We start from the raw sequence: 72089 nt of genomic DNA on the forward strand, positions 1-72089 counted from the left end.
ATTTCTTACCCATTTATATTAATTTCTTCATTTCTTTGCTTTATATTGTATATCTAAGTGTGTAGTATTTTTTCCAACACTTGAATCATGTTTATCGGAATATTCATATTTAAAGTGTGGATTAAATATCTTGTTGTGCTTATGTATTGAACGATTTTTATTTATTATGAAGTGAGTTATTGTTTCTTTAATTATTCTTGTTCTTTAATCTTTCCAAAGGGATTAGCTAACCCTAGGATGCGCCAATTTACTTTGAATTAATTTTGGAAAAGATAATTGGGGATTGAGAAAGATTAATTAATAAGAACTTGAGGCGTTAACCCTTATTTTATAGATTCTACCTAGGGATAGGATTGAACTACTTGTAGTCGCATTGGGTGTGCTTAATCTCTTAATTGTTTTAGGGATAATTCAATTAGGAAGTCTTATTAGTCTTCGGAAGAAGCTAATATAGAATTATTACTCGAGGCTAATTAACGTAAACTCGCTTATATTTGTAAAATCATGAAATACATTGGATCGTTACTTGAGTGTAATTCCCAATGCATCCATGCTTGTAGCCATTGATCAATTTGCTTGCTTTCTAGATTAGTTTATATTTTTTGCATTTAGACATAAATATTTTCTCAAAACCCTTTTTAGTGTTTGGCTTAGCATAATAAGTGATAATTCTCTTACACGCCTAATCGCCTACATATTGTTCTCTGTGGGATTCGACCTCGACTCATAGTTGGATAAATTATATTGCATGCGACCGTGTCCATTTACTTTTTAGTAGCGGATTTGGACGTCATCAACATGGCAGACATGGCCAGAGAGGAAAAGCTGGCCCACGAAGTCGTGGTGGTCAGCAAGGACGGGGTCCCCAGCAAGGGAGAGTTGAGGCACCTGTGGAGGATATTAGAGATGATCAGCCAGGTGAACACCTTAAGCCACACGATTCTCCTCATGATATGCCGTCATTCAGCCTTCATCTATCGACAGGGACTTCGCAGGTGACCCCGTCTTCTCCATTGTTGATTGCGGGCACAACCATTATGCGGCAGGAATGGGATCAGTATTTTCCTGATCCCCTAGAGCCATCGATGGTTGCTGCTGATCGGCCATTACGAGAGGTGCATAGTGGGCGACGACTGAGTTATGTCTCATCATCGAGAGATGTTGAGGATCTTTCACATACTTTATCTACTCCAGTACACCTCAATGTTCCAACAGAGCATTGTGGCGCTACTCAGGCGCAGGTTTGTTTGTATTACTATTATTTTAATTTGTTTTTATGCCATTGATTAGTCAGTAATATCTAAAGTATTTTTATTTTTTTAAAGATTTTGTCATCGCCCGTCACGGTCTCCGCTCAGTGCGATACTGACTTGCCAGAGACTAATGAGACCATGGTATGACCATTAAAAACCTTTTGCTAACACGTAAGTTAGTATTTTCTATTTCATATACTAAAATATCTTATTATTATGTAGATTACTGCTGGACCAACAACCGCTTCTACTGAGTCTTCCAGCCTTACTGACGATCATGTTGCAGCGCATCCTCCGATAAAGAGGCAACGTGATGAGGATGATCCTGATAGCATAGCCGGGCGGGATGGGATGCGCCTCAGGCCAGTCAATGCTTTAAAGCATACATGATGTGGGACTCATTGGTATGTATTATTAGTTGTATCATTGACATTAAATATATAATAGCAACATTATTTATGTTTTACATAATTTGCACATGTGTTTTTATTTCTCGGTTTTTTGTTTTGGCAAATTATACTACTAGGCATGCCTAGTAGCTATTTTATTAATAATAATAAAACAAAAGAAAGAAAGAAACCACATAGGAAGAGTACAAAATAAGGGGGACAATAGCACCAGTAGTGTTGCCTATATGCCTTGGCTACATAGTCACTCCTCTGCGCCTCTCATTGCCTTATGATGGCAGCCTCATGTAGAGGATCGTGGTGTAGCTGCCGACAAAGTCTCATAAGGGCATATAATCTCATAGCCGTTTGGATATCTTTCCAAAGGCATAGGACTAAAGCAACACAAACTGGGCTAAACCTTACCTTACGAATCCTATCGAGGCATAAAATAGCCTCACCTACTAGCATGCATGTAAAAAATTAGAACTAGAAAGCACCAAATATTCTATGATCATCACATAGTTTATAACATACTCTGTGATGATATTACAAATGACTATACTAATAAAGTGATAGAATAAAATGTAGTATGAATTAAAGTCTTGTCCCTTCTTGCCCAAACTTGTAACTTCTTCAAGTTGTAATTCCTTTTCATCTTCTCCACACTTATTCAAAATGTCTTCAAAATTCATGACTTCTTTTTTGAATGATTGGATCTCGTAGATGTAGTTGGGGCAGCTTGTTTTTGTTTTGCAACTCTCATTGGAAGTCGCCTAACGTTTACTTCCTCATTCAACTTGCCGTCCCAACTCTTCTTCCTTGTATGGGTCTTCTTACTTTGTCCACTGTGCATAGGTGATAAATCACCTTTTTTGGATGCCTCTGCCCGGCGTTGTTGCAATATTGCATCTTCCTCTCCATCCTCATAGACATCCCTTCCCACGTTCACTGGAATTGGCAAGCTTTGATCAAGACCATGTTTCATCAAGACATTCCCATCGTGCGTATTTGCCAAAGTTGACTTATTTTGTTGTAGTTCTATGACTTGTATCTTGTTCCTGTTCTTACCCACACGACCAGTGCTAAAAGCAGAAAGGTTTAGCGAGTTTACAGGTTTGGAACTTACCATCGCATCTAGTAATTTTTTGTCCTCCAAAGTGATCAGTGGTGCATTTAACTCCTGATGCTGTTTTCCAGACTTTGAAGGCAATATTAAAGCAGCTGACATGGTTGCATTTTGTTGCTGCTGTCCAGCACTAGACAGTGCTACTGCTAATTCCTGTTGCTGTTGTTCAGCATTTGAAGTTGATATTACAGCATCTGACAAGTTTGCAATTTGCTGCTGTTGTTCAATAACTGATGGTATTGCTGCATATTGATCCTCCACAAAGGTAGCAGTTGGTGTGATTGTAATACTCTGCTGCTGTCCAGGCCTAATTAGTGCTGCATTTTTCAACAGAGAAGCACCTGTGTTTATTACTTTAACACTAGAACACAAAAAAAAAACGACATCTTAACATAAATTTAAATTCGTTACCAATTAAAGATAATACATGACACGTACAACATAAAAATAAAATACTACACTAAATGCATCCATGTGTTTGTTTAGTCACTATCACCCATTATTCTATGCTTCAACCACTTAATGCTCGAAAATGAAAAATTAATGGACAATTTTTCTATTCATTTCGTTACAACGCAACTAATAACTAAAATGCGCGAGGTTTTTATAGGTAGCTAAGAGTGATTTTAGGTTACATAACGCATACTGGTGAGGCGCTATGTTTCACGTGATAATGATTCTTTAGGGTACACGTGGGTCCAGTTTTTTCGGGTCGATAGCCTTCTTAGGTCGATAGCTTTTTCAGATCGACATGACAATACATATAGCGCATATTGGTGAGGCACTATGTTGCATGTGATTATGACTCATTAGGGTACAAGTGGGTCCAGTTTTTTCAAGCCGACAACTTTTTCAGGTCGACATGACAATACACATAGCACATATTGGTGAAGCACTATGTTTCACATGATAATGATTCTTTATGGCACAAGTGGGTATAGCTTTTTCAAGCCAACGACTTTTTTAAGTCGACAGGTTTTTCAGATCGACATGACAATACATATAGCGCATATTGGTGAGGCGCTATATTTAATATACAAGTTCGTGTAGTTTAGTTCTTCTTAAGTTGAACAAAGAGATCAGTATTCAAAGACCATTTGAAGAACTATTACAGCATCCATTTCAGAGATGCCACTAACATTTAATAAGTGGTTTAAGAAGAGGCAAAAAGGTTAAGGTAGTTCAAAACATCCACATGGAACACGTCATAACACAATCGATTCCTACCTTGAAAATAATATGCTAGGTTGCTATACAGATTTGGTTGATGACAAGTGGTAAGTGTTCTCCGTCCCTTGGAAACTAAGCCTATAAATATACACATTGATCTCAAAGTTACAGGGCACATTATTGAGGGCAAAGCGCATTCTACAAAGCCTGAAGGTATGCGAATTTGGGGCAAAAAACTACAATGGGTTCCCATTTACTCAAAACGATGTGATTATGAAGTACAATGTCACTGGCATGGGCTTGTTGTACCACAAGCACTGTCTGCAACCTTCCAAACAAACACACACAAAGATAAACCAGAAGTGATTCAACATTTGATGAAGGAGATTGTAGAGATGGAAAAGTCACTAGCGGTTCATCATGCAATGGATGAACTTAACTACCTGGAAGGAACGGTGGATCAATATTGGAATTTATTAGAAAAAAAAATATTGCATAGAGACAATGATTATCCTGTTTTCACAATAGTTGTCGAGTGGGAGGGACTGCCTAAGTTTCTACCACAGACGTTGGACGTAGGAGTCCCATATTATTGTAGAAATAAAGCAAGTGGTATTATTGATGATAGTGATGAAATACGAGAAATGTGTGTCAACTGGGGCCTAGATTACGATGCCCTCAGTCCGGAAGGGTGCGTACAAGATGTTGACGAAGAAGATGAAGATAGTGACAATGAAATAGTGCCAAACAGTGACGATAATAGTGAATGAAAATTGTTATTTATTTATTGGGGTGTATGTTAAATTGTTGTATTGAATCTTTAATGCTAAATATCAATTAGATTTAACCCCATTGGAAACATAATTTTATTTCATAAATTTTACAAACTGAAAATATACAGACATTTAGTACAACAAAAATACTACAAAAAACAATACGTTTATCCTTGATAATGGGGCACATTGGATGAACTGCCACGTGGATCTAAATTACCACTGCTTCCCAAATCAGTTGAAGGACATTTACGATGGTCGTGTCCTGTTTAGGAATATATGCCATATTTACGCGCATAAACAGTATCACCAACATCCATTTGGTTCCGTATCCATGTTCGTTTTTGCACTTTTCATTGACGCACATAATCCTTGTTACACACCATTTTAAAAAGTTCCGGCGGCCAATAATGCTCAGCACCCACTGGCTGCAACTGTCCACTATATGTGTTTAAGTATGCAGCAATAATATATTCTTTATCAACGTACCTCGTTATCACGAAACCTGTATGTTGAAAGTACTGCATGGCATGTGAGCATGGCAAGTGATAGATTGACCATTTTTCACATGAGCATAATCTTCTGGCTTCATTGACTGTGTGCGTATTATTCCCGCGATTGTGATGCAGACCAGTGCAAACTTCAAAAATATTTTGCTCATTGCAATACTACAAAAATGAATGCCACTGTGCTCGCTTCATATATTTCTCAAATCGTTTCATTGGTTGGGGCATAAATTCAACACCTATTTCTATCAACGACGATACACCTCTAGATCTTTCAACAAACCTCTCCGCCATCTGCTTGAAAGACATCCGCACCATGCCAGTGACATGCAATCCATGTGCAGACTTCAATAACCCGTTGAAAGACTCTGATACATTTGTAGTCAAAATTCCCCATCTTCTACCACCATCCTTATGCAAAGTCCACTTGTCAAGCTCATGTCGCATCAACCAATGATAGGCTTCTGGGTATTGCTGCCCAATTAATTCCATTTGCCTCCAAAATTTACACTCTTGGTGATATGTTGCAGCCATCCACATTAAATCATTTATGTCCTTGTTCTATAACGACCCGAACCGAGCGTTTTGACATCTAGCGCGTCGTTCGACAGTTTGAGGCCTTGAGTGGCTTCACTTCAGGTATTATAAATTGTATGTGTGGCCAAAATTAAATTTCGAGAGTTCATGATTGATTTGGAAAGAAAATTCTAATTTCGGAAGCTTTAAGTTGGAAGAATTGGCTAAGAATTGACTTTTGAGTAAATGACCTTGGAATCGGGATTTGAAGGTTCCAATAGGTTTTTATGATTATTTCAGACTTAGGCGTATGTTCGGGTTAAGTATCGGATCACCCGGGAGAATTTCAGCGTTTATTATGGAAAGTTAACATTTTTAAAGTTTAAGAATTTCCTATGTTTGGTTTGGAGTGGGATTTGGTGTTATTGATGTCCGTTTAGGATTCCGAGCCTTGGAATAGGTTCGTATCATGATTTGTGTCATGTGCGCAAAGTTTGGCGTCATTCCGGAATGTTTTGATATAAATCAGACGCGTTTGTCGAAGTTTAAAGGTTTGGAAGTTTTAAGAAAGGTTTTGATCGTCAATCCGTAGTTTTGATGTTGTTTGGCATGATTTGAGGCCTCGACTAAGTTCATAATGTATTTTTGGACGCGTTGTACCGGATGGTTAACGGATTAATTTTTGGACTAAGGGAATGCTGAGATTTTCTGGTTGCTGGTGCGATCGCTTCTGCGGAAGCTGGGTCGTAGAAGCGAGGGTCGCACCGCAAAAGCGGCTAGGAGTTAAACTGGATGAGGTCGCAGGTGTGAAGAAATTCCTGCACCTGCGTGATCGCAGATGCGACCACTGGAGCGCAGGTGCGGACCTTGTTGGGGGAGGCTGGGACTATCGATGCGGTCGAATTCCGCAGAAGCAAAACCGCACCTGCAAATGAAGCATCGCAGACGCGAAGGCACAGAAGTGCTAGAGGGGCCACAGATGCGGAGCTTGAGGGGCCTGAAGGGAGCCGCAGAAGCGGCTTATGTTTCGCATATGCGAAATATCGTTGGGCAGTGAAGTTTTTATAAAAACGGGATTTGGCCCATTTTCTTTCATTTTTCACTTGGTTGGGGCGATTTTGGAGAGCTTCAAGGGGATATCATCAAACAACACAAGGTAAATACATGGTTTGTATATGGATTTAAACATGAAAATTTGTAGAAACTTGGGATTTTGGTAGAAAAACCTAGAATTTGAATTTTTGGATTTTGACCACGAAATTGGACATGGAATTTGGAATAAGTTATATATTTTAGTTCGTGGTATTATGGGTAAAGTTTAGCTTCGGAAATTTTCGGAATCCGGGTATGCGGGCCCGAGGGATGACGTTATCGACTTTTCGAGCGAAGTTGAGAATTGTTTAAATTGATTAATTATGGGTATTAGAGTATATTTTGATTGGTTTGCACATTTTTTGACTAGTTTTGGATCGACGACATCGGTTTGAGGTGTTAGAGAGGCTTTGGAGCTAGTTATGGAACGTCGGAGCGAGGTAAATCTCCTGTCTAACTCTGTGAGAGGAAAAATACCCTTAGGTGATGTATTTGATATCTGCTACTTGTAGCGGGGCTACATATGCACAAGGTGACGAGAGTCCGTACGTAGCTACATCCATGTTATTGTCCGAGTAGACTTAGGTTCACATCATGCTATAGATGTACTATTTGTGTTATCTCCTGCCTATTAAATTCCTTTATTTTACGTTGCGACTTGAGACTATACTTCTGTAGAGTGATAGTATTGCTATTATAGAGATTCGACGAGCTTCACAATTTTCCAAGAAATAATTGTACTCCTCTTACGAATTTCTCTCTCGTTGTGCGTTCTCATCGAAAGGTTTCCCAAAATTTTGTAGCTCACACGTCTGTTCGTGAGTGGGGTCGAGGACCCGTCAATGCTTCTTATTCTAATGGGATCGGACCGTTCGCCTCAACAGGATAGATACATCTATGGTTCATGTCATTCGACCCTCGGCAGTGTGCATATTATGATGGATCTGGTCGTACGCCTCGGCAGGATTATGTACCACACTCTTATAGAAGCGGGCCATTCGCCTGGGCAATAAAAATAGATGTATCTATGGTTCGGGAATGTTATGATGGATCGGGTTGTATGCCTCGGTATTTATATAAGCTGGCATATCTGTGAGCTTTTTTTCTTAATTGAACTGTGATGACCTATCTGGTAAGGTCCATTATATATTTACTTCGATTGGGGAGTAACTACTAGCTGATAGTTTGAGTTATTGCTGAGAGAAGGATTGTACCACAAACTTGTTATTTCGCTTATTTACTCTGACTCACACTTGTTTACTTCTACTGCATCTGTCTTATTGGACCACTAGTAAGTGTTGATGTCGACCCCTCATCATTACTTCTCTAGGGTTAGGCTAGATATTAACTGGGTATGCATTGATTTACGTACTCATGCTACATTTTCTGCACTTTTTGTGTAGGTACATATATATCTAGTGGTCTTTTGGGCGCACAGGCACAACTATTGCAGGGACTTTACCGTGAGCTGCATTTTATATTACGATCCCCAGCCTACAGAGTCTCCATCAAAGTTATTTATATTCTCCTATCTAAATTGTATTCCAGACAGATGCTGTATTTTATTATATTTTCTAGTTAATGCTCATGCACTTGTGACACCGGGTTTTGGGGGTTCCTAGGGGCTGTTCATTATTGTAGTTCGCGTAAATATTATCATTTACCCTGTAAATTCTATTTCACACTTTTCAATTAATAAAAATTATGATTTCAATGTAATAAAATGAGTAATTAATTTGATCAATCAATGTTGGCTTGCCTGACGGTGGTGTTAGGCGCCATCATGACCTATCATGGATTTTGGGTCGTGACAGCTTGGTATTAGAGCGTTAGGTTCACTTAGGTCTCACAAGTCATGAGCAAGTGTAGTAAAGTCTTGAGGATCAGTACGGAGACGTCTGTACTTATTTTTGAAAGGCTACGGGGCTGTTAGGAGCACTTCCCTTCTTGATTTCCTCATCGTGCGGTTTGATTCCATTGAGGCTTATGCCTTTATTTCCTTCCTACTCAATCTTATGCGACGCGAAGCACTTGTTATTAATTGGGCGTCGAGGAGTTGTAGTGGTACTACAGATGTGGTGCATGATGTTTATTCCTGCATGTTTGAGCAAGCTATTATCGTCGCCTTACGGAAGGGTGTTCTTTTGTTCTAGCTCAGTATCTGTATTTTCTATGGTTTCGAGACTGTGCACGGATTGCTACGATGTTTATGTGTTGTTATCGCACAATGTTGATGTAATGGTAAGATACTTGGTTATGTGTCGAGGCAGTGAATGACTCGAAAGGAAGATTTCTCAGTGTATGATTTAGAGGTTCAGCATTTAATTCCAGCAAAGGAAAGGCAATCGGACTATGGATGTTCAGGTTTTGGTCGATGGAGTAACGAGACTTGGTATTTTTGAGCGTGTTGGAATTTTCATTGTGATGCGGTGTCGTCATCCTTGTTTGAATGCATTACGGTTCACCGGTGTTATGGTCTCCTTTGGTTTTGCCTTCGGGGCAGGGTGTTGTGAAATGGTGCCTGAGGGGCGGTTGTCAGAGATAGCGGTGTGCAACAGTTCATAATCGAAGTGGTATTTCTAATGTTGATGGCTCGAGAAAGATGATCTTCGAAGAGGCTTAGAGTCGGTAACAATTTATTGGTTCAGGTGCTACAGAGATGGATTTTGATTTGATGCAACATTTGGACTGCGAAGTATGAGGAAGGACATGGAGGGAAGTGCCTCGCGGTGGTTGAATTACTAGAAGGTCAAGTATGAGAAGCGGAGGTCGAGAAGTTGCTTAAAGAAGATGGTTTGACTGAAGTGGGAGTGGCAGAGTAGCGTATAGATTCTGTGGTAGGATAGCCACGTGCTTTGAGAAAGTTTAGAGCGATTTGGGAATCGTAGTGGAAAGTGACTAGGTCTACGGATTATAATTGGAATGGTGGTTACTGTACGGAGAAAGATTGAATATGGGAGAAAGGAGTTTGCTTGAAATAAATAGGGGTGTGAAGATTTGATTATCGTTTCGAATGCAACATGGCTTTGAGTTTGGAAGGTATTTTTGAACTTTCAGATGATGTCAATGGGGAAGGAACAAACTTATATAGCCGGGGGGTGAGCATAGGCTCAGGAGAATTTATTGATTACATGGTAGTTGTACCCAGTGCAGCGTCATTGAAAGATGTCGGTAAGGGATACCACATATGGGTTATCTCCTGTGAACAGGTAAGCGGTCGAGTAGGCGATCGTGGACGATAATTCGGAATGTTTCATGAAAAGCTTAACAAAAGACTTCAAGAATTTGGTGGGTTAACGGTGCGAGATCATGGTAATTGAGAAGGAGGAGTCGTTGTGGGATCTACATTATGTGATGGTAGCTTAAAGCTAAGTGGGAGGGCCTACCGTCTATGATTGGATCTCGTGGTTGTCTGCTTGTGCGGTTTCTAGTTATCGATGCATTGGTGGATTATTTATGACTAAGAAAAGAAAACATCAGGGGTAATTCAAGCAAGGAACTTGATGAATATGTGCTATACTCCTCTTTATCGATTCACGTGCAGGTCTGGGAAGACTCAGAGTTTAGGCTTTATGGATGTGATGTACAAGGAAAAGAATTCGGCTGGTTGCTTCTTTGAGAGGGTGTTAGTGCACTAGTAGAGCGTTGGAGTTATTATTATTTTTTCGGCAAGTACAGAGTAAATTGAAAGAAGTTGGGTTGGTTTGTAATGGTTGAATCAGGATGATTGTGGCAATGATTAGTTCCTTCGGCGTGTGAAGTCATACAAGTGGTTGGTAGTTGTACATGCGGGCTTGGAAGCCATCATAACTTGATTGATTTGGGAAGTATTGGATTCGAATGGCCTTGTTGTGTAAATGGATTCCGAAAGAGTCATAGCGGTTTAGATCACGACTTGAGGTTTGTATTTTCTGCAGTTTGGGAGTTCAGTTGTGTGTTGAATTGGCTCTTCTAAAATGAGCAAAGTGAAAGGTTTCTATCCAAAGAAGTGTTTATTCTACTGGTAGTTCAGGAGTTATGATGAATTCGTGTATTCTCGCATAGTAGCATGATAAGTGCAGTGAGCGTCATGGGAATTGGAAGTTGAGGATCAAGGTTATGGTTCAGTGTTGATAAGAATGTCACGAGCTCGGATGAGCAGGGAAGAATTCAGATGTTTAGAGTAAGCTGGCGTTATCTTAGTGTCGCTTGAGAATGGTGTTCTGTGGAAGAGGCCTTATGTATTGATTTGCGGATTGTGATTTGCCTTACGAAATTAGTACGGTTGATGGTATGGATGTGCAGACTTTGCTACCTGAGAGGAAGGTTGTGGGAGAGTACCCCATGGGGAGATTTGTATAAGTGTGGCATATTAGTCACTTGATTGTTAAAGATTAAGACCAAGTACAGAGGTTATGGTAATATCGCAAATGCGAGAGTTTATGCCTGGGAGGCGTCCTGTACCTTGGGTTGTGGACCGTGTGAGTTGTTTCGGATTTGACGATTGTTCTTAGGTGTCGTGAATAGGGCCATTGTGTATCTTTGGAAGGTTATTGGACCAATATGGTATGACCAGAATCAGTGTGAGGTCCGTTGGTGGGTCTAGTGTGAGTGTGTGCTCTACGTTAGGTCGGATGTGTTCGTTCATCATAGCATTGCTTACGGAGGAGTCGTCGGGCATCGGATGTTATTACATCATCAGCTATTCCATGTAAATCTCTATTGTGCCATATGGGTTGTGAGGTGTCTTGATTATTCGCACACGTGTTGAGGTCCCGTGTAGCTTCTAGTGTTATGTGAGCAAGTGGCTCTCGAGATGCAAGTCATCATTGCACCTTAGTTGTGCTTGGGTTTCATAGTGTATGGCGCTATCCGTCTCCCCAGGATTCGCATTATGCACTTGGCGTGCTTGTGGTCGATATTCGGGCATTTCGTAAGAGTAAGCGCTATGGCTTAATATGTGTATTTTTCTTCTTTATGTTAGGTGAAGATCGGGTGGCACGCCGCCACGGGTATATTGTCTGGATCGGGTGGCACGCCGCCACGGGCATGTTATGTGGATCGGGTTGAACGCCGCAACAGTGTCATGTCAGATTGGGTTGCATGCCACAACAACGAGATGTTGAGCATAGTTCCTTACACTTATTTTGTGTCCCTTATTTTCATCCTTGAGGTAGGTTCACAGCATTATTCGGCCGTTTAATTCGTTATGCGGGCTGGGTAGTCCTTCTCTAGAGTTCATTCTTCATTATGTATCACATTCGAGTTATGGCATGTTGGCGCGTTGTGGGCGTCATATAAGAATTTTGGTAGTTTCTGAGGCGACTTATTGCCTGAGCAGCTTGTGCTGGGTGAGACGAGATTATTGGACCTGAAATTAGTGCAATCAGATATATATATATATATATATATATATATATATATATATATATATATATATATATATATATATATATATATATATAAGGTACATTAAAGGGAAAATATCGTTATTCAGTTCAGAATGAAGTAATGGTTCTTGTTAGGAGGGAGACTTCATGAATTATTGATTCGGCAGGTGGTTATGAGTTTCTACATGTCTCTTTCATCGTGGCAGTATTGCGAGAGTTGGAACATGATTTATATGCGTCATGAGATGTATTGCGAGCTATTGTGGTCGGGGGATATTATTATGGGCAACCGACTTATGTGGTGCATGGTGTGATTTCGGCATAGGTGCATGATCATGTTTTGTTACAGTATGTGGTGATTGGTACAGTGTTCGTATGTTAGAATCAGGTCTTGTGGAGAAATTCGGAGGTTGGAATTTGGTTCTAAGGCTTATTGACTAAATGAACGGGAGGATCTTTAGTCTGACTCGAGCTAATGTGTCCAACTGGATTGTGGTGGCACGGGTAGGTGCACGAGGTGTTAAACAGTGATTTTGGACAACTCAAGAGCAGTCCTTAGTACGTTCGAGGGTGAACGTATGTTTAAGTGGGGAAGAATGTAACGACCCGACCGGTCGTTTTGAGCTCTAGCGCGTCGTTCGGCGATTTGAGGCCTTGAGTAGCTTCACTTCAGGTATTATGACTTTTACGTGTGGTCAGAATTGAATTTCAAAAAGTTCGGGATCGATTTTTGAAAGTAAATTCTAATTTTGGAAGCTTTAAGTTGGAAGAATTGGCTAAGACTTGACTTTTGAGTAAATGACCTCGGAATCGGATTTGAAGGTTCCAATAGGTTCGTATGATGATTTCAGACTTGGGCATATGTTCAGGTTGAGTATCAGATCACCCGGGAGCATTTCGGCGTTTATTATGGAAAGTTAACTTTTTAAAAGTTTAAGAATTTCCTAAGTTTGGTTTGGAGTGGGATTTGTGTTATCGATATCCGTTTGGGACTCCGAGCCTTGGAATAGGTTCGTATCGTGATTTGTGATTTGTGCACAAAGTTTGGCATCATTCCGGAATGTTTTGATATGAATCGGACGCGTTCATCGAAGTTTAAAGGTTTGGAAGTTTTAAGAAAGGTTTTGATCGTCGATCCGTAGTTTTGATGTTGTTTGTCGTGATTTGAGGCCTCGACTAAGTTCGTAATGTATTTTGGGACGCGTTGTATAATTTGTAAAGGTCCCTAGGGCCTCGGGTGGATACCGTATGGTTAATGGATTAATTTTTGGACTAAGGGAATGTTGGGATTTTCTAGTTGCCGGTGCGATCGCTTCTGCGGAAGCTGGGTCGCAGAAGCGAGGGTCGCGCTGCAGAAGCAGCTGGGAGTTGAACTAGCTGAGGTCGCAGGTGCGAAGAAATTCCCGCACCTGCGTGATCGCAGATACGACCACTGGAGCGCAGGTGCGGACCTTGCTGGGGGAGGCTGGGACCGCAGATGCAGTCGAATTTTGCAGAAGCGGAACCGCACCTGCGGATGAAGCATCGCAGAAGCGCTGGAGGGGCCACATATGCGGAAGTTGAGGGGCCTGAAGGGAGCCGCAAAATCGGACTCTGAGCCGCAGAAGCGGCTTATGTTCCGCATATGCGAAATGTCGTTGGGCAGTGAGCTTTTTAAAAAATTGGGATATGGCCCATTTTCTTTCATTTTTCACTTGGTTGTGGCGATTTTTGGAGAGTTTCAAGGGGAGATTTTCATCAAGAAACACAAGGTAAGTGACTCTCACCTATTACATGTTAAATATACGGTTTGTATATGGATCTAAACATGGAAATTTGTAGAAATTTGGGATTTTGGTAGAAAAACCTAGAATTTGGTATTTTTGAATTTTGACCAGAAAATTCGACATGGAATTTGGAATAGGTTATATATTTTAGTTCGTGGTGTTATGGGTAATGTTTAGTTTCGAAAATTTTCATAGTCCAGGCACGTGGGCCCAAGGGTTGACTTTATCGACTTTTCGAGCCGGAGTTGGGAATTGTTTAAATTGATTAATTATGGGTATAAGAGTATATTTTGATTAGTTTGCACATTGTTTGATTAATTTTGGATCGACGGGCATTGGTTTGAGGTATTAGAGAGGATTTGGAGTCGGTTATGGAGCTTCGGAGCGAGGTAAATCTTCTGTCTAACTCTGTGAGGGGGAAACTATCCCTAGGTGATGTATTTGATATATGCTACCTGTTACGGGGGCTACGTACGCACAAGGTGACGAGAGTCCGTACGTTGCTAAATCCATGTTATTGTCCGGGTAGACTTAGACTCACACCATGATATAGTTGTACTATTTGAGTTGTCTCCTGCCTATTAAATTCCTTTATTTTACGTTGCGACTTGAGACTAGACTTGTATAGAGTGATAGACTTGCTATTGTAGAGATTCGACAAGCTTCACGATTTGCCGCAAAATAATTATACTCCTCTTACGAATTTCTCCCACGCTATGCGTTCTCATCGAAAGGTTTCCCAAAAATTTGTAACTCACACGTCTGTTCGTGAGTGCGGTCGAGGACCCGTCAAAGCTTCTTATTCTAATGGGATCGAGCCGTTCACCTCGGCAGGATAGATATATCTATGGTTCGTGTCGTTTGACCCTCGGCAGTGCGCACATTATGATGGATCGGGTCGTACGCCTCGGCAGGATTATGTACCACACTTTCATAGGAGCGGGCCGTTCATCTCGACAATAAAAATAGATGTATCTATGGTTCGGCAATGTTATGATGGATAGGGCCGTACGCCTTGGTATTTCTAAAAAATACTCTTATGAAATCGTGCGTAATAATTGGCAAGAAGCTAGCATATCTATGAGCTTTTTTTTCCTAATTGAATTGTGACGACCTATCTGGTAAGGTCCATTATATATATACTCCGATTGAGGAGGTAACTACTAGCTGAGAGTTTGAGTTATTGCTGAGAGGAGGATTGTACCACGTATTATACTTGTTATTTCGCTTATTTACTCTGACCCACACCTGTTTACTTCTACTGCATTTGTCTTATTGGACCACTAGTAAGTGTTGATGTCGACCCCTTGTCACTACTTCTTTAGGGTTAGGCTAGATACTTACTAGGTACGCGTTGATTAATGTACTCATGCTACACTTGCTGCACTTTTTGTGCAGGTACATATATATCTAGTGGTCTTTTAGGCGTAGAGCCGCGGCTATTGCGGGGACTTTACTGTGAGCTGTATTTCATATTACGATCCGCAGCCTGCAGAGTCTCCATCAGAGTTATTTATATTCTTCTATCTAAATTGTATTCCAGATAGATGTTGTATTTTATTATATTTCCTAGTTGATGCTTATGCACTTGTGACACCAGATTTTGGGGGTTCCTACGGGTTGTTCATTATTGTAGTTCATGCAAATATTATCATTTACCCTGTAAATTCTATTTCACACTATTCAATTAATAAAAATTATGATTTCAATGTAATAAAATGAGTAATTAATTTGATCAATCACTGTTGGCTTGCCTGACCACGGCGTTAGGCGCCATCACGACCTATCATGGATTTTGGGTCGTGACATATTCAGATAAGCCCTCTGGAAGTTTGGCCTTCAAGTGCCTAACACAGTAATGGTGGTAGGCATACGGTTCCTGCCATTCACGCAAATTTTGTACAGAATTTAAAATACCGCTATGCCGATCAAATGTTAGACAAATACTTGAACGATGTTTGACAACGTGGTCCTTCAAGTGGTTCAAAAGCAATGTCCATATCTCTTGGCTTTCATTGGCACAAATAGCAAATGCTAAGGGAAATATACTTTCATTAGCATCTACTGCAACGGCGATCAATAACTTAATATCATACTCTCTATAGACATGAGTGTCGTCTATGGATATTACCGGTCGACAATGGACAAAACCATCAATGGCTGGTTTAAATGCCCAGAACACATATCTGAATATGTATTCTAGTATTCCTGGACTCCGCTCAAGCTTCCATTCAACAACAGTCCCGAGGTTAAAGTGTTGCAATACAGCCATGTACCTGGGTAAATCGGCAAAATGACTTATCTCAGTTACCATAAACAATTTCAAACCCACGTTTACGCTCGAGAAATGCCTTTTTTTTGTAATGGTAAATCCATATACCTCGTGGACAAATGTTATACACTCTTTGATCTTGTACCTTATGGATACTTCAATGTATGGAATCAAGACAAGAGAAATCAAGTCAACATTCAAGTTGAAATGATTTCCACTGAATGTTTCCATTTCACAATTGTAGGTGCCAATGTATTTCCCCACAATCCACATATTTGTTTTTAACTTTTTCGCACACAACATCTAATTACAACCTTGAAACCATCTACGACAAATAACCTTGTATACTTCCGAAGATGACTCATGAACCACGATCTCACGACACTCTTTTATGTTGTACATTTGCACCGCCCTGCTTAGGCATGCTTTATCAGCAAAAAGCATACCCTTTGACAGCATCGTTGCTCTAGATTCATCCCACATTGCCGTCCGAATTTCGTCAAGATCCATTGTGAGGGCACCCACATCCGACATACTTAGAAACTGATCAAGGCAGGGAATCACCCTTGAATGAAACGGCACATGGGACTTGTACACTCTTGGTCTAACGGGAGGTGAAGCATGCTCCCTCATCAAATCGGGTTCATCATTCTCGTCCTCATCATCATCAACCTCATCAGTGAAGGGTGTGCCATCTCCAGACTCATCAACATTTTTGTCATAATCACTATCATCTTCCTGACTCTGCGCATCTGCCAAATCCCGATTAAATATGTCGTCTTCGGGCAATTGAGTACGGACAGGACCTTCAAGTTGCTCGTTTTCACTGCATAACCTATAAAATAATGAGTTTCTCAAATTCATCCAAACTTTACATAAAAACTTTATCACTTAACTTACAAATAAAAATGTGTTGATATCCCACGATGCACATTATCTTGTTGCTGATGACTCCCGAATGGACCACCATGATCCAACACACCAAAACTAGACATATTCCAACTGTCTGTTGGTTCATATCTTATAAAATTCATATCTGGCTGGTACCCCCTGTGGAATATATGAGTTTTAATACAAATTCAATACAAAAAAATAAACTCCGTAACACAAAGGAAAATTGAAGTTTACCACTCAGCTTGTGGATTATGTAAACTTGGGGATAAATTATGTCATCCCTCCTCATTCGCCCGTGGAGATAAGTTTAGATTTAGTCAAACTCTTTCACCCGGAACTTGTTCGGATAAAATTGCTCCAAAAAAAAATCACCCAATGATTGAGGGATATCCCTATTTTGCGAAACCTCATTATTGCGAACGTCTTCAGCCTTGATGTACATTTTCAATATTTTTATCATAAGAAGATAGATTTATGCATGCCAACACTCAGAAAACATCAACGTACAACAATACTTTTGTGTAAGAATGAACTAGCAATCCAAGTGCGCAGGAAGATACAATGGGTTTGATGTACAGTAATTAGTTAAAAGTTCGTCAAACCTAATTGTTATCTCAGTTGTTGGTATGCCAGGTTCAGGTAAAAGAAAACCAAAACATATACTCTATAATTCTATATCATACTCAGAATATATATTTTGGACCGAAATATCTTACCTAATATGGCACACTAACAATTAAGATAACATGTGGGTACAACTATCCTTCAACAACCAACAATTGTTTTGTCTCTTTGAAGTCCGCGGAGGCGCAGAACAGGCTATTGAGAAAACCCTACTTCTCTAAAGGGGCAAGGGAAAACGAGTATTTATCGAGGGGTACTAGGTTAAAGGTCTGACTTGGCATAACATGGGCTTCAGTTTTACATTTCCAGCTGAATGTGGGCTGGTGTTTTCAGTTTTAGCTTGTGAGGCTTTGGGCTGGAATTAATGGATTTTGCTGATATTGGGCTAACGATTAATTGCAAGTTACAGTCCTAATTCGCGCTAAAAGTTTCTGGATCAGCATTGTTTATTTAATCATCTATGAAATTAACTTTGGATGGATATTTTTAAACCCATTGTTTATATTTTGATCACATTAAAATATATTTTGGAAAAATAATCTCGAATCAGATTTTTAAAGCACGCTAAACAGATTTGTCTTGATTTCTAGAATTTTGAAATACGCTGGACTGAATTTTAAAACACGCAACAATTATGGGTTATCGTCAGGATTCAGCCACAAAATTATGAGTGTCACCAGAATTCCATCCACAATGCTCAAAACATTCTGATAATCTATTAGAATTCTGTGGCAAAATCCTGACGAGCACCATAATTGCTTCGTCCTTTAAAATTCTGGCGCTTAAGGAAAATTTTGTCCGGCATGATTTAAAATACTGGGATATAACTTTTTTATAATTTTTTTTGTTACCGATTTTTAAAAAATTAAATAGTAGCACAAAAATATCCTATTTGTGTTATTCTACCTAACAATTTGGTATTTGAAGATAGAGATGTTTGGTAAGGAAAAATATTTCCAAAGTCAAACCTGAAACATTTGCTTAATAATGGAGAGATAACAATATGTGCGGCATTTGCACAAGTGCCCTTTATTGCGACCACTATTTATGTTCGTCTTTGAATGTAGAGTGCCATCTTCGATTAATTATCTAGAGATTATTGTTTGACCCATATTATATACTACATCCGTTTCAATTTATGTGAACTCATTTGACTGGGCATGGAGTTTAAGAAAAGAGAGAAGACTTTTGAACTTGTGGTATAAAATGAGGCACATATATTTTGTGTGGCTATAAATTATTGCATAAAGGTAAATTATTTCCAAATAGGAAAAGAGGTCATTCTTTTTGGCTCCCACTAATAGGTTCACATAAATTGAAACAGAGGAGTATATCGCTACTAGGAGTGTACAAAGAAAATCAACAAACCGCATCAAACTGATAATTCGAGTCAAGTCGAGAAAAAAGTCCGGCTATGATTCGGTTTGATTTGGTTTGGTATTGGAAAAAAATACCCGACCATAATTGGTTTGGTTTGGTTTGGTTTGGTTTTAACTAAAAAAAGTCAAACCGAAACTAAACCAACCCAACACTATATGTATGAAAGTTTTAAATATATTTAATACATAAAAATATTTATTGTAGTATAATTTATAAATATTTCTTAAACTATTTTATGGTATTATCTTTTAACGTATTATTTCAAGCTTGGACATATTATTTTTGAATGCTCCAATAAGTTTTATAGTACATAAATGTTAGTAGCTCAAATATATCTCAAGAGTAACCGTCTCGAGAATAACTCTTTCGGTAAAGACTGCCACAGTTCCGACGGCCGGTTGGGATGATGAAGAGGCAGCCTGCTGAGGGACTGACTTGAAAGTTTTTGCCATTACTATCTGAGAAGGTTTGAAGATTTAAAGAAAAAGTATAGAGGTTTAAAGGAACAAGTTGGAAGGCTGAAGAACAGAGTAAGAAAATTCGAAGAAAATATGGGTAAAAACCTAAGAACAACTATGAGGATTTGAAGATCAAAGATAAGGATACGAAGGTTTGAAGGAAGTTGGTGATAGCTAGAGAATTCGAAGGTAGAAGGTTAATCGGAAAGTGGAGAAAGAACAAGCGATAGAAGCTTTTATAGGGGAAGTAGGCGACGCTTCGCATTTGGAGGCAACCATCTGATTATTGACACGTGTTTGAAGTCAGAACGACGCGACTGATGGGATGTTTCGACCTCTTCGTCGTAACGTACGGAGGAAGGAACCGAAGAACATCTATCGTTTCTCATTGTTTCGGCAAACCTATTCTCTGATAAACGAGGGGACTATCTGTATACGGGTAAAACCGAGGCTAAAGAGCACCCCGATTTTTCGGTGAGGCAAATGAAGCAAGGACGTAACTACAAGGAATCAGAATCGAAGCCAGGAGTCTCTCGTATCAAGGCCCGAACAAAACACCTACCCTCGGAGCCATCGAGACCACGCCCCCCGGATCCGGTTCGAGTTCCAAGACCTTGGAAAGCATTACCAAACGACCGCGCACGATTAACAAAGGGCCGTGATATCCGCGTTCAACCGGATATCACGACGTAAATCTAGGCTTGTATCGATAACAGATCAGTGATTAGCGAAAATGAAGATTTTTACCTTTTTTAGAATTGTACTTAGGGTAAAACTTCCTTACTATATAAAGGAAAAGTTGATTATTCAATAGACACATTGTAACACACATATCAAGATAATATACATTTGTTTTCTCTGCTTCTAAAGGTTATTCAAAGTTCTTAATTTTGTTCATAGTTCTTCATAAGTGTTTGGTTCCGAACCGAAGGCAGGCTAATTGTTGGGCTCACAACCGAGCCCAGATTCGATACTACTACTAGTTTGGCTATTCATTCTATCTTTAATCTGTTCATATGACGTTATTAATCACTTGTATTGAATTAGTCCACATATTCTTAAAATTACTTATAAATTCAATTGTTATTTTTTTTTATTTTTTTTATTTTTTTTTAGAGTAAACAACTTTGATAGCTTTTGGCCCTGTTGTTAAATTCCTCCTGTGAGTGTACGCCTACACATGAGTATCTTCTCGGGCACCAATTAATTCCCTTCCCCTTGTCTTAATAGACCAATACTCAAGCAAGAGTGACAACTTTTACTGCTTTGGTAGTGGGGGTCAACTAATACCTCTTCCTCAGCTTAAGACACGTGCGTCTAACCAATTCATATAATAGTCATCAATGCTGATAAGTTTGAACTTTGACCATGTCCTGCTTTGAATTAATTAGCAGTCTTGATGAACAACTCATTTCTACCTCTATTAATTGATGTTCCCCACAGTTAATTAAGTCCTAGTTTGATAGGGTGTTTAAGAATAATACTAAATAAGATGTATTAATAATTTTAATAATAGTTATGCTTAGATTATTTCTTATCAATTGTTTGATTTGAGATATGGAAGAACAAAGGTTTTTACCTTTTTTTTAATTATTATTAATTAGTTCAAATCTTTAATTGAGCTAACAATTAGATTAGGCTTAATTATTTAGCCACGTATCATAAACTTGGCATATTTGAGTTTTTTTAATGACTAGGGAGATATAGTTCAAAGGGATATTGGGAACACCAAATAGTTTAAATAGGAAACCGATAAAAATGTAATAATTTAGGGTGATTTTAGAATATTAACTCAAAAAGTTTAGATTTTCACTTTTTAGTAAATATAACTTTAAATCCCATTCAAAAATTTTAACCCCTCCTATCCCAAACTTGGCCTCCTGAATTTCTTATAAACATAGCAGTTGATCTTTTTGCCTAGGTCTTTCTGTCGAAGTCCTATTATTCAGTGACCATACCTTACAAAAAACCAACCAAAATAGAGGAAGTACCCAAGCCCCGGTCAAGCAAATCTATTTGCATTACCTTCATAGATTCCAATATAAGCAGCATAGACATATAATGCAATATTGACCGCTTTGCCTTTTTTTTTGGGTCGAAAAGAATTTTTTTATTCAACCAAGTAAGCAGCATGTACAACTAGCTCAATTTGACTCTAGAGCTAGATCAGCAAAAATAACCAAAACACTAACTCTACACCGCTTTGCTTTATACATTATCATATGCTTCAAGAAATCAAGAAATTATCTCAACTTAAACTTAGTTCTGCCCCTAGATATCTTTATTTTCAACCATAAGGCATCAATATGGACTCAACCTACAGCATCCCTACCCGTAACCATATCCCCACAAAAACTCCTGATTCTGAAAAGGATTTCCCACCCTATCCTCAAGTACCCCTTAAGCCTTTGTCCTTCACCAACGTGACATCCAAGAAGCACCACCAAGTGCACAATCACCAACCACCGTCTGCGGCGGTGACTTACAAGGAATGCTTGAAGAACCACGCAGCCAGCATAGGTGGATACACCGTGGACGGTTGTGGTGAATTCATCCCAACGCCAGATGCCATTGCCGCTGATCCCACTTCGCTAAAATGCGATGTCTGTGGCTGCCACCGCAACTTCCACCGCCGAAAACGTGATGATGATTTTATGGACTTCCGTCACCATCATGCGCAAGTGGCGACGCCTGCCACGCCCACAGCACTAAAGCCAGAGAAGCCAAGAAGAAGAAGACGGTTTAGGACAAAATTCAGCCAGGAACAGAAAAATAGGATGTATTCTTTCTCTGAAAAGTTGGGTTGGAAATTGCAGAAGTGTGATGAAGCTATGGTCGAGGAGTTTTGCAATGAAATAGGGGTTGGTAAAGGAGTTTTCAGAGTTTGGATGCACAATAACAAGAGCACTTTGGGAAAAAAAGGATTTCCAAAATGCCAACAACAGTACCAGACCGTACCCTACAACAACAAACAGTAAACCTTGACGATAGTACTGGACCAGATAGCATTGAAAATAATGGCTTCAACATCAAGTAATGGCGCCAGCAGCAATCATGAAGGCAATAAGAATGGCAGTCGTCATTTCAATGAGAAGATTAGTTTCCTTCATATTTCCACTAATGGGTCTTCTTCTTCAGCTTGATTTATTTTGTAAGAAAAAGTTAGTTTCTTAATTCGTTTTTGTGTTTTCAACGCTTGCAACTTTTAAATGTCCGTGCCCATGAAGCCAAGTAATAAATATCAAAATTTTGTATTAAGTTCAAGTTTGTCATTGTTGACTAACACCTTTTAAATGTTTAAAGGCCATTAAGAAGTTTGACGCATGCTAACTATATTAATTTATGTGTGAAGGACCAGGTTAATTATATGAACAATATTACTTGGATGTGATAATAGGTATATAAGGTGCATTGAAAGTAATTTAGAGTTTAATGAGAGTGTTAGGGCTAGGTAATTTAGAAACTATGCAATGGCCTAAAGATGTAAACGGACTAACACAACGCCTAACTTCAAACGAGCATAACTCGTAATATATAATGAGTTACATTTTGGATAAGGTTCAAATCAAAGCTTTTCGAGTCTAATTTCTGACACTTTATATCGTTCGTCATTTGGACTTTCCTACGATAAGTTATAATCTTTTTGTTTACCCGTAAAACTGTACAATTGAATTTGTTCGTAATTTCTAGACAAATGAATTAATTTGATCCAAAAAATAACGAAATACACTACTAAAAATCTGCTAAAAACCGACCAACTATTTTCGACCAACGTTGGTCGGTCAAAAAAAGCGACCAAAAACCGTCCGGGATGGTCGGAAACTGGGAAAAAAAAATTTATATTTTTTTAAAAAACTAAATACCGACCAACGTTGGTCGGTAAAATGATCAACGAATTGATCCAGCTGGTCAGACAAGAAAATTTTGGATTACCGACCAATGTTGGTCGGTAATCTGGATCCAATTTTTTAAATTTTAATAATTATTTTATTATTTAAAATATTTTATAATATTTAAGAATTTATATTTAAAATTACCGACCAACGTTGGTCGGTTAATGTAGGGAAGCATTTACCGACCAACTTTGGTCGGTAATTGTTATTTTCTGCAAAATAACCGACCAAAGTTGGTCGGTTATTACGTCAATATTGATCAAACTTTCGAATTACTTTTATATTTACTATCTAAATAATATAAATGTAATTCGTTAACACTTTTGTAATACAAATAATGAATACACTAACATATACTATATATAACATGCTATTTGTAAATTGATTCATTGACTTATAACTTACTTAGATGCATCGATGAATATTAAAAATAAAACGTTTGACCTATATCGACTAATAGTAAAAACAAAACGTCTCGACTTATATCGATTAATCTAGCTATGCCATGCATTATTAGTGATGAATGAATGAAAAATAAAAGAATTAATACTAAACATCTTTGATATATATATATATATATATATATATATATAAACGAAAGAAGCTATTAGTATTAAGCAAACGAGTTAAATTAATAGGTCAAACATGGTCAAACTTTAACAAGCTATATATATACACACTAACATATACTATAAGAAGCTATATATATAGTTAAAGTATTACAGTGAAGTGTGTTTGTGTGTGTATATATATATATATAAGAACACGAAGCGTTAGGACCAAAGGGTCGGGTTCTTTTAGTGATAGACTTGGGAAGATACTAATTAGTATATATACTTTATCATCAAATATATCTATTTGTAAATTGATTCATCGACTTATAACTTACTTAGATGTATCGATGAATATTAATCGATGATTCATCAAAATGTCTCGACCTATATATCGATTAATCCATGTCATGCATTATTAGTGATGAACGAATGAAAAAAGAAGTTATTAGCATCAATTACAATATAGTGTATGTGTGTGTGTGAGAAATTACTCACATATTTAATTATAACTTAGAAAATTTACTTAGATAGATGCTATTATAATTTATTAATATTAAATAGTTAATATAATTATTTATAAAGATTATGCTTATAGTTTATAATTATTTATAATAATTGCATAGTTAAATAAAATAAATGCTTGTAGTTTATAATATATTTTTTATAGTTTATAATATTTTAAGAAAAAAAACACAAAAAAAAGAATTTAATTTTTTTTTAAAAAAAAACCGACCAAAGTTGGTCGGTTTTTGGTCAAACGGTCAACACTTAATGTACCGACCAAAATTACCGACCAACTTTGGTCGGTAATTCTCAAATCAGAGAATTGAAAAACGGGGAAAACCCCCATTTCTCTGAAATTTTTTCCCCTCTCTTCACTCAAAACCTTCCCCTCTCCTTCTCTATTTTCCTCACCTTCCCCACCCCGCGTTGCCACCGCCCAGCCCTCGCCGTCGCCGTCGCCGCTGCCACTGCCGCCCCTCTCCTTCTCCATCTCCTAAAAATTCTAGGTTTGAATTACAACCCATTTATTTATTATTTCTAGGTTTTGTTAATTAGTTATGAATTAGTTTCAATTGATTAGTGTTTCAATTATTTGAATATTGCATTTTATTGAGGATTAGGGTTTAGGTCCTTTTTTAATTAGTTTTATTAATTAGTTTTATTAACTAATTAGTTTTGTTAATTAGTCAATTAGTTATGAATTAGTTTAGTTTAGGGTATGGGTTGAATTTCTTTAGTTTAGTTAGTTTATGTTTAAACTCGTAGGATATGAATTGAAATTTTATTTTTTAGGATTTGGTCTTGTGAATTGAACTTTTAGGATATGAATTGAACTTTTAAGATATGAATTGGACCTTTTGGATATGAATTGAACTTTTAGGATATAAATTGGTGTAATTAGGAAAGAATAATTATCTTCAATTAACTAAAAAAGATATAATTAATTTATAATTGTAGAATAAATTTATTTATTCTTGTGAATCGAACTTTTAGGGTATGGGTTGAATTTCTTTAGTTTAGTTAGTTTATGTTTAAACTCGTAGGATATGAATTGAAATTTTATTTTTTAGGATTTGTTCTTGTGAATTGAACTTTTAGGATATGAATTGAACTTTTAAGATATGAATTGGACCTTTTGGATATGAATTGAACTCTTAGGATATAAATTGGTGTAATTAGGAAAAAATAATTATCTTGAATTAACTAAAAAAGATATAATTAATTAATAATTATAGAATAAATTAATTTATTCTTGTGAATCGAACTTTTAGGGTATGGGTTGAATTTCTTTAGTTTAGTTAGTTTATGTTTAAACTCGTAGGATATGAATTGAAATTTTAGTTTTTAGGATTTGTTCTTGTGAATTGAACTTTTAGGATATGAATTGAACTTTTAAGATATGAATTGGACCTTTTGGATATGAATTAAAATTTTAGGATATAAATTGGTGTAATCAGGAAAAAATAATTATCTTGAATTAACTAAAAAAAGATATAATTAATTTATAATTATAGAATAAATTAATTTATTCTTGTGAATCGAACTTTTAGGGTATGGGTTGAATTTCTTTAGTTTAGTTAGTTTATGTTTAAACTCGTAGGATATGAATTGAAATTTTATTTTTTAGGATTTGTTCTTGTGAATTGAACTTTTAGGATATGAATTGAACTTTTAATATATGAATTGGACCTTTTGGATATGAATTGAACTCTTAGGATATAAATTGGTGTAATTAGAAAAAAATAATTATCTTGAATTAACTAAAAAAGATATAATTAATTAATAATTATAGAATAAATTAATTTGTTCTTGTGAATCAAACTTTTAGGGTATGGGTTGAATTTCTTTAGTTTAGTTAGTTTATGTTTAAACTCATAGGATATGAATTGAAATTTTAGTTTTTAGGATTTGTTCTTGTGAATTGAACTTTTAGGATATGAATTGAACTTTTAAGATATGAATTAGACCTTTTGGATATGAATTAAAATTTTAGGATATAAATTGGTGTAATTAGGAAAAAATAATTATCTTGAATTAACTAAAAAAGATATAATTAATTTATAATTATAGAATAAATTAATTTGTTCTTATTTTATTTCTATAGATGGAACATCGTACTTGGATGTACAATAGAAATTATCCTAATCGACGGGGATTGCGGGAGGATTTTGTAGAAGGGGTTGATGACTTTATTAGACATGCAATGTCACTTCCACCATACCAAAGTGAAGGAGTAATTAGGTGCCCTTGTGTGAGGTGCGATTGTATGAAGTTTAAAAAATCGGAGGAAGTTAAGCTTCATCTTTATAGGAAGGGGTTTATAGAGAATTACTTTGTGTGGACTAATCATGGAGAGATCGATGGTAGCCGTGGGATATTTCATAACATGGTTGTTGGTGAAAGTAGTAGGTCGGTGGAGAATACAAATCTTGATTCTAGAATTCAGGATATGGTTGCGGATGCTTTTGGGGGTGAGCCCAATGAAAATATTGAACAAACTCCTAATGATGACGCAAAATATTTTTATGAACAGTTAGAGGAAGCTAGTCGTCCATTACGTGAAGGAAGTCCGCACTCTGAGCTGTCTGTTGCAGTTAGATTATAAGTATCAAATCTAATTGGAATATTTCTCAAGCAGCCATGGACTCTTTCATTGACCTTATGAGTGAACTAGTTGACCCTAATATCAACTTACCTGGTGATTTCTATAAGGCGAAGAGATTGGTTTCTAAGTTAGGACTTTCGTCAATGAGAATTGATTGTTGTGAAGATGGTTGCATGTTATATTATAAAGATGATGCAACTTTAGACAGTTGTAAATTTTGCGAAAAGCCTCGTTTCAAGAGGCTTTCCAGCGGGAATATGGTCGCTGTCAAGGCGATGCATTATTTACCTCTTATACCTAGGTTAAAGAGGTTATATGCGTCGATGAGTTCTGCTCCTCATATGAGATGGCACTTTGAAAATAGAAGACCACCTGGTGTTATGTGTCATCCTTCAGATGAAGAAGCTTGGAAGCACTTTGATAGGACATATCCAGATTTTGCTAGTGAACCAAGGAACATTCGGTTAGGTCTGTGTGCGGATGGCTTCATGCCTTTTTCTATATCTGCGACACCATATTCATGTTGGCCTGTCTTTTTTACACCTTATAATCTACCACCTGAGTTGTGTATGACTAGTCCATATATATTCTTAAATTGTATTATCCCCGGTCCACGTAATTCGAAAAGTTTGATTGATGTATATTTGCAACCTTTGATTGATGAGCTAAAACAATTGTGGTATGATGGTGTTGAAACATATGACATATCAACCAAGCAGAATTTTAATTTGCGTGCTAATTTAATGTGGACTATTAATGATTTTCCTGCGTATGGAATGTTGTCTAGGTGGATGACTTCTGGGAAGCTAGCTTGTCCTTACTGCATGGAAAATAGTAAAGCGTTCACTTTGATACATGGCCGAAAGCAATCATGGTTTGATTGTCACCGTCAATTCTTGCCTGATGATCATGAGTTTAGAAGGATGAAAAATGCATTCAAAAAGAATAAAGTGGAATATGATTCTCCACCTCCGATACTTTCAGGTGAGGAAATTTGGGAGAGGGTCCAGAACTTCAGTAAAGTTACTGAGGCTCCACCTTATAGATTCCCCGGATATGGTGTTAATCATAATTGGACGAAACAGAGTATATTTTGGGAGTTGCCTTATTGGAAGGATAATCTTCTCCGACACAACCTTGATGTCATGCATATTGAGAAGAATTATTTTGATAATTTGTTCAACACAGTGATGGATGTTAAAGGTAAGACAAAAGATAACCCGAAGGCTAGAATGGACTTACAAGAATATTGCAGGCGGCCTGAATTATACTTGCAGACAGCAAACAATGGTAAGGTGTTCAAGCCCAAAGCAAGTTACACATTCACTTTGGAGGAAAGACGATAAATTTGTGATTGGGTTACGAAATTAAAGATGCCTGAGGGTTATGCGTCGAATCTTGGAAAAAAAGTAGATATGGAGGTAGGGAAGTTGAGCCATTTTAAAAGTCATGACAGCCATGTTTTCATGGAGACCTTAGTGCCTATTGCATTTTGTGGTTTGCCTGAAAGAATCTGAAAACCCATTACAGAGATTAGTTTGTTTTTCAAATACTTGTGTTCTACCACATTAAGGGAAGAAAACCTACTTCGGATGGACCAGAACATCCGTGTAATTTCTAGTAAGATGGAAAAAATATTCCCATGTGGTTTCTTTGATGTGATGGAACATCTTCCAATACACCTTGTACACGAGGCACGACTTGGAGGGCCTGTTCAATGCAGATGGATGTATCCCTCTGAGAGGTAATAGTATAAGTTTGATGTAATATTCTATTTTATTTGAATGTTCTTGGCTAACATGAGATTATGTAGGACAATTGGCAAATGCAAATAATTTGTTAAGCAGAGGAATAAGATTGAAGGATCTATATGCGAAGCCTATCTTGCAAAGGAAACCGCACATTTTTGTTCTTATTATTTTGAGAGTAACGTGCCATGTTCTAGGAATAGGCCCAATAGGCACACGGTCGAATGTGTGAATGATCTATTATATCCACCAATGTCCATATTCAATCAACCGGGCCGATGTTCTAAGGATGTTAGAAAGAGAAGTTTGAGTGATATGGAGTACAAGTCAGCTACACTTCATGTATTGCTAAATTATCCCGAAGTTGTACCATTTCTCAAGTAAGTATTGATTTATTAGTTATCAAAATGTAAAATTTACTGTGACTACATATTGATGCAACTACTAAAAATATTTGATATGTCACAGTCACTTCGTGGGTCAATTTGGCTAATGCTGTATATACGAGATTTGATACGTGGTTCAAATAGTTTGTATGTGTGTGTGTGTGTGTGTGTGTATATATATATATATATATATATATATATATATATATATATATATGTAGTGAATGTATAAAAATTGATTCATAAGTTGTGCTAACTTATGAATTTTTTAAACTCTATATAGGTAAATAATTCAAATAATGGTGTAAATCAATTTTTGAAAGATATATCTTGGGGACCTGGGCTTCAGGTCACAACAATGTCTAAGTACGTAGTGAATGGTTATAAGTTTCATACAAAGGATTGCTCTAAAAATAAAAATAGCAACAACAGCGGGGTGTGGGTTCAAGGTGGTGATGGCAACCAAGTTGGAGATATTGATTATTATGGTGTGGTCAAAGAAATATTACAACTAGAATATACAGGTTGGCCATATAAGAAATTGATACTCTTTAGATGCAAGTGGTTTGACCCAAATCCAACAAGAGGTACAAGAGTACACAACCAATACAACATAATTGAGGTTAATCATACGAGGGAGTATGATCGCTATGATCCTTTCATAATTGTACATAATGTTAGGCAAGTGTATTATGCTCCTTATCCATTGTGGCGGAATAAGTCCGATTGGTGGATTATAATAAAAACTAAGCCTGTAGGTAGGGCGGAAGTCGAGAATGTGTTAGATGTTGCATATCAAAACGATATCTCCAATATTCACCAAATAGTGGACGATAAGTTAGAAAATGATTTGGAACATCCTGAACGCATATTGGAAGAAGTTGATATAAATGAAGTAACAATTATAGAAAATGAGGACGAAGAATCAACTGATGAAGCTCAAACAAGTGAGGACGAAGAATTCTCGGACGAGGAACAATACGTCGATGAGGATTAAAAAGTTGGTTTTTTAAAGCACTCTCGTTTTATAGCTAGTTTCTTATATGTTTCAATCTAAATGTGTATTATATTATGCAGATGGCAGGCAAGGGTCAAGGTAACAATGACCCTACTAGTTCTCGGGGTCGAGAAAAGGGTAGGAAGGGAAAGAGGAGGGTAGAAAATAATACTCCCTCTTGTCCACCCTTTTCAGAGATGCCTATGTCTTATCCTCCACCACACGGCTATACTGAGCTGCCACAGCATCACGAGCCGTACACCTTCATTCAGACACCCAGTCTTCCATCACAGGGCCATAGGACTATACGTCTGACATACAGTCCAGCTGCCTCACAGCCATCTGCATCACATCCACAAGGATCACATCCCTACATATCACAGCCACATGGATCGCACCTACCCATGTCACAGCCACTCGGGTCATAGCCATCGGTATCACATCCACTTGGGTCGCATCCAGCTATGTCACAGTCATAGGGATCGCAACCATCTTCATCATCGACTCCATCTATTGCAGGCCTTCGCCTGCGAGGCATTAGCTCTGACCCGCCTACATTGTCTTCACATGCCTCTGATACACATGCTTCGGATGGTGATGACGAGGTAGTGCATTATGATCGATATGGCAGGATCATCATAGTCCCTGAGGGTGATGGGTAAGTGTTATTCATTATTTTTGCGTCTATTGATTTGTAACATTTTTACTAAGATATTAATGTGTTTTTATTGTTAAATTGCAGGTTCAGGCCGGGTAATAAGACTACGAGGATAATCACCAATGCCATCAGAAAGCTTTATGATGGCCCTTATGCGACTTGGACTGATTGCCCATTCTCACTGAAGGAGCAAATTTTCAATCAATTTAAGGTATAAATGTTCTTTTAAACAGTTTAATAATTTATATTTATGATGTTTCCATCTAATATTTAACTTTTGAAATACAGAGCAAGTGTGTATGGGAAGACCGCTATAGCGCGGAAGTGGCTACAAATTTTCATCATAAAGCTCGCAAGAGATTGGCGGATGCTTTCTCGGATGCTAGAAAGAAGAACAAGAGGCCTGGCTGGTTACTTGAGAATTTGTGGAATGATTTGCAAAGGCAATGGCTTACCGCAGAGTTCTTAGAGAGGAGCGAAAAAGGAAAGAAAGCTCGCGCATCCGAGAAGGGAGGCTCCTTGCACACTGGAGGTGCGATCAGCCTAGGGACAATAAAAAGAAGATTGGTACGTAATTGCTTAAATTATTTTACTTTTCTAAGTATATCTATTCTGTTTATTAACTAAATTAATTTATTTTCAGGAAAAGAAGTATGGGCGTCCAATGAATCATGATGAGCTATTCAAGGAGACACATATTGTGAAGAAGAAGAAAGAGGGGGATCAAGATAGGTGGGTCGAGGACCGGGCCTCGACTGCATATGTAAGCTTTCAATTTTCTTTAAGTATTATAATTTACTTTTATATAAATTTTGAAATACTGATTTAATTTAAAATAATAGAGGGTCGCTACCAAAGTAACGTGGAGGAATTCATCTGTAGTCATCCAGCTGGTGAATCGGGTGAGCCAACCCAACCTTCGGACGAGGATGCTGAAAGAATATGGTTGAAGTCTGTTGGCGGTCCAAAATGGGGGAAGGTATACGGGCTTCCTACTAAAAACTTCCATCGCTATAAGTGTGGAATGCGAGGAATAGGGACTTCCTTTCAAGGCGAGCAACTTAATAGGGAGAGCCTCTCCGCTATGCGGGAGACAGTGACAAAGCTCACATCAGAGCTAGAAGCGGCCAAGGAAAGAGAAAGGCTTAGAGATGCTCAATTCCTTGGCATGCAAGCTCAGATCAGAACTCTCCTATCTAGTGGAGCTTTTCCGTTGCCCCGATCTCGTGAGTCATCTCCAGAGGGTCGACCTCCACGTGATCGTTCCTCCCGTCCTGCTCGTGATCGTTCCTCCCGTCCTCCCCGTGATCGTGCTTCCCGTCCTCCACAAGACCGTTCTCTATATCGTCTTGTAAATGAAAGTTCATCAGACGGTGATGATGATGTTGTAGAAAACACCCCTTGACTTTTATATACTTTGAACTAGACAAATAGAACCAATTTTGAACTAGTTGTAATTAGTTTTAACTTGGTTTTGGATTTTTATGTTCAATTGAACTTTAATTTGTTAGTTTTAAAGTATTTATTGAATGTTTTGGTTGTTGTTGTTGTTGTTGTTGTTGTGTTGTTGTTGTTGTTGTTGTGTTGTTGTTGTTGTTGTGTTGTTGTTGTATTGGTATGCTGGCAGGTGGTGTAGCTGCCAAAACAGGCATTTTATGCCAAAATTAAACCCAGAAAAACCGACCAAAGTTGGTCGGTTTTTAATAAAAAAAATAAATTATTCCAAAATACCGACCAACGTTGGTCGGTTAATGAACATTGAATTCCCAGAATTCAACATTACCGACCAACTTTGGTCGGTATTTTGCTTTCATTGTTGAGATTACCGACCATAGTTGGTTGGTAATGTTTAGTTTTAATTATTTTAAAAAAATATATATTTTCAATTACCGACCAAAGTTGGTCGGTTTTTTTTAATTTTAATAATTAATAAAAAAACATAATTTAGTTAAACCGACCAACTTTGGTTGGTAAAATTAAATTAATAAAATATGTTTCCGACCAAAGTTGGTCGGCAAGTAATTAAACTTGTCAGATGGTCGTTTTAATATACCGACCAAAGTTGGTCGGTAATTTCCGACTAACTTTGGTCGGTAAGCCATTCCGACCATCAAAACACCGTCCATATCGTAATGGTCGCGTTTTGGTCGATAATTTGCCATAACCGACCAACGTTGGTCGGTTTTTTTGTCGATTTTAGCGAATTTCTAGTAGTGATAATTGACGAAATATAAAATACTCAGCCTTAAAATGTAGATGAAATGATAGAGTTGACGAGTCTAGGAATAGGATTTTCGGGCACAATAATAATGAGATCAAAGAGCGAGAAAGCAAAATTGTATTAAAATTCTATATAGAATGTAGTGTGAGTTAGATAGAAAATTCGTCTCCCTTACAGTGATCATTGAGCTTATTATTTATAGCTATGAAGAAGGTACTAGGATCGTGCCCTTCTTTAATGTCAATTATGAGGAGCATTGATGAAGACGTCACTCTTAATGCTGTGGAATATTCCTCATTGAATGCTACCGGGCGTAGAGTATTCAATGTCTTCATGAATGTTATCTTTTCCGGTGACACACGGGATAACTGCGTCCGATTTTTCATCCTCCTGGCTTAGGTTCCACGTGTCCCCTTCTTGGGTGGCCACGTACTATAACATATTTTACCTAATACAGATAGTCCCCCTGCTTTCCGGTGACATAAATTTGTGTTACCGGGAAGTTGGTAGAAACACTCTTTTGGTGGGAATTACTATAATTCCTTTTGAAAGCCACTGACAGTTGATTAGACACCTGTCTCTCCACATTTAATGCCCCGAACACGCGTCTTCCCATGATTTAGCATGCCTTTTGCCGGTTATCGAGGTAATCTTAGGCAAGGATTTAGCCGCCAAAACATTACTTATACGTATCAACTTTCTCCTTGTATTCAACTTCCTTCATCTTATTTCGCCTACTGAGTCTTCATTTTCTTCAAACAGAAAAAATCCTTTCTCTTTATCGATGGCTTCCTCCTCAAAATGTATTGGTTCTTCAAAAGGCAAAAATAAAACCGACTACTTTGTTGCTCCAACCGTAGACTCCATCATACCAAAAAGACTCAATACCATAAAGGATTTTGAGGAGAAATTCCCTTCTGCTAACCCTCGTACATGGGCTGTTAGCAGGTACTCTTCTTCCATTCATCCTTCCAGTATTCCCACTATGAAGGAAGCTTGTTGTTGCCATGAATTGGATATCATCGCTCCCGATCTATCAGAGCGAGTGACCTTTCACAAGGAAGGTTTTACATACTTTTACATGTATCCCTTTACTTTGGGTGTGTTTTATTTGAGTGGAGAGCTTGATTCCATGATTATGGAATTTTGCATCCGCTATCAGGTGTGTTTGGCATATGTAACTCCTTCTGTGTAGAGGACGGTTGCCTGCCTTCGACGCTTGTGCCAAGAAACTGGAGAAGAGCTAACATTAGCGCACATGATAAATCTCTACTCCCCCAAGATTTTCCGGGGGGTATGATAAATCTCTGCAAACGAGGTCACCATGCTTTTTTGATTAGTATGGATGATGATAGTGACTGCGGGTGGACGGAACAGTTTACCACGGTTGCCACTAGCAGTATTATTCCAACAACAGCTTCATCCTTTCCGGCCGCTTGGAACTGCGCTCGTAAGATCTCTATTCCTTCTTTCATTAAATACTCTTCTATGGCCGTGTTTTCATTTTTCGTATATTTCAACAACTCGATGGGTCCCACTAGTGGTGAAATACTTAGACCGGTGGGTTCAGAAAATTTTGGACGTCACAACGCCTGAAACTTGCTTGTGGAAAGAACTGGCCCCGAAATATGGGTGGAAGGCCAAAATCATGGTAATTTGAACTTACCTCGCTTCCATCTTTCTCTGCTTTGCATATCGATTAAACCCCTCTGACTTGTTTATAAAATTAGGTCTACCTTCGGGCTCTGTTACTATCCCCGAGGAGGATGTTTTGGCTGATGAAGCGAGGCTACTTCAGGAAGCTCTCACTCGAACAGGTATCTCTAGGCCTGTTTCGGGTGCAACCAAATCTTCATGGAGTCCTCGGCCAGAAGATAAGCAACCGAAGAGAAGATGTTCCTACGTGGCCGGGGAGAAGAATAAGCGGGCGAAGACTGTTGTCCCCGAGCTATCTCCGGTGGTGATGACTCCTGGTCCTCCTTCCGGTACAGTCATAGACACTATCATGATTGATGACGATGAAGAAGCTAGTGATGAGGGAGCTTCACTTCATAGAAGGCGATGATCTGTATCATCTCAACAGGATGCTCAACCTGTTAAGACACACATACCAACCGAGGATGATGTCTCAGCCCTTTGGGGAGAATTTGATTTGGAAGATAATGCCAACTCCCGTTCTCAGGCCCTAATTGTTGTGCCAGGTACTGCGAGGCAGAGTACCGGGTCCTTGCCATCTTCGGTTGGTGAGTACCCAACATCCAGTGCTGCTTTTGACACAACTGTTTCTCATTCTTCTACCCCATCAACTTCATCACCACCTTCTCCAACGCCAGCAACTGCTACATCACTTCCATCTTCATCCATTCTTCCACCAGCAACATCATCTCCAGCGGCCGCAGCTGACCATGAAGAAGGTGTTCCTCTTCCACAATCCCGAGTTCATGGGAATTTAGGGTAAAATTATGCTGCCCCTTCTGAAGATCCTCAGATGAGGAGGAATATTACTCTTTCGATCTCTACCGGGTGCAATATTCTTTCCCGGCCGGTGGAGCTTGCTAACTACCTGAAGCCTTTGGCTTCAGAGAAGGATTGGGAAATAATTTAGACAATCTCGGGAGAGTGTTTGTTGAACAATGCTATGCATAACATCGCAGCGGTACGTTTCTTTCTTCCTATGTTATTTCTCATACTTTTGAATGAATGTATTTTAAGTTTTGCCTCTTCTTGTTTTGCAGGACAACTTTTTTGCTTCTGAGGGCCTTCAAAGGTTGATTCGTGAGAAGGAAGGACTTACTTCTGAACAAGATCAACCTTTGGTGGAATGAGACCAAACCATTCTCCGTCTCTTAGAACTAGAAACCAGAGCCACCAAGGCCGACGTTTTGGAAGCTCATTTGTAGCAAAGCGAGCATGAAGTGATAACCCTCAGCCAAGAAGTTGGCCCGTTGAGGGCTAGATTTTATGAAGCCAATGCTAAATGGGTTGAAGTCCAGGACACCATTCTTGCTGCAATCGAGCGCAAGGCTGCTGCTGCTTCTGCTGAAAAGGTAACTAACTTGGAAGCAGCCTTGAACTCCAAAGTCAAAGAGCTTGCTGCCACGGGGGCGAAACACGCCCAGCTAGAAGAGAAGTACAGGAAAACTATCGAGCATAATAGGTTCTTTAGTTCAATTGTTCACGAGCTTGACGTCAGCCTTAAATCTATTAGGTCCGCTCGGGAAAATCTTTCTGCCGAGATAACCCAACTCAAAGAAGAACTCAAGCACCGAGAGGCTTTCCTCATTGTTGAAACAACTTATGCCATGTACATCATGAGGAGAAAAACCTTGGAAGAAGCCAAAGTTGGTATCATTGATATTGATGCCGAAATTGCTAAGGCACGCGAGCTTGAGTTAGCCGCTAAGGCTAGCCTTCCATCGAGTCCGATGTATCTGGCCCATCTGGTTCCGATTCTGAATTTTTGATAATTGAAGAAGAATCGGAGGGCGACGATGTTGAAGATCAGACTGGGGAAAATCTCGAGCCATCGGTGGAACCGTCTACCACTCCCGGGGGCGCGGACACTTCTCTTTCTCCTGGGCCCGAAAGTACTGCAGTTTAGGTTTACTTGTCTTTTCCCATTTTGTATTTTTTTGGCACGTTCTTGTAAATTAAGACATATTTTTGCTCAAATATTTGTTTGAGTCTTACTTTTCCTTGAATATCCGTGCAAGTTTTTTAACCCTTGTATTCTTTTAAGGATTCTGCGCATGTTTTTCTGTTCACATTTTTCTGTATGTGGTCTCAGATACATTTTCTTCGATGCACTTTGTTTCTGAGAATTATCCCTTTTACGTGAGGGTTTCAATAAGTATCTGCGCAAGTTTGCTTTTTGCGTCCTTTTCATATGCGGCTTCGGGTGTATTTTTTCCCGATAGCATTTTTTACTCCGGGCATAAATTCTTCCGGAACCAACCCTTTAACGTGAGGGTTTTTATAAGAGAGGGCCCTCTTGTGTTTACGGTGCTCTTGAAGAGGACGTCTCCTGTTCATTACGACACTAACATTTGAAGTACTTGTTCAACTTTGAAATGATAAAGTTAGTTCATCGTTCAGACAAGAAAAAAGAAAAAGGAATTCATTTTATTCCTTTTATTTCAAAAAATACATAAGCATCTTGCTATGCAAAAAGAAATTGCCATTACATGTGGCTATCTTGTACAACTTATTTCTGCGGGGCTGGTTGTGCAGTCCCCGGTCCCGATGAAGCATTTTGTTTCTAGATTTTCGTTCCCGGTTGACGTGGAAGACATTGTTGCTGTATCCTCATATTATTCCCCCCATTGTTCGAAGGCGGAGAGTGCGAATTGGAACACTGGAAGTCTTGCACCCTCGAAGACTTCACCAATAAATTTCTAGGTAATCCTCCACTCGGCAACATACTTTGCCTCCCTTTAGGAATCCATGCTATCGAGTCAAAGAATACCTAACAGTCATCTAGTAGTTTATGCTCCTGAACGATCGGGTAACCTCTATTCGGCAGCAAACTTAACTTCCCGGTGGTAATTCGCTATCGAAGCAAAGATTATCTAATCGTCCCCGAGTGAAAACTTGTTTGTTTGCTTATCAAAGGTCTTATCACTGTTGTCTTCGTAGTATGCTTTACGTCGCTGCCTCATTAAAAACCTTGCCAGAAAAACCCAATTGGGACCAAAACTGAACGAAGGGAAAAAGAGTGCAACACATACTTTCCGTTTGACTGTTGTTAGTCAGCAGTAATATCTTTTGAGGTGAGCCACGTTCCAGTTGTTGGGCAACTTGTCTCTGTTCTGGTTCTCCAACTCGTATGATCCTTTCCCAGTGATAGCTGAAACCCGGTAAGGGCCTTCCCATGTTGAGCCTAACTTTGCCGCATTGAGTTCCCAGGTGTTTTGAGTTACCTTCCTCAAGACCAAGTATCCTACTCTGACATATCGGAGGTTGGCTCTTCGATTATAATATCGCTACATTCTCTGCTTCTGAGCTGCCATCCCTGCACTCCTCAAGTAGCTCCCAGTTGATTAACATTGCTTTGTTATTCGATTCTTCGTTCGCCTGGAAATACCTTAAGGTTTTTTTCCTACTTCCACCGGTATCAAAGCTTATGCGTCGTACACAAGGGAAAAAAGGGGTTTCTCCTGTGCTTGACTTGGCCGTTGTTCGGTAGGCCCATAGAACCCAAGGTAATTCCTGGAAAGTTTGCCTGTCGCTGCTTCAAATCTTTTCTTGAAATTTTGAATAATCACTTTGTTTGTTGATTTCGCTTGACCATTTGCGCTCGGATGATAAGGTGAGGAGGCGATCCTCTTTATCTTCAAATCTTCAAGGAACTTTGTAACTTTGCGTCGATAAACTGCGGCCCATTATCGCATGTAATATCCTTTGGTATTCTAAACCTGCAAATTATATTTTCCCATAGGAAGTTGACTACTTTGCGTCCTCCAATCTTCTGATAAGGACCTGATTCCACCCATTTAGAAAAATAGTCAGTCAAAATTAAAAGAAACCTTACCTTTCCAGGAGCCGGTGGTAGTGGTCCGACGATGTCCATCCCCCACTTCATAAAAGACCACGAGGACAGAACCGAATGTAGGGGTTCTGTCAGTTTATGTACTAGTGGTGCGTAGCGTTGGCACTTATCACATTTTCGTACGAAATCTTTGGCATTGTTTTCCATATGGGGCCAGTAATATCCTGCTCGAATTAATTTTAGCACCAAAGAATCTGCACCTGAGTGGTTGCCACCTATCCCTTCATAGACTTCTTTTATGACATAGTTAGCTTCTGATGCTCTTAAGCATCGGGCCAACGGGCCTCAAAAGGATTTTTTGTACAATTGGCCTTTCTTGAACCTATATTATGCAGCTTTGGCACGTAACGCTCTTGATGCTTTGGGGTCTTCAGGTAACTTTCCATGATCGAGATAATCGATTATTTCGTTTCTCCAGTCCCAGACCAAACTAGTCGAATTCACCCCATAGTAACCATCAGTGTCCAAGACTGAGTTCATCAGTTGTACTACCATCCCTAGTTCCGTTCCCTGTATTTCTATCGATGAGCCCAAATTTGCCAATGCATATGCTTCCACGTTATCTTCCCTCGAGATATGAGTAATTGACCACTCCCGGAATTGCGCCAATAAAGCTTGAACCTTTACCACGTATTGTTGCATACGTTCCTCTTTGGTGTCAAAAATTCTGTAGACCTGATTTACCACCAACTGCGAATCACATTTGATTTCGATGACTTCGGAGTCAAGCCCCAGGGCCAAGTAGAGCCCTGCAATCAAAGCTTCGTACTTCGCTTCATTGTTAGTTAAAGAAATCATTCTGATGGCTTGCCTTAAGGTTTTCCCCAAAGGCGTGACCAAGACTATTCCGATCTCGGACCTTTTTATATTTGAAGCTCCGTCCGTAAATAAGATCCAAACCCCCGATGTCGATTCTGACACCATTATTGCCTCCTTGGCTACCAGAGGAAATAGTCCCGGACTGAAATTGGTCACGAAGTTAGCCAAGACTTGCGACTTAATTGCAATCCTCGGTTTATACTCTATATCGAACTCGCTTATTTCGACAGTCCATTTGGATAATCTACCCGAGAGATCGGGTTTATGGAGGATATTCCTCAAAGGGAAAGTAGTCACCATAGCTATCGGGTGGTATTAGAAGTAGGGCCTCAACTTCCGAGCGGCGACTATGAGAGCTAAGGCCAGCTTTTCCAGATGTGGGTAGCGAGTTTCTGCTCCCGTTAAAATTTTACTAACGTAATAAATGGGAGATTTCGTACCTTTATCCTCTCGGACTAAAACTGCACTTACTGCAACTTCTGATACCGCGAGGTAGACTAGCAATGTTTCACCTTCTTTTGGTTTTGAGAGCAACGGAGGGCTTGACAAGTATTTCTTCAACTCCTTCAAGGCTTGCTGACACTCCGGTGTCCATTCGAAATTGTTTTTCTTTTTTAGTAGTGCGAAGAAGCGATGATATTTTTTCGATGATTGGTAAATAAACCTGCTCAAAGCTGTCAATCTCCCTGTGAGCCTCTGGACTTCTTTTATGTTAGACAATTGGTCCGGGATGTCCTCTATGGACTTGATTTTGTCAGGACTTACCTTAATTCCCCTTTGTTAGACTAGGAATCCTAGGAACTTACCCGAGCTGACCCCGAAAGCACACTTCTTGGAGTTAAGCTTCATATTATTCTCCCTCAGGATGTCGAATGTTTCTTGCAAATGCTTCAGGTGGTCATCTGCATTCAAAGACTTAACGAGCATATCGTCTATATATACTTCCATAGTCCTTCAAATTTGTTTTTCGAACATCTTATTCATGAGCCGTTGATAAGTGGCTCCGACATTTTTTAACCCGAAAGGCATCATATTGTAACAATATGTACCAAAATTCGTTATAAATCAAGTCTTTTACTGGTCTTCTGGGTTCATCTTGATTTGATTGTACTCGTGCCCGGCCGTGGCATTAATCATTCGATCGATATTTGGCAATGAGAATGAGTCTTTTGGGCACGCCTTATTAAGATCATTATAAGCTATGCACATGCGAAATTTATTATTTTTCTTAGGAACTATTACTACATTGGCTAGCCAGTCCGGATATCTTACTTCTCGAATTGAACCAATATTAGGTAAACGGGTTACCTCTTCTACCTCGGACGTCGAAAACTTTAACAATTGGTGATATTTGAAGGCACAACTTTCATCTCGTGCAGCCATGGTCTTCACAAGATGATATTATACCCCATGTCTCCATCTACCACTTCGAAGAGAGATGTCTTCATTACTCCCTCAACGTTCGTGAGCAGCAAAATTTCTCCCCAGCTTGTCACGCTTGCGAGGTTGAATCCAACGAGGAGTTTCGTTGCCGGGATAATGCTTCCGGTGAGTTTAGCTTGCTCCAGTACTCTCCGTTGTATGATCTTAGCTGAACTTCCTGGATCCACTAAAACACGTTTAATTTTAAAATCTAACACATTTAAAGAAATTTTCCAGTGCGTCATTGTGCGGTAGCAGCAATCCGTCTGCATCTTCATCCGTAAATGTGATATCGTCTTCCCAGAGCCTTTTACTATGAGTTATCGATACTTTTGTCTTCTTTGCTGCCGAAAAGGTGACCCCATTAATCTCATTCCCTCCGAAGATCATGTTGATCGTTTGGCGTGAGGGTTCTTCTCCTACTTTCGAGGGTTCCGCGTCGCCCCTGTTCCGACCATAATTGTTTTTAGCTCGGTCACTGAAGAATTATCAGAGGCGACCATTCTTTAATAGTGTTGCCACTTCTTCCCGGAGGTGTCGACAATCCCCAGTCTGGTGGCCGTTAGTGCCATGGTATTCACACCATAAATTGGGATCCCTCTGGCTGGGATCAGATCTCATAGGTCTCGGGAATCGTGCCTCTTTGATATTTCTCATGACTGACACCAACTACACTACACTGACGTTGAAGTTACACTCAGATAACTTTGGGTAAGAAGAATCTCGTGACCCCGGGATTTCTTTATCCTGCAATGATCTGTTGTTCCGGCCACAATCGGTCCTTCTATCAACGATGAACTTGTCTGTTGTCTGGAAGCTCCTGCCACGACCTTCTTTCCGCTCGTAGGGCAAAAACAGTCCCTTTGAAGTCTGTCTATCCGTGTCAATATCATCTTTCATTTTTTCTTTATTCTTCTCCCGTCCTTTGGTCGACGATGAAAAACCAACCTGATCGTCTTCGATCCTTATTTTTGATTCGTACCGGTTGTGGAAATCCTCCCAAGTCATCGCTTGAAACTCGAGCAGACTTTCCTTCAACTTACAGGAAACGTCAGAACTTCTCTGATTTAAACCTTTGGTGAACGCTTCAGCTGCCCATTCATCCGGGACTGCCGGTAATAACATCCTTTCCTTCTGGAACTGGGTAACGAACTCTCATAATAACTCGGATTCTCCCTGAGCGATCCTTCATATGTCGACCTTTCGGGCTTGTACCTTTATGGTACCGGCATGAGCCTTGATGAAAGAATCTGCGAGCATCTCAAAGGAATCTATGGAATGCTCAGGCAATAATGAATACCACGTTAAAGCTCCCCTCGTGAGAGTCTCACCAAATTTCTTTAGCAACACAGATTCAATTTCGTGAGGAGCCAAATCATTTTCTTTCACCGCTGTTGTGTAGGTGGTAATGTGCTCTTGTAGATCTGAAGTTCCGTCATACTTTGGTTCTTCGGGTATTTTGAACTGCTTTGGGATTAATTTCGGGGTTGCACTCGGTTTATACGGTAATTGAATATACTTCTTCGAGTTTGGACCTTTAAATACTAGTGGTGCGCCCGAGATTTGATCCATGGGGTCGTTTACTTCCTTCATGAGCCGCAAAAGTTCATCCTTGAACGGATCGTTCTCATTGTTGAGGCCGGATCTACTCCCCCCAGCCCCGTCGGAGCCAGTTTCGCCCCTAGGAGTGTTATTATCAACTCTCTGCATCGTCTGGTTCGCGAGAACATCAGGAGGAACTGGATCTCGCCTGTTTGCATTATTTGATGCAGCCGATAATGCCTGCTTCAGTTCAGTTATAACCTGATCCTTCCACGTGAGATGTCCTAGAATGATTGCATGTTGATTTTGCAGGACCCTTACTGCATCCACTACATGCTCCTCATCAGCATCATCAGGAGTTGCCTCCCGAACCTGTCGAGGGTACCGCCTGTCATGTACCGGTGTGGCGTCGTTCCCCTCATTGCGAGTGTCACTTATTGAATCCTCGAAATGAGGTTGTTCCCCTTGAATTTTAGGGTTGCGTGTGCCGTTAACAGTGTTATCTGCCATTTTTTGCTAAGACAAATTAATCAAAACATGTTAGTAAAAAAGGTAAGGATCAATTTAATTGCACGGTCGTCTAGGCTCTACGGTGGGCACCAAACTGTTTACCCGTAAAATGGTACAATTGAATTTGTTCGTGATTTCTAGACAAGTGAATTGATTTGATCCAAAAAATAACGAAATAACTGACGAAATATAAAATACTCAGCCTTAAAATGTAGATGAAATGACAGAGCTGACGAGTCCGGGAACAGGGTTTCCGGACACAATAATAATGAGATCAAAGAACGAGAACGCAAAATTGTATTAAAATTCTGTATAGAATATAGTTTAAGTTAGCCAGAAAATTCGTCTCCCTTACAATGATCATTGAGCTTATTATTTATAGCTACCAGGCGCAGAGTATTCAATACCTTCATGAACATTATTTTTTTCGATGACACACGGGATAGCTGCGTCCGGTTTTTTGTCCTCCCGGCTTAGGTTCCACGTGTCCCCTTCTTAGGTGGCCATGTGCCATAACATATTTTACCTAATACACCTTTACCACACGCTGTTTGGTCTCCCAGGTGGCTGCAATGTGCCCCCCAAAGCACTAAAACTTGAAGCCTAATTTGGGCAATGGCACCGTGAAGCGCCCCATAGCGGTTGCACTTTCACGAGGTTGAGCGCATTTTGGATAGACTTCATCTTTCGAAAAAAAAGGTTGGGCTAGAGAGCTCAAAAATGGCAATTTGAAGCTTCAGTATTCTACTCCACGCCAAGGTAAGTTATTGATGTTCATTTGAGTTAATTATATTCAATATACATGGATTTTAACATTGTCTAGCCTTACAAATCATTATATTTTTCGCCAAATATTTTAAGAACTCAAAAATCACAAAATATGATATTTGGAGTAGAAATTAAATCATAGTTTTGTTGAGTTGTTGGATGAACCCTAGAAATGGATCTTGTGAATGAAACTGAAAAGTTGATAGGGATAATGAACAGTGACTAGGAAATAGAAATTGAGCGATCTAATAATCTTAGTAGTCTCAATGATGTGATAAACACCAAGAATTAGGAAGATAAAGTCAAACCGTCATGTTAACAAGAATTAAAAATTTTGGTTGGGCCTAAGTAGAAAGCACTTGGATGATTCGATTGACGTATTCATGAGTCTTCATTGATGAGAATGTATATATACACTATGTAGTTTCAACTGGAGCATCCGTTGAATGTATTGAGGTCATTGGAGCGTCGAGAAGGGAATTGAAGTGAGAAAAAGGTAAGTTAAGGCTTACTCTTTTTGAGAGATTTTCTCTAATATATGTGTGCTTTGAATTAATACGTTTATTTATAAATGTGTGTCCGTGCTTGTAGGGACAAATGGATAAAAATATCATCATATGATAAAACTTGCGTTGCATATGAATTGTACTCATGTTGTTTTACAAAATTTTATTTTGAAAGCTTGTTGGTAAAATGACACTTGAGACAAATGTTATAAGTTCTACTAAAGATTTTAATCAATATAAATATAGTTAATTACCGTAGCAGTAATATTGGATATATATTTGGTATAAATAGTTTTTACTACATGATGATTTAAATATATTCGAATATATAATTTAATATAAATTTAAATCACTCCAAGAGAAGGAGAATAGGCAACAGAAACTAAAACAAATTAAAAAATAAATAAATAGAAGATGGTCGTTCTACGTTTGAGGGCAGATATATGAGCTAAATGAATGATGAATAGTTTGGTAAATAAAGATTTTTGGTAAAAATATTTTTGCCTTAAAAATTTAATTTAATGTTTCTACTTTTATTTCTATATTTTGGAAGAAGAAAAATCTTGTATATTCTTCCCCACGGCAGAAAAACTGTTAATGCTGGTAAGTACTTTTACTTTTTGGCCAAAAATTTTAATTCTACAAAAAAGGAAAATACTTCCATTTTAAAGAGATTTGACCAAACAATCTATTTGATCTCTTTAAAATTTTTAGCAACCACCTTTTCCAAATTGAATAGGCACTAAATGCCATCTCTAACTGGATACATTATGCAAAGGAGTGTCAGTCTATTTTCTTCACAAATTTTTATGAAAACGTTAAAATTAGTCCATGACTGTTTTCATAAGAGAAGTATTTCCAGTTTGTGCACCTCTTATATTCGTTTAAAAATGAAAAATTGCAAATAATCAATAGCCATAAATTCAAGATTAATTGTTAGTGTCATTTTGATCAATTTCTGTTTGATATGAACCTCTCTTTGGTGGGCAATGACAATCCGTTTTATTCCATCTATGGTCAATTAAGAGAAGTTGCATCGCTTGAATGCACTGTTTTTTTTTCTTTTAATTTGTGCGTCGGAAACATCAAAGTACGCGATGGTCACATGAAATAACTTTATATTGCCATGAAGTTGGCTAATTGTTCCTTGTTTTCTAATCGGCGATTCAGATAAGAAATCCTGACCAAAAGATCTGCTTGTAAAATCCAACTAACCATTTGGTGTCATTTTCTTTCAGTAAAATAATTAATGCATTTCTATTAAGTACAACAAAATAGATTACAGAAGAGAATGATTTTGTGTTAGAAATGTAAGTTATTGTCAATGAAACTTCAAATAGCAACGTGGTCCACATAAGCTAAAAGACTAAAGAACAAGTTAAGTGTAAGTTATAAGAACTCTAGAATGGCAAGCGATCGAGTTACCTACTGTTAGCCCCTTGACAAGGCCCCTCGTTAGATGTGGATTGTGATAAGGATTTTCATGATGGCCTTGACACACAATTTAAAATATTGGGGCAATATCATGACAGGCAACTCGGCATGACGGACTATGCGGGGTTGACAAACGCACCTCGACAGAGGCAAGACGCATTTCACTTGGACGTGAGGGTCGGCATGAAAATGGAAAGGCAAAGCTATGTCAAGGCAGGGTCCAAGACATGACAAGGCAAAGGCAAGGCAAGGCAAGACATGGGCAAGGCAAGACAAGACAAGGCCATGGCATGGCATGGCATGGCAAAGGCAAGGCAGTGGCATCTGCACAAAGGCATGCAAGTGGCTAGCAAGGCTTGTGGGCAGCTTGGCATGACGGATGGATGTCAAGACATGCCCAAGACTTGGCACAGTGCAAGTCTTGGGCGCACCTGGGCAAAACAGATACAAGTGTGCAGTGCACATGAGGCAGTTATGCGATTATTTTGCTGAAAAACTGTTTTGTGGTCATGATTGGCAGGTTTTGTAGCATGTCTTTTTTGATTGGTTCAGATTTTTCCAACGGTTGAGGCTTGTCAACTACTTTGTTTAGATGCTGCTAAGTGTAATTGGGATGGCTGCACAATAAAAATGTGCATAGAACCAGTCCTCAAAGGCAGAACATAGTCTTGTGGCAAAATTGTTAGCCAAAAATGTCTAAGTGTATTCCCAAAGGTAGGAAATCATCTTGGGCAAGAAACTAGGGTATTCTTTGTTCTTGGCTATAGAGTTGGCTTTATTGTGTTCTTGTATTCACTTATTAATACAAGTTGGAAAGAAATTCCTGTAAATTCTGTGTTTCTTCTACTTATTTGTTGCCTGATATTATTCAAAGTCTGAAACGTCCCTAAAAATATTTTAAGTGTTGGAAGGCAAAAGCTCGCGAAGAACAAGTCGCGTGGATTCCCAGCCTCCTCCGTTCTTCTTCGCGGACGCGACCCAACATATGCGTTCACGATTCATTGAATGCCAAAGCTCCGCGATCGCAGACCTATTCTCGCAATCGCATAGAAAAATCCTCCACCAGTCGCCAAACAACTCTTCGCGATCGCAGACCTATTCTCGCGATCGCATAGAAAAATCCTCCACCAGCCGCCAAACAACTCTTCGTGATAACGATCTCCCACTCGTGATCGCATATAAGGAAACCAGCAACAAAAATATCAACAGTCTTCAAAGTTCTAAAATGCACCGAACATGATCCGAATCACATCCGAGGCCCCCGGGACCTTAACCAAACATGTCAGCAAGTCCTAAAACATCATACGAACTCACTCAAAATATCAAATCACATCAAACAATACTAAAACCACGAATCGCGCATCGATTCAAGCCTAATGAACTTATGAACTTCTAACTTTCAAAACTAATGTCGAAACATACCAAAACAACTCCGATTAACCTCAAATTTTGCACACAAGTCATAATTGACACAACGGACCTATTCAAACTTTCGAAACCAAAATCCGAGCCTGGTAACTACAAAGTCAACTTTCGGTCAAACTTCTCAACTCTCAAACTTCCATTTTTCAACTTTCGCCAATTCAAGTCAAAATCACCTATGGACCTCCAAATCAATATTCGGACACACTCCTAAGTTCAAAATCACCATACAGAGCTATTAAAACTATCAAAACTCCATTCTGAAGTCATTTACACATAAGTCAACATCCAGTCAACTATTTCAACTTAGGCTTCCAACCTTGGGACTAAGTATTCCAATTTATTTCAAAACATCCCCGGAACCAAACCAACTACCCCGACAAGTCACATAACAACCAATGAGCATGGAATAAGCAATAAATGAGAGAACATGGCTATAATACTCAAAATGACTGCCGGGTCGTTATATTAAACGACCTCGGATCGGTGTTTTAACAATTTTGGTAAGTTCTTATGTTGTTTTTGGACTTATACACACGTTTGGTTGGGGTTCGGGGTGACCCGAGCGTATTTCGGTGCGTTATGCGAAATATTATGAAAATGAGTTTTAAAGAAATTCTTGATTTTTGATGACCAATTCTTGTTATTTGGTGTTATTTTGATATTTTGAGGTAACGATCAAGTTTGTAAGATGTTATTATACTTGTGTGCATGTTTGGTTTGGAGTTTGGGAGAATCGGGTGAGTTTCGGATGCATTGCGGATGAATTTGGAATAGCTGATACATAGTTGTTGCTGATGTCAACTTGTAGATCTTGAAAATGCGAGAACCTTCTTGCAAATGCGAGCCTCACTTTTGCGAGTGACTGCTCGCATCTGCGAGGGGAGATGGGGAATGGGCCCTTTGCAAATGCGATGTTTTGATCACAAATGCTGACTGTGGGAGCTATGCAAATGCGAAATACCTGTCGCATTTGCGACACTTGGGAAGTTTGGCCAGTTTTGCATGCTTTGATCGCAAATGCGCACCTGGGGGCAGTCGCAAATGTGAACCTTTTGTCACAATTACGACTTCTTGAGGCATGTTGCACTGATCACTTTTGCGATCAGTATTTTGCAAATACGGGCTTCGCAATTGCGATAACTGCAGGTGGATAAAAAAGGGGAAAATTGGAACTTAGCTCATTTTACACTATTTTTCAACCCTAAACACTCTAGAGGTGATATTTGAAGAATTGTTTCTTTCTAAATTCATTAGTAAGCATCTTTAACTAGTTTTCAATCAATTTTAATTAGTTTTCATGAGTTTTTAACATAAAATGTAAGAATTTTATGGTAGAAACTAGGGGTTTTGGGTAGAATTTAGGAATTTTGTAAAATTGAGATTTAGACCTCAAATTGAGGTGAGATTTCAAAATAAATCACATAATCAGTCTCGAAATTGAATGGGTAATCGAGTTTTGTTCTGAATCTCAAGTTGTGACCAAGGAAGCTCGGGGTTGACATTTGTTGACCTTTTCAATTTAGCCAATGTTTGAACCTTTTTCATTTGTGGGTAGCTTTTAAAGCTTGTTTTGAATTGTTTGAACTATATTTGGTTAGATTTGATTAATTTGGTGGATTATTATAAAGGTAAAGTCGTGGTTGATTGTTAACTTATTTCTAGAAGAGGCAAGTGTCTTGCCTAGCTTTGTTGGGGGAAGTTTTCATACTAATTGATATATTTTTCTACATGTGTGTAACGATCCGACCGGTCGTTTTGAGCTCCAGCGTGTTGTTCGGCGGTTTGAGACCTTGAAAAGCTTCATTTAAGGTATTATGACTTGTACGGGTGGTCGGAATTGAATTTCAGGAAATTCGGGATGGATTTGGAAAAATAATTCTTTTTCCGGGAGCTTTAAGCTGCAAGAATTGATTAAGGTATGATTTTTGAGTAAACAACCTCGGAATTGGGGTTTGAAGGTTTCAACAGGTTTGTATGATGATTTTGGACTTGGGCGTATGTTCGGGTTGAGTATCAGATCACATGCGAGCATTTCAACGCTTAATATGGAAGGTTGGTATTTTAAAAATTTAAGAAATTCTTAAGTTTGACTTGAAATTAATTTTAATATTATCAATGTCCGTTTAGGGTTCCGAGCCTTGGAGTAGCTTCGTTATGTCAATTATGACTTGTGTGCAAAATTTGAGGTCAATCGAACTTGATTTGATAGGTTTCGGCATCGCATGTTAAAGTTTGAAGTTCTAAAGTTCATTAACCTTAAATTGGGGTGCAATTCACTGCTTTAGAGTTGTTTGATGTGATTTAAAGGCTCGACTAAGTTTGTATTATATTTTGGGACGTGTTGGTATATTCGGTTAAAGTCCCGAGGGGCTCGGGTGGATTCCGGATGGTTAACAAATTGAATTTGGCCTTATAAAATTTTCTAATGGCAGCACATCTATTGTAACCGCACCTACGAGGTTTTTGGCCGCAGGTGCAGAGCAGCAGAAGCGGCCAAGAGGGTCACAAAAGTGGTCTTGGGCCAGCTGGGCTAAGGGCCACAGATGCAGAGTTGGGGGCACAGATGCGCATCCGCAGAAGCGGAGAAGGCATCACAGAAGCGGGGCTAGGCCTTTGGATCTGGACCGCAGGAGCGCTCAAGGCTCCGCAGAAGCAAAACCGCAGGGGCGGTCAGGGCATCGCAGAAGTGTGACTGCAGGAGCGGATTTTTGTCCCCAGAAGTGGACTTTGCTGGGCTTATAGAAATCCACACTTGCGGTGGGAATTTTCGCAGGTGCGGAGTCACAGAAGCGGCTAAAAGGCCGTAGGAGTGGAAGGTCGCCTGGGCAGAGGTGTTTTTAAAAACGGGATTTGGCCCATTTTCTTCCATTTTCACTTGGTTGGGGCGATTTTGGAGAGCTTCAAGGGGAAATTTTTATCAATAAACATAAGGTAAGTGATTCCCACCTATTTCAAGTTAAATACATGGTTTGAATGTGGACTAGGGCATGGAAATTAGTAGAAATTGCGGAATTTTGGTAGAAAACCTAGAACTGGTATTTATTTGGATTTAGACCACGGAATTGGACATGGAATTTGGGATAACTTATATATTTGAGTTCGTAGTGTTATGGGTAAAATTTATCTTCGAAAATTTTCGGATTTCGGACACATGGGGCCGAGGGTTGATTTTATAGACTTTTCGAGCGGAGTTGGAAATTAATATAAATTGGTCAATTATGGGTATTAGAGTATATTTTGATTAGTTTGCATATTTGTTTGAATAGTTTTGGAGCGACGGACACTAGTTTGAGGGGTTAGAGAGGCTTTGAAGCCGGTTATGGGACTTCGGAGCAAGATATGTCTCATGTCTATCCTTGTGAGGGGAAAATTACCCCTAGGTGATATTTATTGTTATGTGCAACTAGTTGTGGGTGCTACATACGCACGAGGTGACGAGAGTCCGTACGTAATTATAGCATGTTTATGTCCGGGTAGACTTAGGATCTTATCCTGTAATATTTGAATTATTTGAGCTCATGTTGCTGACATTAATTAATCGAAGTTATAAATGAAATTGATCTTAAAATAATTATATGTATACTAGGCCAAGCCTTAATACTTTGAGTTGTGGGCAAGTTATTTGAGAAAAGGTAAAGATTATATCCATTTTGTACCCACGTACGGTGTTGTAAACACGTGTCTTGTAATTTGATAACTTCCTTCCTTTTCTTGTGGAGCGGGCCAAACGCCTCGGCAGTATATATGTGCATCTATGATTCGTGCCGCTCAACCCTTGGCAGTATACACATTATTCCGGATCAGGTTGAACGACCTCGGCAGAATCGTGCATTATATCGCTTGTAGCCCGAATATTTACGAGTTAACCTCTCTACTGATGCCCAATATTTTATATGGTACTCCAGGTTTATTTTATGATGACACTTGACAACTTTCGGAGATATTAAGATAGAATACAAGATTGAAAAATTCATACTTTAAAGAAAATAATTGGAAACTTTCAAGATTTACAGATTTACTTCACTATTGCCGTGCACTTCATACCTGTTATGAATTATTATATTATTTGCTTGGACCTTTAGCAAGTGTCGATGTCGACCCCTCGTCACTACTTTTTCGGGGTTAGGCTAGATACTTACTGGGTACGCATTGATTTATGTACTCATGCTACACTTCTGCACTAAATGTGCATGATCTGACAGGTTCATTGATGATCGCTTTGGCGCGTAGGCGCTCCTGTTGAGGAGATTTCACGTGAGCTGCATTCCAGGCTACGCTTCGCAATCCACCGTGTCTCCATTGTACCATTTATTTTATTCTGTCTTGTTACATTCAGGATAGATGTTGTATTATTACTACACTCTTTAGAAAATGCTCATGCACTTGTGACACCAATATTTGGGGGTTCCTTCAGGTTATTCATTATTGTGGTTCGTGTAAATATTTTCATTTACTCTGTAAATTTATACTGTTCAGTTAAGGAAAATTATGATTTCAAAATATTAAAATGAGTAATTAAATTGATGAATCATTGTTGGCTTGCCTGACGGCGGTGTTAGGCGCCATCACGACCTATAGTGGATTTTGGGCCGTGATAGCTTGGTCTCAGAGCGTTAGGCTCACTTAGGTCTCATGAGTCACGAGAAAGTCTAGTAGAGTCTTGCGGGTCGGTACAGAGACATATGTACTTATCTTCGAGAGGCTACAGGGCTGTTAGGAGCATTTCCCTTCTTGATTCCTCACCGTGTGATTTGATTCCATTGAGGCTTGTGCCTTTAGTTCCTTCATACTTTATCTTATGCGACGCGAAACGCTGTTATCAATTGGGCATCGAGGAGTTTTAGTGGTACTACAGACGTGGTGTAGGATGTTTTCCCTGCGTGTTCGGACATGCTATTATCATCGCCTAGTGGAAGGATGTTCTTTTGTTCTTGCTCAATATCTGTATTTTCTTTGGTTTTGAGACTATGCACAAATTGCTACGATGTCTATGAGCTATCATCACACAGTGTTCGCGTAATGGTAAGGTGATCATTTGTGTGTTAAAGCAGTGAAAGACTCGAAAGGAGGGTTTCTCAGTTCATGAATTAGAGATTGGCATTTGATTCCAGCAGAGGGAAGGCACTCGGGCTATGGATGTTCAGACCTTGGTTGGTGGAGTAACAAGACTTGATATTTCCGAGCGTGATGGAATTTTCATGGTGATGCGATGTCGTCGTCCTTGTTTGAATGCATTACGGTTTGCCAGTGTTATGGTTTCCTTTGATTTTGCCTTGAGGGCAGAGCATTGTGAAATGGTGCCTGAGGGGCGGTTGTTAGAAATAGCGGTGTGCAGCGGTTCAAAATTGAATTGGTATTTCTAATGTTGTTGGCTCGAGAGAGATGATCTTCGAAGAGGGTTAGAGTCGCTAACGATATATTGGTTCAGGTGCTACAGAGATTGATTTCGATTTGATGCAACATTAGAGCAACGAAGTATGAGGAAAGACATGGAAATAGGTGTTTCGCGATGGTTGAAGTACTAGCAGGTCAAGTATGAAAAGCAGATGTTGAGAAGTTGCTTAAGGGGGATGGTTTAACCGAAGTAAGAGTGACAGATTAGAATATAGACTCTGTGGTAGGATAGCCACATACCTTGAGAAAGTATAGAACAATTTGGGAGTCGCGATAGAAGGTGATTTGGTCTACGGGTTTTATTTGGAATGATAGTCATTGTACAAAGAAATATTGAGTATAGCAGAAAGGAGATTGCTTGAAATGAAGAGGGGTGTGAAGATTGATTTATCATTTCAGATGCAATATAACTTGAGTTCGGAAGGTATTGTTGAACTTTCAGTTGATGTCAATAGGGAAGGAGCAGACTTATACAGCTGGTGGGCGAGCATGAGCTCAGGAATATTTACTGATTACGTGGTAGAAGTATCCAGTGCAACGTCATTTGGAAGATGTCGGTAAGGAATTCCACAGGTGGGCTATCCCCTGTGAGTAGGTTAGCGGCTGCATGATATTGATGAAGCTTCTACAAAGAATTCTACTTTCTACCTAGTAAGAGGTCGAATATGTGACTATGACTGATGATTCAGAATGTTGACGAAAAGCTTAACAAAAGACTTTGAGAAGTCTGGCGAGTTAACGATGCGATATCTTGGTAATTGAGAAGGAGGAATCGTTATGGGCTCTACATTATGTGATGGTCAGCTTAAAGGTAAGTGGGGGAGCCCCACCGTCTACGATTGGATCGCATGGTTGTCTTCTTGTGTTTTTTCAAGTTATTAATGCGTTGGTGGGTTATTTATGACTAAGAAAAGGAAACATTAGGGGTAATTCAACAAAGAACTTGATGAATGTGTGTTATACTTCGCGTTATCGATTTAGGTGCAGGTTTTGGGAGGACTCAGAGGGTATGCTTTGTGGATGTGATGTACAAGGAAGAGAATTCAGCTGGTTGCTTCTTTGAGAGTGTGTTCATGTGCTAGCAGAGCGTTGAAGTTTGGTGTTATTCAGGATCAGGTCAGAGTGGGTGACTCTCAACAACGGTTCTAGTGGGTTCAAGAATTTAAGTGCAGTGCCTAAGGATTTCAGGTTCGTTGTGTTAAGGATCGAGTTTTGTAGTGGATTGTGAATGGGACTTGGAGTGTCCTATGTTATCATCGGGTATGCGGTGCAATATTGGAGGAAAGGAAGAAATACTTCAGATTCGGAAGGTCTTGCAGAGTGGGCAAACCAGTTGGAGATGCTACTGTGCACTTGAGAAGGGTATGAGATAACTCATGGATATTGAGATGATGTGGTCTCGCGATTCAGGTCACTCGGGATGAGTGCAGATTAAATTCGTTATGTTGTGGATGGAACTATTATATTTCTAAGTCAGGTCAAAAGTATATTGAAAGAAGTCGGTCGGTTAGTAATGGTCGAGTCGACATGATTGTGGAAATGATTAGTTCCTTCGGCGTGTGAAGTCATACATGTGGTTTGTGGTTGTACGTACGGGCTTAACAACCACCATGACTTGATTGATTTGAGAAGTGTTTGATTTCGATGGCCTTGTTGTGTAAATGGATTCCGGGAGAGTTATGACGGTCTAGACCACGACTTGAGGTTGTATTTTCTGCGTTTTGAGAATTCAGTTGCATGTTGCAGTGGTTCTTCTGAAATGAGATAAGTGAAAGGCTTCTAGCCAATGAAGTGGTTAATCTACTTGTAGTTCACGGGTTATGGTGAATGCGTGTATTATCGCGTAGCAGCGTGAGGGGCACAATGAGTGGTATGGGAATTGGAAGTTGAGGATCAAGGTTGCAGTCCGGTGTCAATAAGAATTTCATGAGCTCGGATGAGCATAGGAGAATTCGGATATTTAGAGTAAGATGACATTATCTTGGTGTCGCATGAGAATGGTGTTCTGTGGAAGAGGCATTGTATATTGAGTTGCGGATTGTGAATTGCTTTATAGATTGGGATGGTTGGTGGTATGGGTGTGCGAACATAGCTACCTAGTGTGGAAGGTAGTAGGAGCATACCCCACGAGGAGATTTGTTTAAGTGTGGCATGTTAGTCACTTGATTGTTAATGATTAAGACCAATTATGAAGGTTATGGTACTATCGTTAATGCGAGAGTTTATGCCTGAGAGGCATTCTATTACTTGGGTTATGGACTGTGTGAGTTCATCCCGGATTGGGCAGATGCTCTTATGTGTCATGAATAGGGCCATCATGGATCTTTGGAAAGTTTTGGCCCAGTATGGTATGATTAGAATCGGTGTGAGGTCCATTGGTGGGCCTAATGTGTGTAATCTACATCAGGTCAGATGCGTTCGTTTGTCATAGCATTGCTTACGGAGGAGTCGTCGGGCATTGGATGTTATTCCTATCGTCAGCTATCCATGTGAATCTCTATTGTGCTATGTGGGTTACGAGGCGGCTTGATTATTCTCACACGTGTTGAGGTTCCGTGTAGTTTGTGATGTTATGTGAGCAGGGTGGCTTTTGAGATGTAGGCCATTTATTGCAACTTAGTTGTGCTTGGGGTTAGTAACGTATGGCGTTGTCCATCTCCCCGGGATTTGGTATTATGCACTTGGCGTGCTTGTGGTCGATATTCGGGCATTTCGTAAGTATAAGTGTTATGGCTTGATATGTGTATTTTCTTCGTGATTGTTATGTGTGGATCGGGTTGCACGCCGCAATAGTGTCATGTCGGATCGGGTTGCACGCTGCAATAACGAGAAGTTGAGCATAGCTCCTTACACATATTCTGTGTGCCTTGTTTTCACCCTGAGGTAGGTTCACATCATCTATTCGGCCTGTTCATTCATTACGCAGGCTGGGTAGTCCTTCTCCAGAATTCGTTTTCCTTATGTGTCATATTCGTTTTCCTTATGTGGATATTATAAAGAGTGATACGGATAGATAATGATATTGTCAGGGCGGAATGATACGGGCGGCTATCAGAGAGATAAGGGTGGCAATTTCAGGGATGATATGTGATGGCTTGGGGATATTGTGTTGGTGATTTTCATGTGATGGTGTATTTTTCCTTATCTATGTCATACACCTCACGTGACTTGTTTTGTTTCTTCGATGAGCTACTCGATGCCTTTCATATTACTTATTGACATGGGCTGCAGTAGTATGCTCGTACAAGCATACATCGTAGCATACCACTTATACTAGTTTAGGAGTATGAAACTTGATATTTATTGATCATGTCCATGTGTTCTTGTATTGTCTGTTTTCATATTGATATTGTCTGTGATCATGCCGGGTGGATTGAGATATCGATACGTGAGTTGTTCGTGCGGTTGTGATTTGAAATGTGGGCACAAGTTGCCGTGAGCATAGGATGGTGGCTTGAGACCCGAGATTTCTGATTATGAGATAAGGTAGCACAGAGTGATTTTGTTGTGAAACTTGTGTTAGAACAACTTGATTAATTGGTTGTCCTATGTGTTCCTTATTTGGTTTTAATGAAACTTTACGGTGTTCTTATTGCTTTACTACTTATAGCACTTGTTGATTCTTGTTGCAAGTTACTGATTTCGATTTTCCATTATAAACTTTATACTTATATACTGCACAGGTTTTTTATCTAGTGAGTGTCTTGACTTGTACCTCGTCACTACTCCACCGAGGTTAGTCTTGATACTTACTGGGTACCGACCGTGGTATACTCATACTACACATCTGCACATTTTTCTGCAGAGCCAGGTATCAGAGATATAGGACCCAGGCAGAGTTATCTTGTTGATCACGATTATTTGAGGTAGAGTTGCTTGGTCGTCACAGTCCCTCAGAGTCCTTTCCTTACATTGTACTGTCAGTTTGTCATCTGAACAATATTATATTTTGATCCTTGAGATCATTCCATAAATTCAGCTAGAGTTCGTGACTCTGTATTACTAGTATTAGGAGGTTGTTATGATTATTGTCACGTAGGCTTATTTCGCTCTTGTATCAGTATTCATATTAAACCACATTTCAAATTATCATTGTTAATAACTACCTTATTCGTTATAGTAATCAGCATTAACTAGTCTTAGAGACTAGGTGCCATCACGACATCCTACAGAGGGAGTTTGGGGTCTTGACAGTTTGGTGTCATAGCTCTAGGTTCATAGGTGTTATGAGTCATGAGAAAATTTAGTGGTGTCTTGCGGATCAGTACGGAGACGTCTGTACTTATCTTCAAGAGGCTACAAAACAATTAGGAAAAGAAAATTCACTTCTTTTATTCTTGTCGTGCGATTTTGTTGATTTCGAAATTTGAGCCTTTGTACTTTTATTCTCTCACAGATGGTGAGGACACGTGCTACCGAATCAGCTAAGCAGACACCCACGCCCCATGCCGGAGCCACAAGAGACTGGGGCCGAGGTAGAGGTCGAGGAGGGACACGCGCCATAGCTATAGCACTTGTTAGAGTAGCAGTTGAGGAGCCGCCAGCAGCTCCGGTTGGGGGACAAGAACCAGAGGCGCCTGTTGTTACCCCCGTACTTCAGGAGATTTTAGCGCAATTCTTGAGCATGTTTTGTACATTGGCCCATGCGGTATTGATCTCCGTTGTACCAGCTACTTCGCAGATTGGGGGAGGAGCTCAGACTCTCACTGCTAGTACTCCAGAGCAGCGGGCTCACATTGGTCAGGTTTCGGGTGTGGTGCCGGTATAGCCTGCTATTCCGGTTTATCCTGAGGTCAAGCCAGGGGAATCAAAGGAGGAGCGGAAGAGGCTTGAGAGGTTCAAGAGGTATAGTCCACCTACTTTAAGTGGCACAACTATCGAGGATTCACATGGACTTCTAGAGAAGTATCACCGTATTCTCTGCACCATGGGTATTGTGGAGGTGAGCGAAGTTGCTTTTACTACATTTCAGTTGTCGGGAGTAGCGTATTAGTGATGACAGGTTTATGAGGAGGGTAGACCAGCAGATGCAGCACCACCCACTTGGGCTCAATTTTCATAGATGTTCTTGAGGGAGTTTGTTCCCTAGACCCTCCAGGATGCGTGGCGTACAGAGTTTGAGCAGCTGCATCAGGGCACCATGACAGTGTCAGAGTATGCCATCTGGTTGAGTGAGTTATCCCTTCATGCACCTACTTTGGTTCCTATAGTCAGAGAGCGAGTTCACAGATTTATTGAGGGGCTCAGTTATGATCTTAGATTTTGCATGGCTCAGGAGTTGTAGATTGATACTCCATTTCAGCAGGTGATGGAGCTTGCCAGGATGTTAGAGTGTATTCGGGGTGAGGAGAGGGAGGATAAGGAGACCAACAGCTCTCAAAGGTTTGGAGTGTTCGGTGGATTCTACTCTCCAGCTATGACCCATCATGGCGGAGGCTCGGGCAGTCGGCCAGTCCAGTTCGCATTTCAGACTACTTGTGGTGCTCCAGTTAGTCAGGGAACTCATGTGGGGTAGTCATCTTTTAGTGCACCACCGGCACGAGGTTCCTACATTGGTTATGTCAATTATCTGGCACAGACTCAGTACGAGCAGTCACGCCCACAGAGGGGTTATTATGAGTGTGGTGATACTAGGCACATCATGAGAGATTGTCTTAGACTCGGGAAGGGTAGATTTCATCAGAGCACGCAGGCTATAGGCTTCATTCTAGTTGCTACTCTACCTGCACATCCAGTTAGGGGTGGAGAACAGGCGGGTAGAGGGGGAGGCCCGACGTGTTGATATGCTTTCTATGGTAGGGCAGAGGCCGTTGCACCAGATGGTGTGGTTACAGGTATGGTTTCGATCTATTATATAGGAGCATCATTCTTATTTTGATTCAGTTCTGCTTATCGAGGTGAGTCCTCCTATGGTGCTGCACATATGGGTGAGTTTCGTGATTTTGTACTCTACTTGTGTGTTTACCCCTGTTAGGAGATTCTATAGTGGTAGCCCATGTCTATCATTTTGTTTTGTTCACTATTGAGAGATATGAGACTAGAAGTGACTTTCTGTTACTCATTACGGTGGGGTTTGATATGATTTTTGGATGGTTTGGTTAAAATTTGTGATTTAGATGTTCTACCGGTATGGGGAGTTCGTTACGTGTTGTGATTTTGTTTTGCGAAATTGAATTACTGGAAGGTTTCGGTTGGTATGATATGTATCCTAATTGTGATATACAGTTGAGGATAGGATCCTCGTGTTTTCATATAGTTTGATACGTTTGAACCGGGTTGCGTGCTGCGGTGGATTTATATTAGGATGAGATGATCGTGATTAGGTCATATGTTTTGATTCTCCCTTGTGGAATTGATTTGTAGTATGATAATGATAGGAAGTTGTGTCTGTCAGTCTTGTTTCATGATTCTCTCATGTGATTCTCTTTCAATATTCAGTCATATTCGCGTTGTGGTAATTGGGTTATAGATTGTGAGGTCTGTGCCTAGGTAGCATTGGGTGTGACTTGTTGATTTGAGCGAATGGTCATGGGATCTTCATGTTTCTTACATCATTGTCAGTGTTGTGAAGGTTTGGAACAAATTTCTTGCTGATATGAGGTTAATTGCCAGTGTTGGATTTGATTATGGGCAGCTATGGTAGTCAGAGATGATGTTATGGGCATATGTGTGATGTGTTACGTCGTGTGGTTATACCTTGTGGGTGTAGGCATGAGTTGTTGCAGCTAGTTGAGGCGGATACCGTGTGTTTGATGTGGGAATTAGGTCTTTGGGAAATAATCGGATGGTGAAAACAATTTTGTTCTAAGGTTTATCAGTGTGGGTGGAAGGAATAACCTTCAGTTGAGATGGTGTTGTTGGGCCTATGTGGATTGGGGTGACATGGGATCACCCGCGAGTATATGTATGGTGAGTTCATTAAGTTATTTGATGGCTTCGGAATGGTTCATGGCTCATTCGAGGGCGAACGTTTGTTTAAGAGGGGAGAATGTAACGACCCGACCATTCATTTTGAGAATAACATCCTGTTCATTGGCTTAAGGTCTCGAGTAGCTTCTTATTATGTATTATGACTTGCGTGTGTCATCGAGTTTGGTTTTTCGAATGATTCGGGATTGATTTGGAAGAACAATTCTAGTTTTAGAAGTTTAAGTGAAAAGAGTTGACCGGAGTTCGACTTTTGTGAAGACGACTACGGAATGGTGTTTTGATGCTTCCAATAGCTTCATATGGTGATTTTGGACGTAGGTGTATGTCCGGATTAGGATTTGGCGGTCCGTAGGTTGATTTGATGTATTTTGGCGAAAAATGGGAAGTTGAAGGTTTGGAAGGTTGAGAGGTTTGACCGTGAGTTGACTTTATTGATATCGGGTTCGGACTTCGATTGCAAGAGTTGGTATAGCTCTGTTGTGTCATTTGAAACTTGCATGCAAAAGCGGAAGTGCTGGGCAGAATGGTTATAATTCGTGGGTTTTCCCATTTTTATCATATCTTGAGTTATAGACCCCGTTTTGGGTGATTTTGGAGGGGTTCTTCACGAATTGGATTGGGGTAAGTGTTCTTTATCCTGATTTGATTTTTCATGATTCCATATTTGTTTTAACATTAAATTAGTGATTTGAATGGGAGATAATTAGAATTTTTGTAAAAACATTCAAAAATTTAAAACGAGGATTTGAAGGTCGATTAAATGTCAGAATTGGATAATTTTGGTATGGTTGGACTCGTATGGGAATAGATGTTCGGATTTTATGAATTTTGTCGGGTTCTAAGGTGCAGGCCAGGGGTTGACTTTTTAGTTTTCATTAAACATCAAAGCTTTATTATCCGGAATTGTTTCATATGGTTTTATTTATGATATTACATTATTTTGGCTAGAATTGAGCCATCCGGAGGTTGTTTCACACGAGAAGGTCAATTTAGAGTATCAGTTTAGCTTCTTTGAGGTATGTATCTTGCCTAACTTTGTATGGAATAAACTACCCGTTAGGATTTGAGTTGTTTGTGCTATTTATGTCATGTGAAGGTCATGCACGCGAGGTGGCGAGTACGTACTCGAGCTTATATGTGGAAAGTGACCGATTTAGATTTTTAGGCTTCTTTCATGTACCCATTTTGAATTGTTAGCACAAGTTATATCTTTTATTTGTCATGTCTACTATTACATGCTTTATTTGAAGTTGTTGTTATATGTCATATTCTTTACTTGTCGAGTTTGCTCTTATATGTTTTATTTGAAGTTGTTATCACTTTATCATTATGTGATTTCTTTTATTGTGCAGTTACTCTTAGATGAAATTGTTGTTACATAATATCCTTTTGTTTCCAGTTTATTCTCATGCATTTAGATGTAGTACTAGTTCGTGCCATCTCTTTCATTGCTAGCCTATTCATACACTAGAATCCGAAGTTGCCATTTCATAGATATACTTTCACTATTGAGTTATCCTTATACAATTAATTGGAATTGAGGTTATAGAAACCCATTAATTTATTTTAATTGAAGTTGTGTTTAAAGGGGGTGTTGTTCCTTGTTGAGTTACTTTCCGTTTATTTTGTTGTTACTGAGATTCTATGCACATTGTGTTGAGCCGTGGGCTATTTGTTGTGGAAATATTGATATTGTTGGACCTTTGAAAAGGTTGTGTTCTATGGGCACTTGTGATATGAATTGATATGTCGTGTTGTTGTGATGTTAGCACATGTGAATTGTTGTGTGGTTTGGTTTCTATTATGCAGAGTATAAGGGTGGCATTTCACCATTGTTATGCGGGGCATAAGGGTGACATCTCATAGTTGTTGAATGTACGGAGTGATACGGGTGGATATCATTTATTGTCCGGGCAGAGCAATAAGGGTGACTATTATACAGAGCGATAAGGGTGGCTATCAGAATGATATGGGTGGCTAATAATATTGTCAGGGCAGAGTGATATGGGTGGCTATCGGAGATCTAAGGTTGGCAATGTCAGGGATGATGTGTGATGGATTGGGGACATTGTGTTGGTGATTTTCGTGTGATGGTGTATTTTTCCTTGTGTATGTCATACACATTACGTGACTTGTCATACACATTACATGACTTGTTTTGTTTCTATGATGAGCTACTCGATGTATTTGATATTACTTGTTGACTTGGGCTAGTACACTCGCGCAAGCATACACCGTAGCATATCACTTATACTAGCTCAGGAGTATGAAACTTGCCATTTACTGATCATGTCCATGTGTTCTTGTATTATCCGTTTTCATGTTGATATTGAGCCTGTGACCACGCCGGACGGATTGTAATACTGAGCCTGTGACCACGCTTGGCGGATTGTAATATTGCGCATGTGACCAAGCCTGGCGGATTGTGATTGTGAACATGTGACCATGCCGGGAAGATTATGAATGTGAGCCTCTGATCATGCCAGACAGATTGAGATATTGGCACATGAGTTGTCCGTGCTGTTGTGATTTGATATGTGGGCACAAGGTGTCGTGAGCATAAATTGGTTGGTTGAGACCCGAGATTTGTGATTATGAGATGAGGTATTACAGTGTTCTTATTGCATTACTATTTATATCACTTGTTGATTCTTGTTGCCGGTTACTGATTTATGTTTTCCATTATTAGCTTTATATTTCTATACTGTACATGTTATTTGTCTAGTGTGTGTCTTGACTTATACCTCGTCACTACTCCACCGAAATTAGTCTTGATACCTACTAGGTACCGACTGTGGTGTACTCATACTACACTTCTGCATATTTTTGTGCAGAGCCAGGTATCGGAGATATCGGACCTCTGCAAAGTTAACTTGTTGATCGCGAGGATTCAAGGTAAAGCTGCTTGGTCGTCGCAGTCCCTTGGAGTATTTTTCTTACATTATACTGTCAATTTGTCATTTGGACAATATTGTATTTTGATCCTTGAGATCATTCTATGTATTCAACTAGAGTTCATGACTCTGTATTACCAGTTTTGAGAGGTTGTTATGATTATTGTCGCGTAGGCTCATTTCGCTCTTGTATCAGTAATCATATTAAACTTTGTTTCAAATTATCATTATTAATAACTGGCTTAATTTTTATATTAATCGGCTTACCTAGTATTAGAGACTACGTGTCATCACGATATCCTACGGAGGGAGTTTGAGGTCGTGACTTCAAAAACAAAAATATTGCACTTGAAACCTTTATCGCCTGGACCTATTTTAGCTACTAAACTATTATGAATGTCTTTTTAGATTAATATCTTCTGAATGTTGTAAGTAGTAAATTTACTTTATTTCATATGTAGTACTCTTCCAAAGGGGTTGCTACATATTCTTAATAGGGTTCCGACTAAAGTGATTGTTAAGAACCCTTGTGAGATTTGGACAGGCAAGAAGCATAGATTAAAGCATTTGCATATTTGGGGATGTCCAGATGAGGCAAGGCCCTCTAGGCCAAATAAAAAGAAACTGGACTCTAGGGGTTATAAGATTTATGATCCCACTACTAAGGCTATATTTTAGATAAATAATGCAAGGTTCTTTCAGGATGTTGAGTTTGCGGGAGGAGAAAGAGTTAAGGACGTTATCTTTAAAGAGGAACATGTTGAAATTCCTCTAGTTGCAATTGATAATGCTCAGGAATAGCTTCCCACAAATGACATTGTTCATAAAGCAAATTCGGATCAAGACAATGTCATTCATCCACCTGTTCAAGAACTTGTTCCAGAAGAACAAACTCTACAGCCTCAAGAACCAATGCTATTAAGAAGATCCACTAGAGAGAAGAGATATGCAATTATAGATGATTACATCGTGTTTCTCCAAGAACAAGAAATTAACCTTGGAATGATAGAAGATGATCCAACCAACTTTCGTCAAGCCATGGAAAGTTGGAACTCTCAAACGTGGATTGATGCCACGAATGAAGAGATGAAGTCCATGAATTGCCTGGAGGTGTGACGCGCATTGGTTGTAAATGGATATTTAAAACTAAGAGGGATGCGGGCAATGTGGAGTTGTATAAGGTACGTATTGTTGCTAACGACTTCAGACATAAAGAAGGCATCGATTTTGAAGAGACTTCCTCTCCAGTTTAATCAAAAGATTCTTTCAGGAATATAACGACATTAGTTGCACATTTTAATCTTAGGCTACATTAGATGGATGTCAAGATAATATTTGTCAATGGTGACATTGACCATACAATTTATATGGTACAACCAGAAAGCTTTGTATTCGGTGATACAAAAGTAAATGGTTTGCAAATTAAAAAAGTTCATTTATGGGCTTAAGAAAGCATCTCGTCAATGGTATTACAAATTTCATCAAGTTGTTGTCTCATTTGATTTCGAGATGAATCTTGTTGATAATTGTATATACCGTAAGTTTAAATGGAGCAAGCATATTTTTCTGGTTTAATATGTCAATGACATATTGCTTTCCACAAATGATATAGGCTTGTTGCATGAAACCAAGAAATTTCTGACAAATAATTTTGACATGAAAGATCTTGGTTTTGCAAGTTTTGGCTAAGAATTCAGATACATAGAGATCTCTCGTGGTACTCTTGGACTATCACAAAAGGCTTATATTGAAAAGGTACTAAAGGGATTTGGCATGCAAGATTGTAAACCAGGTGAGACCCATGTTGCTAAAGGAGACAAGTCCAGTCTCCAACAATGCCCCAAGAATAATTTTAAGACCAAGGAAATGCAGATGATTCCCTATGCTTCAGCAACAGGGAGTCTGATGTATGCTCAGGATTGTACGCATACGGATATTGCGTATACTATTGGGATGTTTGATAGATAATTGAGTGATGCGGAATTTGATTATTGAAAAGTAGTCAAATGAGTCATGCGGTATCTATAGAGAACGGAACACATGCTCACATACAGAAAGTTAGAAAAGTTGGAAATCATCGGATATTCAGACGCCGATTTTGCTAGTCCAAGATATCACGAACTCTACTTCGGGCTACATCTATTTGCTTTCCGGAGCCTTGAGGAGTATTAAACAAACACATATTGCTTCTTCCACCATGGTGGCTGAGTTTGTAGCATGTTATAAAGCATTTAATCTTAGAACATGGCTGCAATTTTTTATTTTTGGTCTGCAAATTGTGAATGGTATTGAAAGACCACTTATGTTATTTTGTGACAATAAGTCAGCGGTAATGTATTCAATGACAACATGAGTTCAAAAAAGTCAAATAACATTAATATTAAGTTCTTGGTTGTTAAAGAAAGAGTTAAGAGTGGTTATGTGTCTATAGAGTATATTGGAGCAAACTTCATGATTACGGATCCACTTACTAAGGGACTATCATCCAAGGTCTTTCATGAGCACACTGCTCATATGAGTGTCATGTTATTTGAGAATATTCAGTTTTAGTGGGACTTTGTAACTTTTTTTAAATGCTCTTTTCTCATAGATACATTTTAGTTTTCAGTTTATTATTTCAATTTTATGGGTATTTCGAGAATATTTCTGCAGAAATAAAGTATTCAGTTTATTATTTAGTTGGACTAGTTGGAAATATGCATTTTTAGATCAAATTGCATGTAATTTTCATGTTACACTGGTATTCGTGATCAAGGAAAGTTTAGTTACGATAAATGTAACAAAAGCTGATTGGTCCAATATTGACATGATTGATGGACGAGATTATTTTGAGGTATTTCAGATTGTGATAGCAGATATTTTGAGCTCATAAGGTGACATACAATTATAAAGTTTTATATATATATATATATATATATATATATATATATATATATATATATATATATATATATATATGTGTGTGTGTGTGTGTGTGTGTGTGTGTGTGTGTGTGTGTTTCAAGTGGGAGATTGATAGAATTTATGGATTTGTACATATATTTTATTAAGAATCATTGTGTGTTGGTTGTTATCATAATAAGGTTGGCCAAGATTAAATTAATCTACTAAGGTAAAGTTATATATATATATATATATATATATATATATATATATATATATGTGTGTGTGTGTGTGTGTGGGGGGGGGGGGGTCCTAGTGGGAGAGATTGATTTAATTTATGGACTTGCACATATATTTTATTAAGAATAATTGTGTGTTGGTTGTTATCATAATAAGGTTGGTCAAAATTAAATTAATCTACTAAGGTTTAAAGTTAAATGGGCCAAAAAGATACCTCATGAAGTATGGGATACTATGTGTTGATACCCGGATGTCTTTTCTAGTTTAATGATGGGCTAAATTAGAAATACATAAATTTGTGCACCTATTAAATATGTTATGATCCCCAAATACAGACGTATACGTCTTGGTTTGGAAGACGATAAACAAAAGTTCGAAGAATTTATTTGGCATTCATGGATTCAGGTACACTTCAGCATTTAGTTTTATTCTTGATGATTTCACATGATAATTTTTGGGTAAAAGATTAAGGATTTCATGGTAAAGCATTTTAGTTCTAGGAGCGATCTCTTGTAATATAGATTCTTTAAATGTATAAATAGAAAGAAGAGTTTCATTTTTATCTTACTAACCACACAATTTAGGTTAGTCTTTCTTTTTTAGTATGTTCCAAAGGAATATATATATATATATATATATATATATATATATATACTCTTCAATTTGCACTTAATGAGATAATTCATAGCTACAAAATTTCTATTGCCTGATTTATGTCCCAAGTTTAAAAAGTCTTTCTTTATCTCTTATAATTTCATGTTCAGTCAACCAACCTAACATTAATGGGGGCTGAGGGAGTACTTTTTCAAATGGAAATAAAAATATAAGTTTGCCTAATCACATTGACTAAAGAGATGTTGATTTCTAACGATCACAATTTTCTCTCAACATTTTCATATCATGAGCTCCATGGGAGCGATCTTATTCTGATCGTTGAAGTGGAGAAAACTCTATCAGAACATAAAGTAATTCCAGCAATGACAAGGTCAAGTAAACCATATAACGCACTTACTGCACAAGAATTATATAAAAAATGTCAGAAAACTCATCCCAAAATTATCCCAAATGTTGATTAAGCAAAAGCTAGACCACGGGAGAAATTCCAAAGAACAACTACCAATGCAAAATGTGTTTGCTATACCAAATTGCTATATGTCTTGATTGTTTGCTCATCCATTGGGAAATTCTTGACAACATTTCGTAACAAACGGACCCCTTATTTTGACTATTTATATTTTATATTGTGCTTCAAACATGAACATAAGTTGTTTTTAAATGTTTTTAAATTCTTGGCTCGGGGTGGTTTTGGAGGTGTTTGAAGTATAGACACAGCTGCTAAATTTGCTGGGTGTCTCGCAATCGTAGGACACAAAACCGCGATCGCCATGAGCTAGCCACAAAGAGTTTGAAAACGCGGAGATTAGTTGATCGCAATCGTGAAGCAGGGCCTACTACTTGACCTCCACGATAGCAGACTGATGGCCGCGATAGTGGTCCGTCAGGTCTGACCTTGTCCGTGAACGTGAGAGATTTGGACAGTGAATATTAAATTGACGATTTGCATGGAAAATTGAACTCCAAATTAAGACTCTAATCATACATTTTCACTCCTGAGCTAATTAATTGGTACTTTGATTCTATATTTTTATATTGGAATTTTATCAATTTAACCGAGAGTTAACTTTATTCGTTGACTTTGACTTTAACTATTTTAAATATTATGAAATGACTACGACTAGCATAGTTGACCCTATTATTTGATATTCTGCATAGATAAAAGTTATTGGATGTTGTTTGTTTGATTTTTTAATTTGGGAGTTGTACACTTTGGGAGTTGTACACTTAGGGGAATTGCCGATTTCGACCTACGTATAATTATTTTTGGTAATTGGATAGATAGCATAAATATAAAGCAAATTTACATGGTAGCCGGAGCATTGCTCCGAGGTAGTTCATGAGTTTTCATCTACCGAGCTACTATTACATGCTAAAATTTCTGAGCATAGAGCATTGTTGAAGAACACGGGAGGAATTATTAAAATCCTGATTCTGTCAAACAACTTTTCCATTGCATCCTTCTTGGCTAAAAGATCAGTTACTTTGTTTTGCTCCCTATAAACATGCCTCACTAACAGATCTCCAAGCTTTCCATCAAGGAACAACATTCATAAATAATAGCATTGTAAGTTTTGTGTCCCTTTTGAAGCGTATTAATTACCTCAATCGAATCATTGACTATTGCTAGTTGTGTAAGAATGTGTTGCACGACTATTTCTAGTGGTGTAAGCATGTGTTGCACGACTTATTGTAAGGCCCGCATAAGAGCTATCAATTCAGTTAAAGTATGAGTAGCATTAGGGATTTCATTCATAACATCCAAAACCCAATCTCCATTGATATTTCTAATAGCTCCTCCTATTTCTATTATTACTGGGTTGCCCGTACAAGAGCTGTTAGAGTCCAGCAGCACTACCTCCAGTAGGGGACTTCAGGTTCTACGATAGCCAACAACACTACCTCAAGTCTCCCGGATGAAAAAGACCCGAGTAATCACCTCTGAATGTCGTTGGGACCAATACCGCGATTTGCACAAGAAGTACAAAAGTATAGTATGTGTACAACCGACTCCATTTATTTAGTAAGTTTCGAGCCTAATCTCGACGAAGTACTGACTAGGCTATGATAAGACTATCACTATAAATTTGTACAAATAATAAGCAGAAAAGCAATAACGGAATAGAGAAACGAATAATTACATGATAATCAGAATGAGAAATAAATGACAGATGGCCCCAGAGTATCATCACCTTACATTCTTACAACACAACACGGTTGCGAAATATAACAACCAACAATAACTACAATTCATCCTCTCCGTTGCGGCGTACAACCCAATTCACATATCAATACCAATACTATTGTGACATGCAACCTAATCCCCTCCCCCCCCTCCCCACACACACATATATATATATATATATATATATATATATATATATATATATATATATATATATATATATATATATATATATATATATATATAAATAATAGAAACTACAACCGAATACAATACAACTACCCCAAGGACTAGTAGTACAAGTCATGAGCCACTATAATTTAGATTTAGAAAGTCGATATGAAAAATAAATACAATATCTGTTTGAAATGTATATAAACAGAATTTAAGTCCTAAACTACCATGAACAAGAGGCAGCTTGAATCTGGAATGTGGGTACGTCTTCAATGTCGGGCTTCGTCTTCCACAGCTACGCAACTCCAAGATATGTACACAAGGTGCCGAAGAGTAGTATGAGTAAACCTGACCACATATACTGAATAAGTATCTTGACTAACCCTAATGAAGTAGTGACGAGGTTTTAAGTTAGAGATACTCACTTACTATGTACCTATGCAGATAATAAGCAGGAAAACAAAGCAAGAGATATGTCCAATAATGATAGGAGTATCAACTAAAGAGCTACGAAGCAAGTTAACAGGCATGAAAAATAACACATAACCTCATAACCATTTTTAAGAAGGGAACAATAATCATGAAATACGCACAAGGATCATAACCAAACATCACCAATAAATACCGTTGTGGCGTGCAACCCGATCTCAATCTCAATTAATACTGGTGCAGTGTGCAACCCGATCCCAGCATCAATAAATATTATTGTAGAGTTCAACCCGATCCAATTATCAATAAACTCTATTGCGACGTGCAACCCGATCCCAATATCAATAAACACTATTGTGGCGTGAACCCCGATCTTAATATCAATAATATCATATGAAACCGCAACAACAACCAAACGCGAGAAAAGTTCACAACATAACACTAAAAGAACAAACACATGGCATTCAACTAGGTAATACAAATCAAACAGAATAAGAGAGCAGTCCACTATCAAAAGCTAGTCTACCATATAAAATGATAGGCTTCCACAAAGTATAACACACAACCAATCTAAAAGTCACACATTTCGATTAAACAACGGAGAGTAGAACATGAAACGAGTAAAGATGTTTGTCAAGTAGGAACAGAGATCAAATGAAGGCATTCAGTATATGAAATCATTTAGCAAGTAGAAGCATGTAGCATGTAAAGGCATTTAATTAGTGAAAGCATATGGTAAGTAAATGCATATAGTAAGTGAAGACATGTAGTAAGTGAAAGCATGTAGTGAGTGAAGACTAACAGGTTAATGCATATAATAAGTAAATCACGTGACAGTGAGAGGCATGAAACATATATGGGCTAATAACAAGTAACGGCATGAATTCAAAGAGGACATGTAGCAGAAGTAAATCAAGTAAAAGCGCAGGTGTAACAGTAACAGACAAGGTAAAGACATAACTATAATAGTAACGGGTCAAAGGGAAAACGTAGAGGTAACTACCAAAGGAACTCAAACGGAAGGTATTATACAAAATATCAAACATTAATAGAAACCAAAGTAAAGGGCATGTAAGTGCTTAACGAATGACTAATCATAACATAAATCTAACTTCCTTCCTTTTCGTACTGTAATAACCAACAAACCAATCTCATTTCAAACCCTACAGAAATACTCACCGTGTCAACATCATATCAACCGCATAAAAATACCCATCGTGCCAAACATAGCCTGAAGGCCCTAATCACCATCTCTTATTACGAATAAAGAATCTCAAGAAACATGACAATTACATGTATAGATATAGGTTCGTTATACCACAACCATCTTAGGTATACAATGGATCTCAAAATAGCACATTAAATCCTTTTTAAGATGTCATATATAGTCTAGCATGATTTCTAACATAGTTAATTTGGTTTATTAGTCATCGAATTAAATGAAGCATAGGTGAAGGAATCATTAAGTTCAACAAAGGCACAAAGAAGTATATAATTCCCCCTCCCGAGCATGAAAACTCTGGCACATGAGTATACGCTCGTCACCTGGTATATGCATTACTCCCACATTATCACGGCCCAAAATCCACTATAAGTTGTGATGACGCCTAACACCGCCGTCAGGCAAGCCAACAGTGATTCATCAATTTAATTACTCATTTTAATATTTTGAAATCATAATTTTCCTTAACTGAACAGTATAAAATAGAATTTACGGAGTAAATAAAAATATTTACACAAACCACAATAATGAATAACCTAAAGGAAGCCCCAAATATTTGTGTCACAAGTGCATGAGCATTTTCTAAAGAGTACAGTAATAATACAACATCTGTCCCGAATGTAATAAGACAGAATAAAATAAATGGTACAATGGAGACTCGGTGGACTGCGAAGTGTAGCCTGGAATGCAGATCACGTGAAGTCTCCTCAACAGGTGTGCCTACGCGCCAAGGCGATCATCAATGAACCTGTCAGATCCTACACATTTAGTGCAGAAGTGCAGCATGAGTACGTAAATCAACGCGTACCCAGTAAGTATCTAGCCTAACCTCGGAGAAGTAGAGACGAGGGATCGACATCGATACTTACTAGAAGTTCAAGTAAATAAAAAATAATCTATAACAAGTATGAAGTGCACGACAATAGTGAAGTAAATCTGTAAATCTCGAAAGTTTCCAACTATTTTCTTTAAAGTATGAATTTTTCAATCTTGTATTCTATCTTCATATCTCCGAAAGTTGTCAAGTGTCATCATAAAATAAACCCAGAGTATCATATAACATATCGGGCATCAGTAGAGAGGTTAACTCGTGAATATTCGGGCTACAAGCGATATAACGCATGATTCTTAGGTCGTTCGGCCCGATTCGAAATAATGTATATACTGCCAAGGGTCGAGCGACACGACCCATAAATGCACCTATATACTGCCAAGGCGATCGTCCCACTCCACAAGAAAAGTAAGGAAGTTACCGAATTACGAGATACGTGTTTACAACAACGTACATGGGAACAAAATGGATATAATCTTTACCTTTTCTCAAATAACTTACCCACAACTCAAAGTGTTAAGGCTTGGCCTAGTATACATATAATTATTTCAAGATCAATTTCATTTATAACTTCGATTAATTAATGTCAGCAACATGAGCTCAAATAATTCAAATATTACAAGATAAGATCGTAGGTCTACCCGGACATAAATATGTTATAGTTACATACAGACTCTCGTCACCTCATGCATATGTAGCACCCACAACTAGTTGCAAATAACAATAAATATCACATAGGGAGTAGTTTCCCCCTCACAAGGTTAGACAAGAGACTTACCTTAGCTCTGAAGTCCCATAACCGGCTCCAAAGCCTCTCTAACACTTCAAACCGATGCCTGTCGCTCCAAATCTATTCAAACAAATGTGCAAACCAATCAAAATATACTCTAATACCCATAATTGTTCGATTTATATTAATTTCCAACTCCGCTCGAAAAATCTATAAAATCAATCCTCGGCCCCACGTGCCCGAAATCCAAAACAATTTCGAAGATAAACTTTACCCATAATACCACGAACTCAAATATATAACATATCCCAAATTCCATGTCCAATTTCGTGGTTAAAATCCAAAAAAATACCAATTCTAGGTTTTCTACCAAAATTTCAAATTTCTACTAATTTCCATGCCCTAATCCACATACAAGCTATGTATTTAACTTG

The 72089-nt window shown here is 38.8% G+C and overlaps 3 protein-coding genes across 4 annotated transcripts; 1 reads left to right on the plus strand and 2 right to left on the minus strand.

Moving 5' to 3' along the window:
• Window positions 1-5064: 5064 nt before the first annotated feature.
• LOC138909577 (uncharacterized) lies at window positions 5065-16505 on the minus strand. Its single transcript, XM_070200784.1, has 2 exons — window positions 15908-16505; window positions 5065-5216 (listed from the first exon to the last, which is right to left on the minus strand). Exons 1-2 carry the CDS (start codon window positions 16503-16505, stop codon window positions 5065-5067), a joined length of 750 nt encoding a protein of 249 aa, XP_070056885.1.
• On the minus strand, window positions 16071-18128 carry LOC117275161 (uncharacterized). Of its 2 annotated transcripts, none has more exons than XM_070201849.1 (3): window positions 17361-18128; window positions 17133-17282; window positions 16071-17058 (listed from the first exon to the last, which is right to left on the minus strand). In XM_070201849.1, the coding sequence occupies exons 2-3, from the start codon at window positions 17264-17266 to the stop codon at window positions 16536-16538; spliced, it is 657 nt and encodes a 218-aa protein (XP_070057950.1). In that variant the 5' UTR covers window positions 17267-17282; window positions 17361-18128; the 3' UTR covers window positions 16071-16535. The 2 variants fall into 2 exon arrangements, with proteins under 2 accessions (XP_070057950.1, XP_070057949.1); XM_070201848.1 differs by having other exon boundaries at window positions 16071-17067.
• A 3408-nt stretch (window positions 18129-21536) lies between these two features.
• Window positions 21537-22846, plus strand: LOC104089960 (zinc-finger homeodomain protein 10-like). The gene has a single exon (XM_009594980.4). It carries the CDS (start codon window positions 21895-21897, stop codon window positions 22564-22566), a length of 672 nt encoding a protein of 223 aa, XP_009593275.1. The 5' UTR covers window positions 21537-21894; the 3' UTR covers window positions 22567-22846.
• Window positions 22847-72089: the final 49243 nt, after the last annotated feature.

The sequence above is a fragment of the Nicotiana tomentosiformis genome, chromosome 4 (genome assembly GCF_000390325.3).
Source record: "Nicotiana tomentosiformis chromosome 4, ASM39032v3, whole genome shotgun sequence".
NCBI classification, from domain to species: domain Eukaryota; kingdom Viridiplantae; phylum Streptophyta; class Magnoliopsida; order Solanales; family Solanaceae; genus Nicotiana; species Nicotiana tomentosiformis.

Bases quoted from the DNA above. Each gene is read 5' to 3' on its own strand.
- LOC117275161 (XM_070201848.1), bottom strand. From the start codon at position 17,266: ATGAATTTTATAAGATATGAACCAACAGACAGTTGGAATATGTCTAGT. The intron at 17,068-17,132 runs GTAAGTTAAGTG...ATTATTTTATAG, and splicing joins ATATCAACACATTTTTATTT to GTTATGCAGTGAAAACGAGC.
- LOC104089960 (XM_009594980.4), top strand. From the start codon at position 21,895: ATGGACTCAACCTACAGCATCCCTACCCGTAACCATATCCCCACAAAA.
- LOC138909577 (XM_070200784.1), bottom strand. From the start codon at position 16,505: ATGTGGATTGTGGGGAAATACATTGGCACCTACAATTGTGAAATGGAA. The intron at 5,217-15,907 runs GTATTTGTCTAA...TTCAACATACAG, and splicing joins CGTTGTCAAACATCGTTCAA to GTTTCGTGATAACGAGGTAC.